Below are 72,089 nucleotides of genomic sequence, written 5' to 3'. Positions count from 1 at the left end.
CTGGCGGTGGAGGATGCGGACCAGTTGGGAGCTGCGATCACTGAAAGCGAAGTAAGGGTGGCCATTAAGGCACTGGCCAGAGGGAAGTCCCCGGGCACAGATGGGTCCCCCAAATAATTCTACGTGGATGAACTGACCCCCAAACTTGTGGATATGTATGCAGAGGCAGGAGAGAGGGGGCACTTGCCAGACACCACTAGTGAGGCAGTGGTGATTCCGCTACTGAAGCCCGACAGGTCCCCCGTGGAGTGCGCCGCGTATCTGCCCTTGTCGATGTTGAATCTTGAATTTAAGATTATAAGTAATATGCTGGCATTACGGTTACTACCGCATATGACCTCCTTGGTGCAGCAGGATCAGGAGGGATTTATTCCCCGCAGGAATACGACCCTGAATATACGCCGCCTGCTATCGGTACTTGAGCTTGGGGCACTGGGCGATCAGGCAGGAGCAGTGTTTACCATCGACATAGAAAAGGCCTTTGATACCCTTCAGTGGGGGTTCTTGTATGTAGTTTTGAATTTGATCATGATGGGCCTTGGGCCAGGGTTCCTGTGCTGGGTGCAGTTGCTGTATGTGGATCTAGTGGCGAGGGTCGCACGGGGCGCACGATATCAGAGTGGTGGAGAGGGGCACGCGTCAGGAGTATCCTCCCTCCCCCCTGTTGTTCGCCCCGGCTGTGGAGCCATTGGCATGTGTGGCGCAGTCTGACAGGGCTTACTGTGGACTACAGCTGGGGGGGCAGAGGCATAATATAGCATTGTACGCAGATGACCTACTACTGTTCCTACAGCGCACAGGGGAGGCTCTATCGGGGGCACGGAGGATGATGGACGAGTTTGGTTCCCTCTCGGGCCTCGGAGTAAATTGGCAGGAGTCTAGTTTGTTCCCCCTTGTAGCAGACATGCCGCCACCTGAGGATCTTGGTGATCTGCGCTGGGAGCCCAAGATGGCTGTCAAAACTTCAACCAGGAAGTGTTGGCAGCCATCTTGGGACTCGACTTGAAGCCCTAAAAAAAGTTTAGAAAAAGAAACGGGGGCAGGGTAGGAATGCCCTGGCTCCCCAGATATGTTCGGGGGTCCCTGAGGGATTCTGTCAGGGCTAAAAAGTTTTTTTGTGTAAATGATGCCAGGGATCCGCGAATCTGCAGCAAAATAAAAAAAAGAAGCATGTGCCGGTTCCCACGCTTGCTTTAAAATAATCCCCAGGCCAGGTCCCGCAGCATATGATACACTTAGGAGGGGGAGCCGGGGGTCCCCCTCCTATGGTTTATCAAAGCCCCAGGGTACCACCACCTCCCCAGTGCACTTTTGATTATGAACCCCCCTGGGGCTACTTTCAACAATAACGGGGGGACTTGCAGACCCCCCTTCCCCGGTGACCGCCACCTCCCTTGGGCTACTTTCAATAATAACATGGGATCTTGCACAGTTTTTTTTTAATGTAAAGAGGGGGCATAGGGTCTCCCCCGATGCCCGGTGGACCCCACCTCCTTGGGGCACATACTTTAATAAAAAAAGCGGGGGAGGCCCTATGCCATTCCTCACAGCCCTGGACACCGCCGCCTCTCTGGGGCTCAAATCCAATAACTAATGCGGTCCATTGTTGACCCCCGGGGCCACCACCTCCCCAGAACAAATGTGAACAAAGGATGGGGGCTGCGTGCCCCCCCTCCAGGAGCCCTGCATGGCCCTGGGGACCACCACCCTCCAGGGCTGGCTATAGTAATGTCCCAGGGTGCCCACCCCCAGGATATTGAAGTATGCTATGGCATGGTGGGACCAAACAGTGTTCTCCGCTTTGAGTAGGCCTATGGGTGACTGACAGTGTGAGAGGCTCTATGGGTGTATGAGTGAATATATCAGGGGCTGTATTAGTGAGTGAGATGGTGTATGAGTGGATGTATGGGTGACTGAGTGGATGTGTGTGTACACCTATGAATCAGTAGGTGTGTAAGTACTGGTGTGGGTGTGTCAATGGTAGTTTGAAAGTTGGAGTGTGTGTCTGAAATGTTATATTAGGGTGTGAGTGTGTGTATCAGAGATCCTGTGAATGATGTCATCAGTGATGTCATTTGGGATGTCATCAGTGATGTCACTGACCATGAAATATGTGAATTCATAAGCAGTGCATTGCGGGGTGGCGAATTGTAGTTAGCGCAGATAACTATAACTGCTGAACTTCTCTGGTTCTGTAAGAGTGATACTGGAGCCCAACTATAACATTTCTGCAAACAAATGCCCTGGAGCTTCGGGAGGGCATCAGCAGCAATCCAGCCATGTGGCTTTCATTCTTGACTCTCCTCTGCAAAACAAAAAAGAAAATTTGTGGCCTGACGCGTTTCGATGCAGAAAGCATCTTCCTCATAGGCTTGCAAAAATTACCACAGGAAAGGCTCTCTTTTATGTTTATTTACGCATGTCTCATCATTTGTTTTCCTTAATAGGCTTTGCATAGTGCAGTTTAGTGGCATGCTGGGACAAGTAGTTCCATCACGAGCAAAAGTCTCCCACAAGTGGACTCCTGTCGGTAATTAATATTAAAATGCATGTCTTTTCCTTGGTAGGACTTTGAATGCAGGGAAAAGTTTCTATGTTTTCCGGATCACTGCGTTGCACAGTCAAGGAATGGTTTCCCATCACAGCCTCTCTGTTGCCTTTATTTGAGCTGGTGCACCTGCCCACGACCGGACCGCCGTGTGGATAATTTTGTTCAAACAAATGTCCTGGAGCTTCGGGAGGGCACTCAGTAGCAATTCAGCCATCCGGCTTTCATTCTTGACTCTCCTCTGCAAAACAAAAAAGAAAATTTGAAGCCTGATGCGTTTCGATGCAGAAAGCATCTTCCTCATAGGCTTGCATAACTTACCACAGGAAAGGCTTTCTTTTATGTTTATTTACGCATGTCTAATCATTTGTTTTCCTTAATAGGCTTTGCATAGTGCAGTTTAGTGGAATGCTCGGACAAGTAGTTCCAATGGTAGTTTGAAAGTTGGAGTGGGTGTATGAAATGTTATATTGGGGTGTGAATGGGTGTGTCAGAGATCCTGTGAAAGATGTCATCAGTGATGTCATTTGAGATGTCATCAGTGATGTCACTGACCATGTAATATGTGAATTCATAAGCTGTGCATTGCGGGGGGGGCGAGTTATAGTTAGCTCAGATAACTATAACTGCTGAACTTCTCTGGTTCTGCAAGAGTGAAACTGGAGCCTAACTATAACATTTCTGTAACCCTTGTTTTGTTCAGTGAACATATATATATATATATACAACACACTTCCTTATGGAATTATATGAAAGACGCACTCGCAGGTTTCTTCGTTCCCCAAGCTTTATAAAGTACAGTTCACATCAGGGTAGAGGAGACAACCGACACGTTTCGCTATACACGATAGCCTGATCACGGAAGTTGAACCGTGATCAAGCTATCGTGTATAGCGAAACGTGTCGGTTGTCTCCTCTACCCTGATGTGAACTGTATATTATAAAGCTTGGGGAACGAAGAAACCTTTGAGTGCGTCTTTCATATAATTCCATAAGGAAGTGTGTTGTATAAAATTACGGCGTGGCTCTGCCAAGAATCTCGCACCGGAATGAGAAGCGCCTGGGGTCCGAGTGACGGTTGAGCCAAACTGTGTGGCTATATATATATATATATATATATATATATATATATATATATATACTTCCACAATGTTTGCGAACAGCCACTGCACTCCTAATCAGCGGGTGCGTCGTCGAGCAGACCTCGCAAACTGGGTCCGTAATATAAATAAACACTCCTCGCTCAGAAAAGGAATGACGACGCCACGTCTTGACAATCTATATCAGATTTTAATCTTCAGCAGTGTCGGACGCGTTTCGCCTGAACCAGCAGGCTTGTTCACCAACAAAGTTTTGTCAAAAAAACACAATTTTAAAGCTGCGCACATGACAAGTCACATGATAAACTACAAATAAAGTGCAATGAAAAACAGACTCGTAGTTCATTTAAGATTCACCATCAAAGCAAGAACAAGCATAGCGGAATTGGTGTGAGTTAAACTCAAAATAGTGCATATACTTTTCCTGCGTGAATACGCAATGAATGCTCAACTCCTTATTATTTAACACACCAAACCGTAAATGTTGCCCTAGTGGGCATGCACAATGGTTCTTGCTACCGTCTGTCAAATTAAGCCAATGAGAGAGGACAAATCTACACGTTCGCCAAGAAATTTGAAAATGTCCGCAGGCAAAAACTGAATCCTGAACTCGGATTGACAGGCGAAATGCAATCAGGCATTAGTAGTCTTCTACGTTCAGAGGTGGAAACATCAGCAGATGAAGGGGCAAGCAGTAGTATGGGCAATAAAATACCTTCCGTTATAGAAGAGTTTGGTTTTTTACAAGACGAACGGAGGTTCAACCTCCGACCAAGAACCATGACGAATTACGGAGGACCAAGAAGGGGAAGAGGGAGAGGAAACAGAGGCGGAAAGGGGCCAAACAACGCCAGTATAGATGGGAAGAACAGGAGAAAATAATTGATGAATCACAAAGTATGAATCAATCAGCAGTGATCAACTTAACGCCTATCCCCCTATCTGAGAAAGAAAAAAATATTTTACAATTGGGATTGTCTTTTTGCCCACCACAAGTATTTGATTATGTGTCAACAAGAATTGACACATTTAAATATACACGAATGTTAAAGTTAAAAAAACATTTTGCGTCAGACCCTGGGAGATATAAAACAACAGGTGTACACAGAAGTGTGGCTGAGCAAGGAGAACTGTGCAATTTACAAGTACATGATATGGATTTGATGTGTGACTTGGAACAAATGGGATCCAGTAGTACCAACGACGAAATCATGCCATCAGATGATGGGCATTTAACCACAGAAGAAATTGCCAATGAACAAGGGATCAATATTGGTGCAAGTGAGGCCACGCACTTTCGACCACGTTCAAAATTCATTCCCATGTCTGCAAGAGACTCGATAGACGTCTTTAATGAATTGGTAGTGAATGATTTGAAAATGTACTGGCACAATATATAAACAATGTTCACAACAGCAGAAAGAGTGTATGGATTTGATTAAAAAACTGTCCACGAATGATAATTGTATTGTGCAAAATGCTGATAAAGGTGGGAATATAGTCCTGTGGGGTAGACAGAAATACCTGGACGAAGCATATAAACAACTGAACAACAAAGTTAATTATGTTAGAGTCCCCTCCAATATCATGTTAGAGAGGCATCAGCTGTACAATACACAATTGCAACAATGGTTTGATCAAAATTTGTTAACACGTGAAGAGTTTTTGTATTTAAAGATCAACAATCCAATAGTACCAGTTTTTTATCTTATACCCAAGGTGCATAAAGATCTCAATAATCCGCCGGGGAGGCCAATTAATTCGGCCATTGGAAGTGCCTTGGAAAATACCTCCAAATTCATTGACTCCTTTCTATGCCCAATGGTAAAATTGTTACCCTCTATTATACAAGACACGGGCGATTTTCTGAAAAGCATTTATGATTTACCATGGGAAAAAGATATGCTTTTATTAACTATCGATGTCACAACACTGTATACAAGTATCAGGCATGAAGATGGCCTGAATGCCATTAAACATTTTTTAGGCACACAGCAAATTTCTTTATGGGCACACCCACAAATGCTGATTTCCATGATAGGTACCTGTTTAAAGAATATTTTTTTTCTTTTCAATGGGGAACGTTTTCACCAGTTGTGTGGGACTGCAATGGGCACCTGCTTCGCCCCCAGCTATGCGAATCTGCATATGGGCTGGTGGGAGGAGCAGGTGATCCGGCAAGAGTACCAGGAGGTATGGCACAACAACATACTACATTGGAGTCGGTATATAGACGACTTATTTGTCGTCTGGAAAGGTTCTGAATCATCAGCCAGGCAATTTGTGAAACAGCTGCAAATTAATAATCTAAATATGAAATTCACAAGTGATACAGAAGTCAATTTCCTTGATCTTACAGTATATGTAAAAGATGCCAAGCTACATACCAAAATCTATCGGAAACCGACGGCAGGAAACACGTTGCTTCATGCAACTAGTTTTCATCAGCACAATTTGATCAGAAGCATCCCCTATGGGGAATTCTTGAGAACTATGCGGAATTGTAGTGAGCACGAAGTCAGGGAGACTGAATTGACAAATCTTTATTCCCGCTTCAAATTTCGAGGCTATGGGGATGAATGTATTCAAGCAGCTGTCCATAAAGTTAAGGATAAAACAAGGGAAGATATTCTATTTAAAAAAACAGGGTCTAGCAAGAAAGCCAAGAGCAGGGAAGATGGATCAAATGAGTGTAGAATGATAACAACCTATAATAAACAACATGGTCAAGTAAGAAATATTCTGGCAAGACATTGGCATTTGATCCGTAATGACCCTGTGTTAAACAAGTTAGTTTCAGCCAGACCTTTAATAACTTTCCGAAGAGCTAGATCCTTTAAACAAATGCTTGTGAGCAACATGGCACCCAAACCCATAGTTACACGCCCCAAAGCTTCTTGGTTGCAACGTAAGAATGGTTTTATCAAATGCACTAAGTGAAAAGTGTGTCATCATGGTAAAAATACCTCAAAATATGTAACGGGTTGCTCTAAAATTGAAAAGAGCATCGAAGGGCAATATGATTGCAAAACTGATTTTGCTGTATATGTACTGAACTGTCCATGCAATCTATCATACGTGGGCAGTACCATTCTACCAGTCCATAAAAGAATCCTGCAGCATCTTCGAGCTATTAAAAATGGGGATAAGACGTACCCTGTTGCTCGTCATTTTGCAAAATACCATGAGAATAATGTTCTAGGTCTCACATATTTTGTCATTGATGCAATTGCTCCCAATATTAGAGGGGGTGATAGGGAAAAAGATCTAAGAAAACTGGAATCCCGCTATATTTTAGAACTAAACAGCTGAGCCCCGTCAGGCCTTAACATGAAAGACGACCTGTATACACATCTATAAGGGCTTGAGATAGGTTTCCAATTAGGCCATTAGTATTATGCCATTGCTGCTATCTTTCCGTAATCTCTTTTTTAAACATGTTTGTGTAATTGTAATATTTTGTTAGTTTTACACTGGGTAGCACTGTATTATATAGAATAAGACAAATCCATATTTGCTTTCATAGGTTGCAGAATCATGTGTAGTGCTTGCCCACTAGGGCTTAATTTGACAGACGGTAGCAAGAACCATTGTGCATGCCCACTAGGGCAACATTTACGGTTTGGTGTGTTAAATAATAAGGAGTTGAGCATTCATTGCGTATTCACGCAGGAAAAGTATATGCACTATTTTGAGTTTAACTCACACCTATTCCGCTATGCTTGTTCTTGCTTTGATGGTGAATCTTAAATGAACTACGAGTCTGTTTTTCATTGCACTTTATTTGTAGTTTATCATGTGACTTGTCATGTGCACAGCTTTAAAATGGTGTTTTTTTTTACAAAACTTTGTTGGTGAACAAGCCTGCTGGTTCAGGCGAAACGCGTCCGACACTGCCGAAGAATAAAATCTGATATAGATTGTCAAGACGTGGCGTCGTCATTCCTTTTCTGAGCGAGGAGTGTTCATTTATATATATATATATATATATATATATTTATATATATATATATATATATTTATATATATATATATATATATTTATATATATATATATATATATATATATATATATATATATATATATATATATATATATTATCTATTGGCGGTCGCCAGTAGATAGTTATAGTTAGGACCGTGTTTCCATAGGGAATCCGCAACATTCTATTTGGAATAACTTTGGCGCCGGTTGACGAATCCTCGCGAAATATTCAAAATAGGTGGGGCGCTCCGCTCCGCTCCTACCCTGAAAGTCTCGGGGGGATTCGTCAAGCGGGGGCTGCGAAAAAAGGGGGGTCCCAAAACGCGTTTTCCCCATGCAATTTTCCATAGGGACCTTTAGTCCAAGGTACAGCCCGAACGGCTGAACAGAATCACTTGAAATTTGGCAGAGAGGTAGTCCTCAGGTCAGGGAAGTGCATTTTGCAGGTCTGGTGTCAATTTGTTCAGTAGTTCCTGAGAAAATCAAAAGTAAAATCATATATATATATGTGGGCGGAGCCTAACCACACATCTGATCCTGAGATCTGATTGGCTGTCAGCACTTCATCCAAGAAGTGTTGGCAGCCATCTTGGGACCAATATACATGATAGCACCTCATTAAAAAGCATGGCAGTTAATAGAAGGTTTTAAGACTTTAGTTACATTATAAATCATTTGTTGATGGTACCATACTCATTTTAGGAATTGTGGTATGTTCCAAGGTGATTTCACCATGTGAAAAAGCATTCTGCTGGGATATCATAATTGAGAGAAAAATATTTTCTCATGCTTTTCCCACAGAGGTTTGGAAGGTGATCTATAAGCTAAACTGAGAGTTTATTTTCTGTAAATTCACATTATCTTTCTCAGTCATGTGAGAATGAAGTCTGACATTCTCAGTAAAACATGTACATCCAACAAGGGCAGAGACTGTCAGTTGATTCCTTTGTGTTCTACTGCAGCTTCCCAGAGTGTTCCAAAGAACAACTAGAGCGCTAACAGTCCTACTTATGATAAACATATGGCACACCTGAAGCCATCTTGCTTGGATTAAAGTGGTAACTCTTAAAACCTTTAATTTAAAAAGGAACACAATGAGGGGGTTCATTTTTCCATAAAAAGTATGATTAGTGCTGCAGAAAGAAGAATTAGGGCACATTTTGAGTGACTTCTCAAATCCTCTTCTATTTCATTAAAAAATTCAGACATGCAGACTGAAACATGCACTTTCAATACCAGCAGCAGTTTTCCCTGGTGAGCAGTAGCTTTACTACAGTGATCTAATGAGCAAAAAGAGTGCTAACATTCTCAATTTATGGCAAATGTGTGACACATCTGAATGCCTTCTTGATGGAATCAAAGTAAAAAACTGAAAGTATTTCCTACTGAGGAGACTGCAGTAAATAAGGAAATTAGGAAACTTCATAACAAATAAGTCTCCCAAGATGGCCACCAGAGACAAAAGAGCCCAAATGTAGCCCAAATATCACCCAGATGTAGCCCAAGTATAGCCCAATGACAGAATGTCCAAGAGTGTTCTTAAAAACAACTAGAGCGCTTACTGTCTTCATTATGACAAAAGTATGGCACACCTGAAGCCATCTTGATTGGAATAAACTGGTGACACTTAAAACATTTAATTTAAAAAGGAACACAATGAGGGGGTTCATTTTGCCATAGAAATTATGATTAATGCTGAAGAAAGAAAATGAGGGCACATTTTGAGTGACTTCTCAAATCCTCTTCTATTTCATTAAAAAATTCTGACATGCAGACTGAAACATGCACTTTTAATATCAGGAGCAGACTTCCATGGTGAACAGTAGTTTTACTACAGTGATCTAATGAGCAACTGTAGTGCTAACATTCAGAATTTATGGCAAATGTGTGACATATCTGAATACTTTCATGATGGAATCAAAGTAAAAAACTGAAAGCATTTCCTACTGAGGAGACTGCAGTACATGAGGAAATTAGGAAACTTCATAACAAATAAATCTCCCAAGATGGCCACCGGAGACAAAAGAGCCCAAATGTAGCCCAAAATCACCCAGATGTAGCCCAAATATAGCCCAATCACAGAAGTGTGCAAAACAATTATTATTTTGTGTTTTTGCAGTGTTATATAGTGCAGACTTGTCAGGTATTGGAGTGCTTTACATGAGCATTGGTTACATCACACAAGAACAAATTCATTTTGGTTGTAGACATGGGGAGACTAAGTGATTTGAAAAGGAATCACAGAATGTCGAGCTGAAGCAGAAACTCTAACCTGGTTCCCCAGTTGCAAAGTCTGCAGTTCTGGAAGTAACACCACATCCTCTCCCCTAAGTGCAAAGTTTAATCAAGTGGTCAACTGGATAAAAAAACATAAAGATAACAAATAATTTAAAAGTGCTTTGTCGCTATTTGAAAACTCAGAAAATATGTCCTTATTTTAGTCTTTTAGAGCACTAACCATAATTTTGATGCCAATAAGACCCTCTCATATATGTAATTTCTAAAGGAAATGCTCTAGGTATTACAGTTTTGATTACATCAAGATGACGTCAGGCGTTCCACACTTTTGTAATAAATATAGAATGTTAGCAATCTAGTTGTTCATTAGGATACTGTTGAGAGGCAGAGGCCAGGGGCACGGACTCTGAAAATTGAAGGCAGGTAGGAGGGTGCAAAGTCAACAATTTAACCACACTGAGCAGGCAGGAAGGGCCGTGGCAGCACAACAGACTATGGAGGGCAGTGGAAAGGGGAACAGGGGCAACAAACCAACAATACAGGACTTGCAAGAGAGGCTGTGGCAATGTAATAGACCATTGTGGGCAGAAGGAAGAGGCAATGGTAGTACAACCATACATGCCAACAGACCTGATTCAGCCAGGAAACATCCAATGTTTTTAAGCTCAAATGGGCTTTATTTGATCTGTCTCCTGTCTACAATCTCCTCTTTTTCAATGTAACTCAAAGGGGAAAATCAATACCCCAGTTTTTTTTCAAAATCTCCCTCTTACCAAGTTCAAAATGTTCGCAAGTATGGTACATTGGATAATGGAAGGAAATGGGGTAGGGACATGGACTTGGATAACAGAGGACAGGAGAGACATGGAGAGGTGCACCAAACTGACCCTGCAGGGCAGGCATCAGGGTTTGCAGCAGCACAATACACCACACAGTGCATGCTGGATGGGAGTGCAGCACAACAATCCATAGAAAGCAAGAGGGAGGGGACAGGACCATGCACATGGACAACAGAGAACAGAGGGGCAAGAGGCAATGGTAGCTAGCTGACCATAATGGACAGACAGGAGAGAAAGCTGCAGCATAACAGACCATAAAGGGCAGGAGGGACGGATCAGGGGCATTACAATGGAACAGACAAGCCAGGAGGGAGGGAGTAGGGGTCTGCACATGTAAACAGAGGGCTGGGGGCAAGGGGGCAGGGCAGGGGCAGCAAGATAGCCATGGAGGTCAGGCAGGATGGGCACTAGAAGCAAGACACACCATGAAGAGCAACACTGAGACTGTGATGGCATACACACAGACCATGGAGGGAAGGTGGGAGGGGGTCAGGGGCAGCTAACTGACCACACAGGGAAGGTGGGAGGGGCCATGGCAGCACAGAAGACCATGCATGGCAAGTGGGAGGGTTAGTGGAAGCACAATTGCTATGATGGGCAAGAAGGAGGGTGCAGGGGCATGCACAAAGCACGATGGAGGATAGAAGGGAGGGTCAGGACCTGTGCACAGACAAGAAAGTTCAGGGGAAGGGGCCTCACAACAGACCGCACGGGGCAGGCAGGAGGAGCAGTTGCAGCACAACAGACCAGGGAGGGCAGAAGGGTGTGGCAGTACAATGGACCATGTAGGACAGGAGGAAGAGGATAGGGGCATGGCATGAGGACAGGCAGGGTGGAGGTGGCAGGGACAGGTCACAGTCATCTGATAATGCTAGGCAGGTGGGAGGGGAGTGGCAGCTCAACAGAACACTCAGAGTAGATAGGAGTGGCAGGTCCATGGAACATGGTGGGCAAAAAGGATGGAGCAGGGGCATGCCCAAAGACATCGGAGGGCAGGGGGAAGAAGAATAGGGGCAGCAAGCTAAGCACAGAGTTTAAGCAGGAGGTCAATGATGGGGCATAGAATTGGGCAATGGAGGGCAGGAGGAGTGGACTGGTACATCATACTAAATTGAGGGCAGTGGCAGCACATCAGACCATGCATGGCAGGAGGGAGGAGGCTAGTCCATGGATTCACACAACAGAGGATAGGGAGGAGGGGGATGGGGCAGCAAGCTAACTGTTTAGAGAAGGCGGGTATTAGGAACTTTATTGTTTTTAAAACGTGTGTCTGTGCGAACTACTTAAAATATGAACAAGTATGCAGCATAATCTCACTTTTATTCAGGAAGAAGAGGACGTTTGTGACTGTGACTCCGGGCTCACTTGGCAGAAACACCCCCTGACCCTCCACCCCCTATCGCAAAATGTAATGCCCGTGAAAAGGGTAGGTGAACACAGTGTTATATAGAACATAGTCCTGAGAGCACGATTGAAAATGAAAACTAGATATAGTGTATGGTATAAACTATGCACCAAAAAGTGTGATATCAGATGAACCGGGCGTGAAATATAATATGCAATACATTGTGCGCAATTACAGATTCATTGGAGAGCGCGAGATAGCACAGGCACTAGCGCGTGCTATGCGATATGCGCCTTGGAGTGTAATATGCACAGGGCAGTGTTGTGTAACCTAACTAGTCTCTAAAGTTGTAATATAAAATATGTGCTGGGGAGTGTAACGTTGCATATGCACTGTGACAAAGATATGGATCCCAGATTGTAATATGTATGGCATAGCACTGTGCGTTATAACATAGGCATCGAGGAAGGCACGTTAGATGGGGCAATATAACCCGTGCGAAGACAAGTGTGGCATGACATATTCACGGGGTGGTGTTACAGTGCACATGGGCTAGAGAGTGTCATAGCATATGCACTAGCTAGTGGAATACAAGACAGAGGTGTGTGGCACTCAGCAGGCACTGGTGGGTGTAACACAGCATTGGGCTCTGCCAGGAGCGCGCTGTGACTCTCAAGTGATGTTCGTCCCCTTTCCAGAGAGTAAAATAAAAAGTATTACACATCCGGCAGTGGATGTGTGTTTTATTAACCGTGAGGGGGGTTTCTTGCATAGTTTTGGTCGAATTTTTGTCGAATCCCCTTTGAATGGCTTGGTGTGCATGTGTATTAAATGTGCCCGTCAATAGCTACCCATGTTTGTATAAATAAACGACAAGGGTGTCTACCGGGATTAGGCACGGTAGGGCATCAGACATGTCAGAGCTTCACTAGTGGTGTAAATACATTCCACGTGGATTCATTGTATGCATAGTCGCCTTTTAATGAATATCACGCAAATCGTCATGGTGATAGGTACGTACGGTTTGTCCAGCATGTCCTAGGTGTGTCTATAAATATATATATTTTTAAAATAATAAAAAACAGTGGCCGGCCCTGGGGATTGGGGTCAAAAAAATATAATTAGGAGACAGGCCCTGGGGGATGGGGTCATCAGGGCCAATAAATTAGAATAAGAAGGGGAACTACACAGCCCCCCTTCTTAAAAAATTAAAATAAATAAAAGACTGGCATCGTGCCGGAGGCCACGCCCCCTCCTTGCAGCACTCTGCAAACGCGCCCCCTGGCGAATTGTAAGTTGGGGAATTAATTCCTCTTCAATACTGAGGGTCCCTGAGGGCCAACTAGCCCAACAGGCATCTCCAGTATGCGCCAGGGAGCTGCGCTGCAGACAGGTGTTCTGAGGCCAAGCCCCTTTTTACACCTCTCTGCAACGCAGCTCTATGGCGCTTACTGGAGGTACCTATTGGTCTAGTTTGACCCTAGGAACCCTTAGGATTCAAGGGGACTTAATCTCTCAACTTAAAACAGCCACAGGGCGCGTTTACACAGTGGTGAAGGGAGGGGACGGGGCCTGAGGTGACGTGTGCAAACACGCACTATGGCACGTTTTAAATTGGGGATATAATTTCCCTTCAATACTGATGGCCCCTGGGGGCTAACTAGCCCACCAAGTGCTTCCAGTAAGCGCAACTGAGCTGCATTGCAGAGAGGTGGTCCAGGCCATGCCACTTTTTACACCTCTCTGCATCGCAGCTCTGTGGCACTTACTGGAGGTACCTAGTGGGCTAGTTGGACCCTAGGGACCCTCAGGATTCAAATGAACTTAATCTCCCAACTAAAAACGGACACAGGGCGTGTTTACACAGCGGTGAAGGGAGGGGACGGGGCCTGAGTTAACGTGTGCAAAAACGGCCTGATCCCGGTCGGGGAAGAGCCCTGCCACATAAAAGTGGACCGAGCTGCAGTCACCTGGCAAGCAGTGTTAAGGGCAGGAAGGTCGTGGTGCAGGTTTTTAAATATGCAGCCCAGAGTCAGAGGAACGATTTCCAGACCCACAGTGGTTTTATTTTTGAACATTTACATTTCAAGAGAGCAGCTCACTGAAGCAAAACGAATGAAACTACAAACACCAGCAGGCTCAGGGAGAGCCAACGCCCACTGGGGCAGGTGTTCAAGATTGAATTAATCAGTGCTCCACGAGATGTTCACAAAAGCCTCTGAAGAAATGGTCGAGAAGCATGAAACGCGTCAGGCTCATCAATGCTTTTGGACTTTGTTTCCCTCCACTGAGCTGATAAACTGCATAATAAACGGAGATTTCACCTACCTACAAGTTGGCTCTTCCAAATGGGGTAACTTTGTTGTTGGATATATATATATATATATATATATAAAAATACCAGCTCCCGTAATAACTACAAAGGCCTTTTTCACGATGCCTGCACATGTTTGAGCTTCCTATTTACACAGAAATCCGACACTGAAGGCAGACAAACCACTGAAGCGGCAATGGCGGCCATATTGGAACATACATGTATAATATATCACTGTATTGATTAAACACTTTTTTTCTACTTATACTCCGGGCTAGGCAATGTTTCAAAACATTAGATTAACAATAATTCAGAAACAATCAAACGGACGCTGGGCTCACAATAATTTGTACATCTCAGCTCCATTGGTTAAACCTATATACGTCAAGTACTAAATAAAGTTATATTGAAACAATGAGCACCTTTTTTGGTATTATGGCCCTATTATGTAAAGCAATCTGCGCAAGTGCTCAATAAAGTTATATTGATACTATGAATCCGCTCAATGAATACAAATAAAAATTCTCTCCATGCCAATTTAGAGCACTGTGACATTCAGTAAACAATCTTATAGCATTTTGTCATGGAATGAGATGCTGCTTGGACTCTAAAGATGGGTTTTCCCACACGCTGGCTCCCACTAAACTGGTAATCCCGGACAATACGGGTAAGACACATTGCTGGAAAGCCCTACGGTTCCCCTCGCAGCGCGCTCATGTGTTAAAACCAGTCTTCCTGGTAATTATGGGGGTGGCATGTCAACAAAACCAATCCAGTAGCTGCTGTGTGTGTAAGACGTGCATCCAGACCGCTAGGGTTCACATACATATTTTGCAGCACATACGGGCGGTAAAAAACATTGATGATACTTATTCAGTTGGTAGGCACTTTAGAGATCAACTCTGATCTTCTAACATACAGCATGCTAGACCAAATACCACAGTCCATGAGGGGAAGAGATAGAGAAGCCACATTGAGACAACTAGAAGAAAGTACATTTTAAGGATAGGAACTAAAGAACTCCTTGGGTTGAACATTGATGAGGAAATGTACACATTTTTGTACGTGTAATTATACTTTCTCTGCCTATATGTTTTTATTGATATTTTCGAATATTTAATTGCTGCATGTTCTGAGCATACAGGTACATTAGGGCACTGACTGTTGTTTTATGTTATATTTTTTCTTTTATAGGTTGGAATTGAAAATAATGTACACTGAGCAGTTGGGGAGCTGTAGGTAACGTGGAAGAGCTAAGATATCTATAATTTTGTTTTGTTTCATTTGAATTTTCATAATATTTCGGAATATGCCTAATGGGGCTCAAAATGTGCTATGATGTTAGAAATATGTTTATCTTTGGCCATTAAGTGAGCTCATTTTTTTGGGCACTAGCCTGGTGGGGGTGGTCCCAGAGGGAACCTCGCGGGTCTCAAAGCACATATACTTTTAAATGTATTGAAATCATGCCTGAAAGTAACTATAACTCATGCCTGAAAGTAACTATAACTCATGCCCTCACCGTGAACTGCTAACTACCCCACATATTACATCACTCATGACATGTTCTATGATATCATAGATAACATTACCGAAACATTTGAAATGACATTATTGATGACAAAACTGTACACGGTGGGGGCGTGGGTCATAGATACATTGGGGCACGAGTTATAGTTACTTGAGAGATCTATCACTGCTGAGTTTCAGTTGTTTTGTTAGTTTGAAACTGTAACATGTTCACCTAACTATAGAGTCCCTTAAAATTATTTTTTTGCAGCGAATTTCTAAGGTTATTTTTAATGCCAAGTAAGAACTTATTACAAAACCTAACTATAACGCCAGTGTAACCATTTGTTTTTTCAGTAATTTATATGTACATATATATTGTGTTCTAAATAGTATTTACAAACAAATTATCACACTAGGTGTAGATTTTCCATTATTAACTGCAATTAGCACCATTTTGTTAAAGAATAATCTAACAACTATATTCTGGTATCACATCACTCTAAAAAATGACAAAAGACACAATAATAGAGGCTGGGCACTCCTGGACTTGCTGGTGGATTTACGCCTAAAGGCACTCCGTGGAAGAAGAACATCTAATACATAGAGAAAGACAATTGAACCACACATTGAATGTGGGGAACATGTTAGTAGATTATATTATTGACATTGTGGAATACCTTTCTTGCATTCATGACATGGCCATTCCGGGCAAAATAGAAAGTAATCTTAATGCTTTGACTCTTATTTTTAAGATGGGGTAGCAGTGGTCTGGAATACGCACTAAAGCAGTACAAGGGACAGACAGCAACATTACCAATAAATTCCCTAATTTCTAGAGGTTCAGAGAATTAAAAGGGCTGAAGACAAGACCCAAACTTGCATCTGTTCAATTTCAAGACAAAAGGGGAAAAACAGTATGACTTGGTTTGTCCAGTACAGATCAGGAAACAGTTTTTTGGAATCTTGCTTGGATTGAGTCTGCCCATTTAGCGAGCAATACATCATTTTGACTGCATATCATCTCATCCCATGTGAATACGCATGAGTTTTAGCAATGACATTAATGGCATACTCTACAGTTGCTTTCTTCTACTCAGTAAAGTTGACCTTTGCACCTCAATAATATGATGAATCTCCCTACTGCCTTGTCATGCCCGGTGATCACTTTAAACTCATGCAACATGTCATTATGTGAAAACCATCACACATTGCTCTCCTATGTTTCGGTGTCTCACATGGATGTCCAGCAATTAAGATTTAGGGATCACCTCATGACCTACAGTTGGCTTGCACTTTATCTTCTTCCCACATTTGGAGCAAGCAAGCTAGAATAGCTATGCCAGGAAACCAATGTAGGAGATTACTTAACCGTAAATTAAGATATTTTGTTAATCAGTGCATGCAACCAGAAACTAAGCCAGTTTTATCAAGCAGAGTCACGTATTTGACAGCATAAAAGTGACATTAGATCATCAAGATATCTCTTGTATCTCCAGTGGTGCAATGTGTTACATAACAAAGTCTTGGCAGCAAATAACCTTCCTGCTTTACTTCCTGTAGTGAGATGTATAAATGCTCAGTGTGCGGCACAGCAATCATCTGAGCCTCAGGAGACAGAGTAGTCCAGCCATAAAAGAACCAGAGTCACAGACAGCTTGAGACCTTGAAGACCATCATGTCTGCGATGTGGATAAGCCTTGGTCTGCTCTTCTCAGGCCTGCTTCAGGTGCAGGCTATGGAGATTCCAGTAATGAGCAACTTTGACCCTCAGAAGGTAACTCTCATAATTGCGTTAATCTGTTGCATATATCTCAAACTTAGAAAATTATCAGGTCTGTGAGGAATAAAAGAGGTGCACAGGACACACTACATAATGCATCATCTCCAATGCATGTTCATTTTAAACTGCATAACTTTGATATTCCAGTGCAGAAAATTAGATCTTTATTAGTCATGCACTGCAACCCTGATTTTAGTCACCGTCATTATTCTACTTTGGGGCCTAACATATATTTTCCAATGTTTTCAGTTCACTCTTCAGTTGTTCCAGACAATCTAGTATGACAGGAAACACACCTCTACTAATGCAACTCAATTCAGTCCTGAATTACTTCAGATATTCCCCTATTGCATTATAGCACACCCCTTCCAAATACATCTCATTTCAATCCAGAATCACGTTATATCTTAAATAGTCTGTTATTAACTACCCATTCCTTTCAATGCACCTCAAATGTATCCCCAGCATTACAGACACATTCCTTCCAATGCAACTCAATCAAATCTTTAATCACCCCAGGTATTCTGATATGACATTGTAACACACTCCTCCCAATGGACCTAGATCCAATAATCATTGACCTTGGATATTGGGGTATGCGTGTAACACACACTTTCAAGTGCACCTCAATCTTCACCTGACCATTTCAGTTTCTTTCACAAATGGATTTGACACAACACTCCTAAAGAACTCTATTCCAGACTTGTACTGTTTTGAATACTGTATTTTGTTGCAGTAAGAGTTGGCAATACTTCTCTTCTGCCTGCACCACTTCTGAGATTCAGATTCTGCTAGTAGTGATAGCACAGGGAGGTTTTGGTGAGTCATATAAATCTGCATGAAACTTTAAAAACAAAATACCAACCCTGTTATTCGCAGACGATACCCTGCTGATATCTAAGACCCCAGCAGGGTTACAGCATGTTAATAATAGATTTCAACTTTTCTGCAATAACATGGGATTGGTCATAAACATCTCTAAAACCAAATTTATGGCTTTTAATTGCCACAGGTCATACAAAAGCGGCCCTTTGCTAGGTGGTGTCCCCCTCGAAAAGGTGGACACCTTTGATTATCTGGGCGTAAGATTTTCTGACAAGATGTCCTGGAAACCCCACATAGCAAAGATTTTGCTGGGACATAAAATAATAACTGGAGTAATTGGGAAAGAATATCGCCTTTCTCATACTAAGCCCGTAGCCCCAGCACTCCAAATCTACGACCTAAAAGCAGTCAGCTCTGCCCTTTATGGAGCAGAAGTCTGGGGGTTCGAAAAACTTGATGAGCTCTGCAGGTCAGGATACATATTTCTGAGAGACCTGGTCATGGTACCCAAGTACGTCCACCTTGCTCCCCTATTGTTAGATATGTGTAGGTGGTCATTGGGTGACATAGCTAGGTTGCGCCCCCTACTCTTTTGGGCCCACATTAGGCGGACGCCTGAACTCTCTTCCTATGTAGAAGCCATGACTGAGATTATTAGTCTAGACACTAGCGGGAAAATAGGCTGCATTGCTGATATTAAAAGAACGCTGTCAGCTATGGGTCTCCAGGCCTGCTGGGCCGGCTAGGTACCCCCGAGGAGAGAGGAACTCAAACGCATATACTGGGAATGGGTGGACCTACAAGAGAACCATAATCTCAGCATGGGCAAACTAACACTAGAATTCTATTCCCACAAGCAGACTGGATATTTTGAACCCTTTCTCGACACAATTAAAGTACCAATAGATAGAGAACTCTACATCCACTTTAGGCTCGGAACTCTCCCTGTTCGTGAGGCGACAGCAAAGTGGAGCCCAAGCAAGGAGAAAAACTGCCCATGTTGCAAGGCCCCGATTGAAAGCACTGCCAATTTAATGTTTGCTTGCCCGGCGTACAAATCATTGTGGGCAAAATGGCTGAAACCGCTCTGTCGACAACTGAGCACACAAGGCTACTATACAGCAATTCGTATTCTTAGATCTTAGATGCATGCTGTGTAGAAAAAGATTCTAGGACAAGCTACACATAAGGTGTAAGCTGCTGGCAAGAACGACAAAGCCTCAATCGAAAGCAGATTAGCGGGGACCTTGAAGCCCTATTATATAAGCTGCTGGACCCACTTTACACAAGGACTTTATTCGTTAAAATTTTTGCTACTAGCCAAGGAAAACTGAATGTCTTTTTTGAACTTTCTTGTTCAATGCAGACCCTGTGTCCAACACCATTGCACAGGCCATATGCAGCGGGTTTGGCTGTCCATGGTGGGTTGGGTGTAGTCAAACTCCCGTGTAAACTTTTCATTGATGAGTGTGTGGAGGGGCGCAAAACATATTAGTAAAGGCTTCGAGTGAGGAATGATGTCCCTCCACTCCCTCAACAATATTAGGAATTAACATATTATGCACAAGATACTTAATCAAATCCAAGATGCAAGGGGTTACATTTGTACAGAATAGAAAATTCACACAGAAGAGACCTCATGACTATTAGTAGATTTGTTTCCCTTATTAAAGTAATTGTTACATGCAACCCATGAGAAGTAAAAGGGTGCTTTTCATGTCAGTTTTGATATGCTGTGGTAATGAACTGAAATTTTACAATGTAGTAATAAATGTGCTAATGTGTATTTCCTTAGTACAGTTGCTCTAAAAACAAGTGTATTATCAGGCCACATATATTTTTATTTTTACTGTCATTATATATATATATATATATATATATATATATATATATATATATATATAGATATATATATATATTATCTACTGGCGGTCGCCAGTAGATAGTTATAGTTAGGACCTATTTTTCATAGGAAATTCTCAACATTCTATTCCCAATAACTTTGGCGCCGGTTGACGAATCTTCCTGAACTTTTCTAAACTTGTGGGGCGCTCCAGTCTGCTCCTATCTTGAAAGATTCGGGGTGATTTGGCAAGCGGGGGCCGAGAAAAAAGGGGGGTCCCAAAACGTGTTTTCCCTATGCAATTTCCCATAGGAAACTTTAGACACGGCTACAGCCCGAACTGCTGAACGGAATTACACCAAATTTGACAAAGAGGTAGTTCTTGGTTCAGAAAGAACCCTTTTTGTTAAATGGTGTAAATCCGTTCAGTAGTTGCTGAGAAAATCAAAAGTAAAAACACATATATATCTATGGCCGCGCAGGATCCGCGCACCCTCCCGATCACGAGCTTTATGCTAATTGGCTGTCAACACTCCAAACCAGGAAGTGTTGGCAGCCATCTTGTGCCTCGGTAGAACCGAGGCACAAGAAAACAGAAAAAGTTATGCGCAAAAAGGGGGCAGGGTAGAAACACCCTGACCCCCTAGGCCTGCTCAGGGGGTCCCACAAGGACCCCCAGGGCCCAAAAAAGCATTGTTTTTTTTAAATCGTCGAGATTCGCGCACCCAGCATGAATTTCAGCCTAAATTGTTTTTTGAACGAAGCGCGGGCTCCCGTGCTTCATTAATATTTCACTCCTAGGTGGGCCAAATCCCGGAGGCAATATTTGTTTTGGGATGGGGGGCCCGAAGGGGCCCACCAGCCCTGGGGACCACCACCCCTGGGGGCTTTTCAAACATAATTGCGGGGGGGCTCACAGCCCCCCCCAGCCCCGGGGACCGCCACCCCCGGGGCTTTGGAATGAGATGTGTGGGGGGGCTCAAAGGCCCCCCCAAACCCCGGGGACCTCACCCCCGGGGCTTATCTAAATTATTTGTGGGGGGCTCACGGCCCCCCGCAGCCCCGGGGACCGCCACACCCCGGGGCTTGTTTTTCTTGAAACAAAAAAACCTGTGTGGGGGGTTTGAACCCCCAACACACCCCGGCGACCGCCACCTCCCTGGGGCTCTAAATATTAAAATTAGGGGGTCCGTGACGGACCCCCAAGCCCCGGGGACCACTACCCCCGGGGCTTTGTAAATGGTGGGAGGGGGGCCACGCGGCCCCCCTCCTGGAGCCTTGTCATGGCCCTGGGGACCGCCACCCCCCAGGGCAGGCTCCTGCAGTGTCCCGGGGTGCCCACCCCCGGGACACTGCTGTTTGCTATGGGAAGGCGGGAGCCTCGCGGCTCCCACCCTGCCATAGCAAACTCTGCTTTGGTATTTGGAAGAGAGAGCAGGAAACCTGCTCTCTCTTCAAAAATACCAAAGCAGTTTGCTTTTCCACTCGGGGAGCTGCATCTTAGCAGCTTCCAATGTGGAAAAGCAATGCCGGCTCCCGCAAGAGGTGGGGAGCCGGTGGGACCATGGGGAGATTGGGGACCCACCCACGGTCCCCATCGGATAGGGCTGGCCCCGGGGGATGGGGTCCCCCGGGCCATAAGTGGCCCGGGATGGGGGCCACGACGCCCCCCTCCCGAAATTATAAAAACAAATAAAAAATAAAAATAAAAGGAAACGCCGGCCCCGGGGGATGGGGGCCCCGGGGCCATAAATGGCCTGAGGAGGGGGGGCACGCAGCCCCTCCAATTAAATGAAAATAAAAAAAAAAGGCCATGCCCCGGGCGATGGGGTCCCCCGGGCCGATTATGGCCTCAGGAGGGGGCCACGTGGCCCCCTTAAAAAAAAAAATTAAAAACCAAACAATAGGAGTCAGGCCCAGGGCCAAAAAAATTAGGAAAAGAAAGGGGGGGGCACACAGCCCCCCTTCTTAAAAACACACAAAAAAAAAGACCGGCATCGCCCTGGAGGCCCCGCCCCCTCCCTGCAGCACCCTGCAAAAGCACCCCCTGGGTAGGGTGACCAGATTCTCAAAACAAAAAACGGGGACAGGTCACAGACATAAAAGTAGGACTCCGGTTTGCAGTAACCATCGACATAATTTGACAGCTGCCATACACATAGAAAAAGGACTACAATGGCAGCTCCCTCCACAGAGATGAAGCATTGCAGACAACAAATTTGCGGTCTTTTATTGGCACCTCTCTCCTTTGCACAGCAGCATTAGTACTTTTATTACATGCACACTTTTAAGGACTATAGCATATATTTGCCAAAAATCAATAGACCATCACAGGCTAGCAGACGCCAGATTTACTAGCTTTATCAAAGCTTATTTCTATAGCTGCTGCGTCAGCACCACGTAAAGTACAACTCACCAATGTTGCTTAGTTGCTCATGACAGAAAAGCATGGGAGGTAAACTGCAGAATGCTAAATTGCCAAATGACAGCCTTGGACCAATGTAAAAAAAAACACTTCTCTCCAGGTATTACTGCCTTAGGGTCTTAAGAGTCGCAAAGGCTGGCCGACCACACAGTCCTCCCACATTTACGTGGTCACTGCTCAGATGTCATGTTACCTTACTGGGATATGTATAGTGCACTCTAGCCATTGGTATCATCTCATAGTGCAATAGTGTGAAGACCTGAGCAAAAAGGTCGAGCAGCGCTTCTCGCCTCTTCCACAGGTGTTAACCCTGCTCCTTTAAGTTCTTTCCAGCTAAACCCTTTGCCGTGATCTGAAAAGTCAGTCAAAAGGTCAAGTCATAGCTTTGATATGGAGAACACAGATGCATCAATTGGTTAGGAATAAAACATGCAATGAGCAATGCATTAATCCTTGCACGGTATGCATAAGGGCTACTGAAAAGTTTGTATGGCTATGAATACAAACTACAGGACGAAGAAATATTGTTTTATTCAAAGTAGAAACTTTGGCTGGCAAAATGACGTAGGTGGCGCTGCGTGTAAAATGTCTCTCTTCAAAGGATTTCCCTTCTTGCTACAGCACTCACCTCAGTGACAACACATGCTGTAAACAGTGCAAAGAGAGTATGCGCGCGCATGCTCAGCCGTAACAATGAAAAACAGGGACATTTCTGTGTTTAACCTGGACACTGTGTCGGGACACTTCTCCAAAAACAGGGACCGTTCTGGGAAAACGGGGACATCTGGTCACCCTACCCCTGGGGCCAACTAGCCCACCAGGTGATTCCAGTAAGTGCCACTGCGCTGCGTTGCAGAGAGGTGGTCTAGGCTGGGCCCCATTTTACACCTCTCTGCAACGCAGCTCTGTGGTGCTTACTGGAGGTACCTAGTGGGCTAGTTGGACCCCAGGGACCCTCAGGATCCAAGGAGACTTAATCTCCCAACTTAAAACGGCCACAGGGCGTGTTTGCACAGTGGTGAAGGGAGGGGACGGGGCCTAAGGTGACGTGTTCAAACACGCCCAGTGACGCTTTTTAAGTTGGGGAAATAATTCCCCTTCAATCCTGAGGGCCCCTGGGGGCTAACTAGCCCACCAGGTGCTTCCAGTAAGCGCCACTGCGCTGCGTTGCAGAGAGGTGGTCCAGGTCGTGCCCCTTTTTACACCTCTCTGCAACATAGCTATGTGGCGCTTACTGGAGGTACCTAGTGGGCTAGTTGTACCCAAGGGACACTCAGGATTCATGGGGACTTTATCCACCAAATTAAAACGGCCACAGCTCAGCTCGCCCCTCCCTTCACCAGTGTGCAAACGTGCCCTGTGGCGCGTTTTAAGCGGTAGTTTTAATCCCCCTGCCCTATCATGTACTAGGGTCTTACAGAGGAGGCCATGGTAATCACAGGGGTACCCCAAAGCATAGTGTTCCCTAGTGTATGTAGGTGTTTTAACGGTATTCTAAGCGTCTTTTAGCATAGCACTGGCTCTAGGACTGGTTAGTCAGTTACCACCAGTACCCATCTGAAAAAGTTGAGGGTACAGGATGATTTTGTAACAAGGCCTCTTTCTGCTCCTCTGTTTGTTCTTTCTGCACGTCTTCCTTCTTCCTGCACTTTTCTTCGTCTTTGAGGACTTCTGTTGCTTCTTTCTGCATTTCTTTTTCTTCTTTCTGTGTGTTTTTTCTTCTTTCTTTACATGTCCTACCACTGTAGGCATAGTTAGAAACTAGCATTTAAAAAACCTTAGAAATTAACTGAAAAAATCATAGGTTTCAGACACGTTATAGTTACAAATTAGCATTTAAAAAACCTTTGAAATTCACTGAAAAAACCATAGATTTCAGGTTCGTTATAGTTAGGAATTAGCATTTAAAAAACCTTCGAAATTCACTGAAAAAAACATAGGTTTCAGGGGCGTTATAGTTAGTTGGACATTTCACTCGTACAAAACCATAGAAATTCCCCCTTATATAATTAGTTCAACGGTTGATCCTCAAAGAAAACGGTAGTTAGGAATCCATTCCCCTGCCATACCATGCCTGACGCGTGACGCGTGACGCGTTTCGGGTCACTGCCCTCATCAGAGGCATCATGTGGGGCAAATTACAATCGCACTTACAACAAATGTCCCGCTTTAATTGCCATACTTTGGAAAATCTGGACGGCAACCGCCGTGATTTCTGGGAATTGTAGTGCAAACCAATTCGACCCATATGGGCTCTCATCACCACATTCACCAAAGACAATCAAATAGCGATGCCAATGAGGCACAGGGTCAAGACTGATTTGCATATGGCTGGGTTCAAACTGGAACGGCATGGTGAGCAAAAAACTGATGGATTTAGGCCCAGATCTCTGTACTGGGGTGAATGTATGACATTGTTCTGCATTCTGTCCATCAATTGGTGTTTTTGCATTTGTCACCCCGAGTGGGAAGGGTATGCCCAGACGTGGGTCCCGTGCTCTCCATGCCACTGGAATCAAGCTATCCTGGCTGAAGAGGGGTGAAACCCCGAAACCGGTCCTAGGATGCTTGTTTCCAGTCCAGGGAGGACCTGGCTTGGCAGTTCGGGCTGGACTGTACCCATGAGGCACAGGGTCAAGACTGATTTGCATATGGCTGGGTTCAAACTGGAACGGCATGGTGATTAAAAAAACAATGGATTTAGGCCCAGATCTCTGTACTGGGGTGAATGTAAGACATTGTTCTGCATTCTGTCCATCAATTGGTGTTTTTGCATTGAGAAATTTGGAGCGTTGCAAAGATATGTGGAAGAATACGAGTACATTACAAGGGTGCCATTGTACTCTTTATGTTGTTCAGTAAAAGTTTTTGGGGCAAGTATGTAGTCGTGAAGCACAGGTTAAATTTGCGGTCAATCCAGCACATGCTTATTCAAATAATAAATTCCCCTTAGTTAGCCAGTAACCAGAGAAGTAAGTACTTGAACCCCTAGCGCCACACCCACGAGGGAGTACGCCCGAGCACAAGTGCATGCATGCCCCCCCACCAGAGCAACGTCCCCATGGGCCAAGCTTACCTCTGGAGTAGCGACCAATATCCTTGGTAGTTTTGTAGTTTTGGAGTCCTCAATCTGGATTCAGCGGCTGGCTAATATTCTTCTCCCAAGCAAAATAAAGCGCACGCTCAGGGGGAATATGCATGGCAGTTGAAAATGTATTTCATTACCGCATTTCGACTGCGAATAGTCTTATATTATATACACAGAGAAAATTAAATGTAATTTATTTCCATTTTTTTTGCTTCAGAGTTTTATATAGCACAAACTTGACCCTAAGGTATCAGAGCACTCCATACAAGCACTAGTTGCGTTACAGAGGGACACATTCATTTTGTTAGGCACGGGGAGATTAAGTGATTTACCCAGAATCACAGGATGTTGTGCATCCCTTGCCGAGACTCAAACACGTTTCCCCAGCTTCGCAGTTGACCGCTCTAGCCGTCAGGCTATATCCTCTCCCCTTGTTGTGTGTGGGACGGAGTCTATAACTCACGAGAGGCAATATGCACATCTGCACATATGGTTTATACTGTGGTATATTTTCCAGTTATATTTGTTTAAAGAAAATGTATTCAACTAAAACCATGATGCCAAGGGTTACATTTGAGCAGATTAAAGATGCCTCTGATCAGAAGGCACAGTATGCCAAGTTTGGAGTTAACTGCTGCTGGCCCAGTGGTCACTTTTGCTCTCTTGTGTACACTGAAAGACACTAGTGATGCCTTTCACTGTACAAAAAGTATAGTGATTGGCCTCCGCCGGTTTTGACAGTCATTCAACGAGGTTTTTACATTTTTTTGTAAGAACCAACCTTCCAAAGCAAGAGATTTTTTCAGGAAAACAAAACAAGCATTTACAATGCAATGGTTTCGGCATTGTTAAAGTTAGAGCTATTGGCATTGCTCATGACATTATTTTTGTTTATGTTTTTGTTTTTAAAACATTTAAAGAAACAGCATTGTTATTTACAATGTCAATAGCTTAATCACTCAAATGCGAGACCTATTGCATTTGCACCCACACAGACCCACCCACCCACACACAAACACAGAGCCACCCACCCCCACACATGCAGAGCCACCCACCCCCACACACACAGAGCCACCCACCCTCACACACAGAGACACCCCCACACACACAGAGCCACCCACCCCCACACACAGAGCCACCCACCCCCACACACACACACAGAGCCACCCACACAGCCACCCACACACACACAGAGCCACCCACACAGCCACCCAAACACACTGAGCCACACACACAGCCACCCACACACACACAGCCACCCACACACACAACCACCCACACAACCACCCACCCACACAACCACCCACCCACACACACACACACAACCCCACACACACACCCATGGGTGCAGGCGTGCCCTACATGCATTGTCAATAACTGCTGCAACACTCTGACAGGGGCAGTAGCATTGAAAGCTGCATTCTGGTGCCTGGGGTGCCCAGCATTGTGAGAGATCACCAGCGGCCTGTATCATGGCTCTCCTAAAATGGCGGATTGGGATTGCAGTATTTATGTAGCGCTTACTGCCAAAGGCTTGTGGCTTCGAAGCAGTGAAAAGCAGGTGCGGGCATGGAACTCTGTTGCATTCATGAGAGAGTATAATGTCCACCAAACTCTAAATCGGGCCTAAATAACTTGAGATCTACCCTGCTGTTCTTAATCCCAAGCGAAATAGTCATCAATAAAAATACCCATACTAATCCTCCAATTGCTCTGGCAAGTGCAGATTTCAGACAATTTAACTGCTTAAGAAAAAATGATATACATGACAAGGAAATACAAGCCATGCTAGAATTATCTGAAGTGGATACCAGTGTCATGACACAAGAAGTGGAAATAAATGTGAAAGAAAAAGCTAAACCGAACACAGTTCAGAGCCTAATAAAGAGTTCATTTCACTTCTCCAAGGCAGCAAGGTAAAATAAAAACCGAAAGACAGTTCTTAAAACAAAACAGGATGTTCATACTGCTGCATTTTTCTGAAGTTTCAGCCTATGAGCGCTCCTTACACTGTGACCACAGCTGCTAGACAGTTATCATCAGTTATGTATTTATTTCAGCAAAAAATTAGATGCAGAATCATATGAACTCCTGACACTCAGGTGATTTTTTTCGAAAAAAATCACCCTAAATCTAAAGAATATTCTACCCAACTGTCCACAGACTTTCAGTTCTAGAGAATAAGAGAAGTTTTAACATCTAAACAAAAAGTGCTCAAAGCAGAAGGCAAATGAAATAATGAAGACACAGCTGACTCTCATGGATACAATGCTGCAGACACTTTACAGAGAAAAACAACTGGGCCATTAACCCCACCCCACCCACTGTCTTTAATAAGATAATGGGGATTAACAATAGATCCATGGTATAGCTGAAATGCCCAATTTCCTGTGGCAGGATATCACTTTCACCTATGAGTTCTCATAAATATTTTTGGGAAATCAATTACATCTGTTAGTTTTGCATATACATCAAAAATAGCATGGAATTAACTGTACATGCAGATGCACAGAGCGTAACATGCTGTTTATTGCCATTGTTGAGGGAAGGTCAGGAATCATGATTTATTTAAAGCTGCCTCTCATGAGTTCTCGTTCCTCCCCATATTCAAATGTGTTAATAAATATGATAATACATTATTTGCATCTGCATAAATACTATGCACTGCATGTTTGAGTGTTTTTATTCCGCAAAATGCTGTGGTATCAACAACCATATTTCACAAGGAACCATGAAATATGGAACAAATGTTACCATTCGTAGAGAAAAATGGATCTCATCATCATAATGCCAGTCACAAACCACTCTGCAGAGCTTTACAATTGTCATGGCTAGTATGATGTGTATCATGGATAATCATATTATGTGACAAAGTTATTTAAAATATGTGTTAAAAATGCAGCTTAAGTGACACAATCTCTACCAGTATTACTTTCATCAGTTTCAGTTAGAAACCTAGGGCCAGATTCACAAAGGTTCCTTACACTTTTGAATAATTTACCCCTTTGTTTAGGTTTAATACTTTTTTGGGTATTCACAAAATCTGAGTCTATATTTACTTCAAGAGTGTAACATACATGTCTCCACCAAACTGTAGGGCCAGGGGCTATTCATGAACTGCAGGGTTTATTCACAAAGGTAACTTAAACTTTTGAGTAATTTACATTTGTTATTTACTCTTACACATTTGAGTAACTTTACAGTCGTATTCGGTGAATAGTCAAAAGTATTAAAGTTACTCAAAAGTTAAGAGTAACTGATATGCTGTCATTAGAACCCCACAATGGGAGTATTGGACCACATTAAATAATTACCCAATATGTATCCTTTCTCTTTATCTCCCTTTCTCTCTCTATATAGACAATACAGTGGCAGCGATAGATAGCCCATCTGTAGTTATTATTATGTCTAACATTCAACACCTTTGATGACAGCTTGACAAATCTGCATTAATCTCTAGAAAAGCAATGTTCATCAATGGGGGAGAATTTACAGGAACTCTGAAAACAATGCAGGTTCTTCTTGTACTAAACTATTGGGCCAGTCTTTTGAGTACTGCCTCTTCAGAATACTCCCATGCCCTGATTTAGAAGCGGTGTTATACTGTCTTACGGCCACCGGTAGAGGTGGTTCTCATCTGCCAGCTCTGGCGTTGTGGAAAGGGAGAAAAGGGTACTACACCATAATGCCTGCTCTTGTGCAGGTGATTCACATGCCAGTACTGTCACGCGCCATATGATAGCTGGCTCGTGGCAGTAACTCTATATACAACAGGCGTGTCATTATCCTGGAGTCTTTTGATTGTCCCTTCTCTTCCAGATTCTAGGGAAGTGGTATGCTGTGGCAGTGGCATCAAACTGTCCGGAATTTGTTCAGATGAAGTCAGTGATGAAGATGCCCATCACCATATTCAGCTTACTTGACGACGGATCCCTATATGCTGCCACAGGCGTCGCCGGGTAAGTGTTAGACAAAGCACTCAACAAAGCTAGTAGCCTATTTACTAGGCAGGATTCAATGAGCATGAAATATACAGAAGATACAGCAATGATTTCTATTAGAGCTTATTTTTTTACTTTAAGGTATGTGCATACATTTAGAAAATTATTTCACTCTCCATACTTTGGCCAACATTTCTCACTTTAGGGTCAATTTTTAGACATTTTTTGGAAACCCTTTTTACCCCATCACTTGACTAACGATTCAACCTTTTGCTCTGAGCACAGCTTCAGAAATTGTTGTTTGTTTAACTTATTGCATCAGGCCATATCCAATCTGGTTTTACTCTTAGTAGTAATCTGCTACTTCCCTCTACCTTAATGGTAAGTATCTTTACCACTTTATTGGAATGATGCTTGATTCTTGTGACACAAAAGCGCAGTAGTCTATTGTAAACATCTGAGCTGGAATCTTATTTTCCTCATGGGAAACAATGAAGGGGCCATGAGAAAGTGTTCTTAAGACAGAATCACTAGCCTAGCTGGTCTTTACAGACAAACGCCTTGTTACTTTCATTCATCAATGTTGAGCCAATGAAACACATTGAATCCCAGGAAATCCTTGACAGCTCCCAGAATGGTTTTCGTGCCAGTCCCAGCACCGAAACCGCACTGGTAGCAGCCACCGACTGTATCCGCATGCAGGTTGACCAAGGCGGATCTGCAGTGCTGATTTTGCTTGACCTTTCAGTGGCATTCCATACCATTGCCCCAGTGCGCATGATTCAGCGACTGCTGGAAGCAGGAGTTACTGGTAGGGCCCTACAGCTTCTCCACTCTTTTATGACCAGCAGAACTCACATCGTTAGCTATAGTGCTTTAGAGCAAAGGCCTTCTGCCTTCTCTGTTGGGTCCCCCTTGGATGTTCGCTTAGCCCTAATCTTTTTAACCTCTTTGTTACCCCACTTGCAGAGTTTCCATAACAAATGGTTTGCAATCAGTTGCCCAAAATTTTAATCAATGTATGTCCAGCATTCTATGCTGGATGCATGACAATTTATTAAAAGTCAATGCGGACAAAACTGAGGTGCTAGTCTTTGGATCACCAAACTCCATCTGGTCAGATGAGGGTCTGACCTTCGATGCCCAGGTCAGCAGGACAGTCAGCACCTGTTACTTCATCTTAAAAGCCCTGCGGAAAGTCCTGCCGTATATATAATATGAACTACATTGGCCTACTATCATCGCACTAGTTCCATCCAGGCTGAACTACTGCAACGCTCTGTACCTTAACATCAGCACAGAGGCCCTAAACATGCTTCAGGTGGTACAGAATGCAGCGGCAAGGCTGATTGTTAACATTCTGAAGTATCAGTCAGCCAAGGAGGAATTCAAGCCTTGCACTGGCCCCCATAACAAAGCGCATTTCCTTTAAGGTCCTGAGTATGGTGGACAAGGCTATGCACAGCAATGGCTCCTCACACGTAAAAAACGTATTTCAGTGGTACAATCCAGGGAGGACCTTGAGATCCTCCTCACTAAGAAGACTGGTTTCTTCCAGATTTCACAGGTCCAGATGGGATGGTTGCTCCTTCTATGTGGCAACGACCAAGCTATGGAACTCCTTGCCCCATTCTATTTCAAAGGCAGGCTCTCTTCCGGTCTTCAGGAAACTTCTGAAAACGTGGTTATTTGCTTTTTAGCTGGAAGCTGGTCCTTTTTCTCCTCAAACGTTTGCTTAGCGCCTTGACACCCGTGGGTATAAATGCGCTTTATAAATACTATCCAATCCTATCCATTCCTTACTTTGGCAAATGGAGAAAATACTACACTCTCCATCATCTGCAGGCCTACAAAAGAGCACACAATACACTTAAAACTGTAGTAGACACATCTGCATTTTACACTAACCTCATCTACATATTCAGCCTCTGTTCAACCTCATCAACAAAGAACTCTCCCCTGTGCTCTAGTTTCTCGTTTTTAAAATTTGTAAGTATAAAAAAAGTATGAAGTATTTTAATGAACATTCCTAATTTTTTCATAAGTTGTTTGAAAACTGGATTTTTCACAATGGTGTTCTGCAAACATGATATCTTCACAGCTATGCCATTAGCAATAGATATATTGGTACACATAGTAGACCAGAAAGGCAGGGCTTCCTATGCTAGATAAAGTTTGAAGATAAAAATATGAAAATAAAGTGGTGTATTTACCTTTAGTTTACAGACCCAGTAGAACAGATCTTTCTCTATTGGTGAGCTATTGCGGGGGTCCTACTATTAGAACAATCTCTGAAGTAGGCATGGGTGGAACTCGTGGAGTTTCACTCCATGAAATTCACTGAGTTACACAAAAACTTTTGTGGAGTTCTGCCCACCCCTGGTTTGTAGAGAGGACCAAAGGTGAAATATCCAGTACACTACATTGGAAACTAAGAGCTTTCTTTGCATGCTACCTTGTTTCGTTCGCAGGTAATCTTAGGTGTTTTTAAGCAGGCAGGGAGAAGAAACAACAAGAAGTTTTCTCCCTTTTGCAATTTCATGACAAGAGCATTTGTCACACAAGTGCACGCAACATGAAGGTGAGACAGCAACTGCAGATGATAAGAAGCCAAATTTAAGCGGAGCTGAATTTATCTTTGTTATAAAAAATAACAAGCATCAACGCTGTGACACATTATGGAGTCTTTAGAGAGAGAGGCTTTTTTGTTTCTGATACGATTGCAAATGAGAGAAGGTGAAAATCATAATTCTGCTCACAGCAGTTAATGTTTTAAAAATGTCACTATGGATGGGTGTGTTTCCCTTCATGGCACGTTCCTGCATGTAAGGCCTCATTTGATGCAAATCTGTCCTTTAAAGGTATAACATTTCCATGACAATGACTTGTTTTTGGACACCTCTGTTGCACACAATGCACATTCAGAGATTTCAAAATCAGCCCTTTGTTCAATTCTTCCAAGAACAGAAGCTTCTGTTTGGCAGAGTCAAACGAGTTGATCTATTTTATGCACTTTGGTGTGGCATGGCGAGGTTTCGTTCCTACACCGCTTCACTGGATTTTATTGGAATCTGTGGGGAGGGTCAAGGGCCAATGCCAACCGGTAGCTGACACTCACTTCACTATTGCTGCAAACATGGATCAGCTGTCTTGTCTCCACAGCTGAGCTTACTCCTTTCATCTCACCTGCCACAGTCTGCCCTACTTCTCAAGTGCCAAATCCACTTACACAAAACCTGCGCACCAACTAAACCAACAGCTGCCGATTGGCTGCGGTGCAAGTGTGGCAGACTTTGGGAATCACTCGATAGGCTGACTAGGGAAGGAAGAATCTAGACACTTTATTGTTTGCTGTAGGGCTCCCAGTATGAATTTTCTAGCTTCTGATTGTTAACACCAATGTTAATCCCAGCCTTGCTGTTGATGCCTTCTGTCAATAGCTGCACCCTCTCCAATAACCAAGCTGGCTTTGTGGTTGCTGAGCACAACAACTCACTGTGCATGGTTTCGATAGATATGCAAGAATGCCTTCAATCGTAGCGTCCATGGCAGAGTCAGGCAAGAAGCCATTGCTCAAGTTGGAAATGGTGCTGGTGCTGATTAATTCACCCGTTAGAATAAGTGGAGGAATTTATTAGTAATCCTCATTACAGGAGTAACAGAGTAATGCGGAATTGCTAAATTCTTCCAATTCCACAGGCAGTATTACAAATTCCACACACCTCTAGTCTTAAGGAGAAGTCCTTTCTCCACACTCATCAGCTGAAGAGATTAGCCTTTGTTGTTTAGATTCGCTCAATTTTTCACCAAAGTGTTTGACCTGTCAGCCTTAGGGTGACCTTCCCCCAAACTTTTTGCATTCACCCCCCCTATTTTAGCCGAATACATTTTTGTTTGTCTTATGACTCTGTGTACTTTATCACTGCTAACCTGTCTAAAGAGCTTGTGCTCTCTCCTTTAAATCTGGTAAAATTGGCGTACACATTATTAGCTTATTTAATTTACTTATAAGTCCCTTATAGAGTGGGGCACTATATTACCAGGGCCTGTATACTAAATGCTACTAGTGGGCCTGCAGCAGGTATTGTGCCACCCACTTAAGTAGCACCTCATAACATGCCCCAGGCTTGACATTGTAGTCTGAATGCAGTTTCAAACTGCCAAATGGACCTGGTAATATAACCCCTTTGCACTCCCCTTACACTCCCCTTATATTGCAGATATGTCATTCCTAAGTTAAGCCCTATGCAGGTCACAGGGCAGGGTGCACTATAATTAAGAGGCTGGACGTGCACGTTTAAGATTTGCATGTTCTGCTAGTGAAAAACTCCTACATTCATTCTTCACTACTGTGAGGCCTACTTCTCCAGTAAGATAGCATTGGGTTGACTTATTAAATGTAATAGATGCTATATTTTATTTGAGAACAAGTAAGCATTTCATGTTTGGTGCCGGAGAGATTGTAATAAACAATTCCTCTTTGATGGCACAGCCCAACTTGCAACTGAATAGATTGTGCTCACACAAAATGATTTGTCATCCTTGCATTGTTTGCATTGTTCATGCAGCCAGCTTGGAGCCAGGGCAGAGGAGTCAGGACACTTCAAGCACTTCAAAAGGATTACTTTAGAAACGTGTTCTACTTCAAAGAAGACACCAGGTATAAAGATGGGACCCTCAGAACCACTCTTCAGTTCACCTTTTGGACCTGCGGAAGGGCTCTCAGAGGACTGTCTGCTGCTATGTACTCCAGAAGGCTGTTTCTCTGCACCTGTATGGACTGTTTTGCTGCCTGGAGCCTGCCTTCAAGCCTCATAGTCCAGCTCCACTGCTTGAGCCATGCCTCATCACTTGAAGCCAGGCCTACCAGAGTCACTCTAAGGCCTTGGGGGCTGGCCTCCTAATCAGAGCCTCAGGGACAGCAAAGGCTCCAACCATATGGAACCTGTACCTGGACACAGCCTGAGTGAGTCCTAAGCCCCCAGGTGGTGCCCCTCCAGGCCCTTCCAGTCCTTGCCTCACGGTTGTGCTGCTAAAGGTGCCCAGATTGCCAACATCTAACGATTGGGATTTGGAAAATATTTTGCTAAAAACTGCTCTGGCAACTGAGGGAAGGACAGGCCAACCTGCATGTTTATCTGCCAATGTGCATAGCCGGTCGGCCTGACTTCGCAGTAGGTCCTGCTACCTTCTTCTCAGCACCATCAAATTCTGTTCAACGGTTTTTGGCTAAAGGGGTATCCAACCTCCTGAACTCTCATCGGCTAGAGCCTACTGCCGCATCCCGCTGAAGATTTTTGACTTCCAAAACAAATACTAAGTCCGCACATAGAAATCTTCACTGCAACTTTGTCCAGCGGCTCTCCCATGAAGACGTCTCCATCTTGGACACAGCCTGCAGCCTTGCCCTCTTAACTTTACTTTCTGCGAACATTCCTTTAAAATGTATTTTAAGTCCAAAGGTGAGCGCTTACTTTATGTGATTTGCGCACCATCGCCGTCGGCCATATTTTTTTACTTTGATCCTGTCTTGCGCGGTTTTATGTCCGCGGTTATCCCTTTAATCTTTGGCGTGCTATTTTTTACCTTAAACTTTAAAAATTCATAACTCCGGTTCTACTGATTGGATCCTTGTTGTCTTGGTGTCGATTTATTAAAACATCCTCTATGTTTCTAAATTGTTAGGAGACTTTTAATGATCTGAGTTTTATGTTAGTACTGTTTGTGTGCTGCAGAAATACTTTACTCATTGCCTCTAAGCTAAGCCTGACTGCATTTGTGCCAAGCTACCAGAGGGTTAAACACAGGTTAATTTAGTAACTTTTGTGGTTCACCCTGACAGGGATTGTGGCTTTGCTTGAGCAGGGATAACACCCCACTCGATCAACAGCTCAATTGCTCACACTGAGTGATTTTTTAAACCCTTACGTTGTATTGATCTGAAGCCATTGATCAACACTCAAATATTACAATCTCCTTCTCCTAATAACATCACCTGGAATGCTTATTAGAAACCAATACATTGGACACGATTTCTCCAAAGTTTAATTTTAGGACTGATGAAGCAAGACTCACAGGATACTGCAGTGAGATGAGGGTTGCATAGAATTAGCTGGCAAATTAATCATAGTAAAAGCAGAGAGTGTTGTACTAGATACTTTAAATGAGTAGTGCACAAGAAGAGAAATGCCACCACCCAAGGCTGAAGAATGGTTGCTATGTCTTAATTCAAAACCAGTCTGAATGGCTAATGCTTTGTCAGTGGGCGAGTCTGTTAGGTTTCAGTAAAGTCAATGCAATTCATCTGATAGGTTAACTTAGGTTCCCATCACAGAAAGAAAAGATGCTGCAATGTCTATACATGGACTTACCACCTGTTAGTGAGAATGCAGAGGGATTCACTTAGAATAGTGCGCTTGCCTTAGGCAATGGTTAGGAACACAAGAACTGGCAGCATGACCCGTGGAACGCGTTATCCTGGTGTGGATGAGTGCGGACGGGCTGGCCTTTAGCACATTGCCAGTTCAGCCACGGTTCGCATCTGCTGTGCAGCCATTCTGGTAGGAATATTAAGCAGCCTGTAAGTAATGGCACGAGTCAGTTGATCTGTGTCCGGTATAAGTGAGAAAGACAAAGTAATAAGACTGAGGTGTGGGGACTAGATGACAAACCAGGTGAACCATCCAATTCTGTGAAAAATACTAGGTGAGAAAAACAAGTTAAATGAACAGCAACAAATATAAACTAACATGAATAATACAAACTAAAAGAATAATGTGCAAAGCGTGAGCTAACCAAAATAGGAAACAAAAACAATGTAAGAGGCAAGTTGGAACTTTTCTCAACATATAAGACAACATGAGATTCGATTAAAGGTAATTTTAAATGGTCTCAGGTTATGATTACCTGGAAGGGTTTTGTGCTGACGTACCATTAGAAGGCCCTTCTCAGTGTCAGTGCTAATCACGTTTAATCCTTAGGATTTTGTGGTCATGGCCAAGAAATATTTTCGGGACCCCTTTTTGCAACAACTCTGAGTTTTTTAATGCAATTTCTGCTAATTCAAGCTCTATAGTGCCTAGCAATATTGAATAATATGTTGAAGGCTGAGACGCAGAACTACACAGAAGTGAGCTAGAGAGAAAGTTCATTTCCCAAAGGACCTCTTGGCAGGTGGGAACCCTGCCCTATTGCCCACTTTGCGCAAACCTTAAAACGTCTCAGCGCTAATCAGGTAACCCACCATTGCTGCAAGGAAGAAACAAAAAGAAAAAGGGCTGATTACCAACTAATGCGATTTCCGCTGGTGTTATGACATAAGCTCAGAAGTGTTTGTGTTTTCTGAAGTGCTCTGTGACCCATTCAGGCACTGTGCTCTGAAGCCCCACATACATAGAAAGATAGTGTTCCAAATATATATTTCATCCTCACTACTCCTATATTATATCATCTGATCCCCATATTACAAGTGCCCAAAATGGTCTGTGCCTAATAACTGTTTTAACAGGCCTGTTATTCTAACATATCTCACCTTTCATTTCACTACTGGCTGATCTCCTCTAAAAACAACCGCACATCCTCTAAGATTGTGTTTCACAGTAGTGTTGTCTGGCTGATCATCGTCTATGTTGTCGTGGTGGGTTCGCAGGAGTTTTGAGCAGCGGCAGCAGCAACAACAAGCCAAGAGGGAAGGGGCTGGATTTTCAAGCTCATGTTTTAGCTTGTTCTGGGCACTATCACCAGAGATGTGTCGGTGGGCCACGACTTTACAGACCCATTTTTGGGGGGCTAGGATGATATTGCACTGGCCCGTGTATCTCGCTGTGGTCTATGAGGGTATGACAGGCCGCTGGCTCATGTTTGAGGGGCAACGGATGGCCTCCAGTCTTTATTCTGAGGTTGGGTAGAGCAGAGCAGAACTCCTCAGAATTCCACAGAGTTTTAATGCAACTCTGCAAAATTCCACGTGGTACAACTCCACGAGCTCTGCCCACCCCTAACGAGTACACTGATACCTTTCAGGAGGACTGAAAAAGTACATCATGACTTGTGAACTGGGATATCTGGTATACATTTAATCACTGGGCCTAATTGGTAGTTTGATGCATCTCCACCATGACTATTGAAAACATTGGCATGTTGCTACAGTATCTTATTCATTAAGTCTAGTGAGCTGATGAATACTTATGTGCTAAAATAAATATCAAGGTACATATGTGTTCTTTGTCCACAGCACAATTGATTACTAAATAAATGCAAGCTTATTTGTGTTCTTTTCCAGACCTTCAGGATGCATGAAGATGGATATGGTATACCATACCGTCAAAGACGGTCAATACACTCTAAGTGGTGAGTATCAACCGTAAGGGGTGTCTATTCCACAATAAGGGTGTGAGAAATTTGTGTAATTTGCTTTTGCATATTGAGGGGTAAAATTGGAAAAATTGCACATAAATATGCAAAATGTAAAGCCGTCATTTAGCACTATATTTTAGTAAAAAATGCATTTGTGCATGAATTTTTGACATGAGGATGCCTTCTGGACTAAAAAGTGCAACAAACAGAACAGCAACAAACAACAGCCACCCACATTCTGGTTGCTCGAGTTGTCCCTGTACTATATTTGTGCCGCACGTAGCAGCATAATTTTGCGAAATTGTGAAATGGCATAATTTTGCCAAATTCACATACAGCATTTGGCAAAATTCAAAATGTTATGCAAATTATGCCAGCCTAATTTAAATTTCACCCAGGCCTACTCCATACACTTTTTTACCCACCTGAATGACCTGTTATCATGTGGAGGTCAAAAAGCAATGGCACAAATATCAATGGAAACTCAAACATAACTGTGGGATCCTGTGCTTCCCTTCTCCCTCCATGAGTGACCTAGTGCTTGGCGTGCCCGATTTAGATCTCGGCAGACGGGTTCATTGTGACAGATAACCCATCTGCCGAAATATAAATCCCCATGGAAATATAATGGGATTTGTATTTTTGCAGACGGGATATTCGTCACCGTTGTGACTGGGTAACCTGCCCGTCGAGGTCTAAACGAGGCCCTTCGTTGAAGCATTTTAAACTAGAGACTGAGCAACATGCCTAGTTTCTGTGGTTCCTTTGCCCATAACCTTATACAGGCTTGTCAAAAGCTTTTGTGCAGCCTGAGTCATAAACATTCAGGGCCCTGGTTTACAGTGCCATCTAGTGGCAGCTAACTTTGCCTACTTTATTAAGCATATATCACAAGAGCAGGCTGGGTATGCTTATGTGATACATATCTTTAGCAATGACCATGCAGAGCCCTGAAAAGAGCAGGTGAAGGTAAAACAGCCTTAGATGCCAGAGGCGGCTGCTGTCAAATTAAAGTGGAGGAGCAGCGCAGGCAGAATATTTTGACCCAGAAGAATACTTTCAATTGTGGTTAATTTCAACCAGTGGTTATAACGGACTACGATTGAGAGTTCTGGAGTTGCGAGTTTCCCACAGTGCCTGTCAGTGAGTCAGAAGAAACATTTGATGAAAACAAACAAATTTAAAAGTGTATTTACCAGTTGCCTGGTCCTCTCCTCCGGTGCCTGCAGTCCATGGCTCCAGCACAGGTTCCCAGAGTCTAATGAACTCCCCTAACCAGTCCAGATGGTGCTCTCATGCTGGCAATACTATTAACCAGAATGAGAGAAGTGCCTGGATTGGTTGCAGAAGGCTTCCTTGGCACTCCCTCATGACATGGAGCCTGTGCCTGTTCCCCTCCTGGGTGTGCAACGCATGGCAAGACAGTCAGCCAAACCGGCATGCACACGTGCAGTGCCCACCACTCCTCCTCCCCGCTGTTGTCCATCACCAGTAATGTCACCGCCCGCCGATAAGCTCGGCTCTGCTGGCAGGACAAGAAATAAAATCATAATAAAATTGTTATATTACCATTTTATTTTTCATGTTTTCTCCGCTGCCTGCAGTGAGGCGACGCTCCTCTGCCTTACTGGAGAAGCTGCCACTGTCAGCTACTCAACCGTTGTGTCGGCCCTGATCTGAAACATGAAGTAAAGTGAGGAAACCTATGACTGGCTCTGCTGGATTCTTAAAGTGGATAATAACAATACTACTATCTGTCCACAATTCTATCCTGGACATCATTTAGGGGTCGCTGCAACACGCCTCCCCAGCACCCCTGCAACTTTGCCTGTGTATACAGCAAAAAGCACTATGGTGTGGAAAGAGCCGCAGATTCCATCTTAAAAAGTGAAATACAAGTACTATTGACTCGAGGCACATTATTTTGCCTAATATATTGTGAAAATCATATGGTTTAATGTTTGGCCTCCCACTTATATACTTTATAAATTGATCTTAAACGTGTTTTTCAGATTGTTCTTCCCATTACATTAGAAACATTTGTAGATTGCACTAAGAACAGTTCAAATATGAAGGTTGATAGACACTTTCCTGCCCATTACTACCACACTTAAACATACTCCATGCCAACATCAAAAGCAGATGCCAGCCAAGCATTCAGCCAGCACTGCCTTGTTCATGCTCAGTCATTGTTAGTCAGAGCCAAAAGGCTAATACGTTTCCATAATAAACTCTATCAGTGTCCTTCCAACACAAACTTTGATACCATTATAAGAAATTGTCAGATGCTATTTTGGTTGCAACAGTTAATATATTTCCCACTTTTTAATTCAGATACATGCAGATTAATAAAACAGTTAAATAAGTTATGAGTAAATACTTATTTGAGGCTATTGTTAAACCGCAGCAGTTTCTATGGGGAACATCATTTTAAGACTATACCAAAAGGTGCTGTCAACTGTCTTAATTATCTTTATCTAGTGGAAGAAGAATGGCACTGTTTTTAGCTTGTTTTGAGTACCGATATAGTGATTATTTTTAGCTAACCTATTTTTCAGATGTTTTTTACAGTACATTTACATTTTGTTTAATACATTTCATGTAATATGTAAACCTTTCCTCCACATTTCCTACAGTGTGAGTAAGCAGTTGCTGTTGTTTTATTTTCAGATCTCGACACCAGTGACATCCGATTTGTTGATGGGGACTTTGATCACAGTGTCCTGGAATACACCCAAAATGTCTCAGAAAGCGGTGATGCCTGCAAGATGGTGAAACTGTTTGGTATGTATCTATTTGAAGCATCTCAGGAGAGCATCCTTGAACACTCACAGAACAATCAGACAGCTCTAAATGCACACATGATGATGACCAGCCATGATATACAAACAAATGTCAAAGTCCATGCACCCTACAGGCACGTTCATGGTGATGGGCATGTTTTTGCCTTCCTGCAGTTTGTTGTGAAATTCAAGGGGAGATTTACTAAATTGTGGCACTGCGTTGCATTAAAAGGAGAGACAAGAACAACACCGTGGCTAGTCTCCTAGTGGTGGCACACTGTTGGATGCCATGTGCCAATGCACACACCCTGCACCATAGTGCAAGGGTGTGTGCCTGATGTCAAGCCTAGATTTTGTACTAGACTGATATCCTTCCAGCACTACATACTATTTCTTAGTCGTAGATTAATACTTTTAAAATCTTGACCCATTGACCCATTGAAGCAAAGTAGCACAAAGAACTGCTTTGCATACTTAAGGGATACTTTCCAACGCAAATCAGCATTTGTATTGGAAAGTAAATTCCAGTACAACACTTTGCATTGGTCTGAGTGCCATTTGTGAAGCGAACTCGGTGTAAAGTGCCAGTAAATCTGCCCCTCAGTTTTCTGTCCATCATACGTTTACACCAACTGATAGCCTCTCTGTCCCCTCCCGCACCGAGGGTTCATTACAATCAACAGTCTTATTTCAACTCGCACATCTAGGCCTGTCAGAAGAATATGTTAGGCCAGGGATGACTCGTAAGTTTAGGAATACCTAGAAATTAGGAAAACATGTTTCCTGGGGAAAGAGAAAACACTGCATTTGTCATGGTATGTCCATGTAGGCAAAAGGCAGGTCCGCCTTTCTTTATTTCCCAAATATATTTCTCTTGGGCTCAATCTCCTCTTCATATGTTATGAAAACCCTACAGCAGCTTCAACTGTCTTCTTCCCTCCCATCCTAATCTCTGAGTCTCTCTTGCTAATTGCCTGTTTCACAGCACCTATTACTCTTGTCTGGTATCTTTCCTGAATATTACAAGTGTGCCATCTTACTACCTGTACTGATGAAACTTTCTCTGGACGCTTCTTCTCCTAACTCTTATTCTTTGTCTATTCTGAACATGGTTTCGTTGTAACTCCAAATAAGAAGCTCACAATAAGCCCGATCATTACATTTACCCCTATTCTCCTCTCTTTTCACTGAATCTTCCTTTTATCCTCTAGACTCAACCCAATCTGAATACTTTTCTATTACCATGTCCCTTACCTTGAATGGTCATTCCCCACTTTCCTTTCCTCTTATTATGCTCAGAAGACCTGTTGTTTCAACCCAGCCCACTTTATTTTTTCATCCGTGTTGGCTTTCTCTTTCCTCACCCACGAGCATCTAGAGATCACTTTTGATCATTTAAGGTTGCCCTTATGCACATCTTCTCTATGCTTCAAAGGTTTTCATTTCAATAAAATCTTCCCATATCTTCCTTAAGCAGAACCCAAATTCTAACATGCATCCTTTCCTGTGCCCTCTAGTACCTTTAATCCATTATTAATTCTACAAGAGATCTCTCTGGCTAACGCATCCCCAGGTTAATGTTTCGTAATTTTTATAATTTGTAGGTTTATCTGCAAGGAGTGTGCAAAGTTTTTTTCGCTTCAGTGAAGTAGCGTGCAGTTCCTGATTATTATCCTTCACACAGTCCATGGATTTTCCCACATTACTTTCGTCAGTACCATAGCATAGAACTTTATGCTGATACTTTCAGGTATAGCAACAGCAGCCATAGTTTCTCCTCACAGTTAACCAGGGGCCGATCTGTCAAATTACATGTGGATACACAATGGGGACAATGTGATGCTGGAAATCTTAACAGCATCATAAACATAGTACTCATTTTCAAGCATAAGTCAAATCATACTGAATCTCATGACCTTTGTGTATTTTTGCAGTTTTTGTGATTAATATGAGATGGTCACAAGGAAAACTCTTTGCAACTTGCTCTCTAGTGCTTCTCGTTTCTTGTTCAAATTTCACACTGTCTAGGAATCACGTCTCAGCTTAGTCATTCCATGACCTCATCCTTTTTCTGTTCTTTTAGACTATTCCTAAGTCCTTAGTTTGGGAATGCGCTTTCTCTCCACATTCCTTCATACAGATTCTTTATTCTGACCGCTTTGTTTTTAAGAACCTCTCTCTAATCTGGTCGTCACCATTTTCCACAATCACATTGCTACTTCTGTTCTATCCCTATCTCTTTGTTGAGTGATCCAGTATTCAGACTATGTCATTACTATGATGAAAGCATTTTAGATATTAATTTCAGAAGCATAAAATACACCCCGCTCCTACTCAGAGCTACCTTTCATCTTACCCCACATGCCTTCACTGCTGTGATCACATAGTTACTACCACCCTATAATTCATCGCTGTAATATTACAAACATTTCAAATAAATACTTTTTATAAAACCACAGCATTTCTTAATTTCGCTGGAAACAATCTAAAGAAAGAGACAATCCGAATGATGACTTTTAAATTCTATAAGCAAACAAACAATTCATTTTTACTGCAGAAGGCTTTAAGCAATTGATCTCCACCAGGTACCACAGGAGCCAGCTGCTTGTAAGTATCTCTTGCACATGAGGTAATACCTAGTAAATGATACCAAGATCTGGTACTTAGCAGTGCGGCCTCCTGCATGGCACAGAAGGCAGCACTGCTGAGTGGCAGACTCTTCAATTGGCAGTCAGCCCAACCAATGGCAAAGCCCTCTATCCAATAACACTCAGTAAGACTGGCAGCATGAAGCCTGCAATATAACCAGTCGCCTTCCTGTAACACTACCTGCTCAAACAGGCCCTGGCACTGTCAGTCTCAGAGCAAGAGAGAGAGTGATTTTGTAACAGGTACTATATTTGCTAGTAGCTGAGAATGATTGTCCTTGATTAACAGTAGCTCTCATTACCGAAGAGGTTTAAACAATTTACTCTCTTTAACAATATTAAGGCCCGGTAAAGCAATCCTAGGTTTCATATTTAATTTCCTTGTAAAGGTGTAAGCTCCCAAAACTGCACTCGACTGGCATGCCCATCATGCCTTAGTTTCTTTCAACAAATTAGTTTTTTTGGTTCTTGCATATTGTCTTCTCACAGCTGCGTCTTTCATAATTTCAAAATTATCAAGCATTTGTAAAATTTAACAAAACCTAAACCTGTAACCCCCACTCCTAGGTATATTCAAGTGGATTTTCCATTTGCTATGAATTCCACTTTGACAATGCATATCCGAAATGTGCATATATAGGGTTTACAATATTCTCGCTCGACCTGAGAATGCACTTAATCCTGAATTTTACAGGAGTAGTTTTGTTTGCTTAGTAGCGTAGTAAACTACCCACAAATTGTTTTTTGATTACTCACCCTCCTCCCAGAATGCTATCCCATTACCGTCCAAGACCCTAAATCCAGGAGTATGGAAAACCCTAAATATTTGCACATTTTCCACACTATTAGATACAAATAATCTAATTCTAACTGGTAATAAGAATGTAAAATTTAAAACTTCAGATGACTTTCTTTGTGCAGGTAAGTTATACTAGTATGCTACGTGACATGTGAAATCGTGACTGAACCCATTATAAAGTTTGTTTTGTTTGTCTTCCTGATTTCTGTTTGCAGCCAGACAGCCAGAAGTCGCTGAAATCCCTGCTTTAGCCATTGGACACTTCAAGATGCTCATACCGGTACTTGGGCTCTCAATGAATGATGTCACACACCTGCCAAGAGACAGTAAGCATAATGCATGCTGGTCATTTCCATACAGCCATTGCATGATTCATAGGAAGCCAATGGCAGCCTCACAATCCAGCATACAAAGGATGCAAGCACTTGTACTAGTTAGGTGACAAAATGCTGTACAATGAGGAAAGATGGCTCTTTTGAGGGCAGCACCACTCATTCTTTTGGATGCGGTGAATTGAGCTCTATTAAATTGATTAATAATAACTTACTGTTTCATATGCTTAGACATGGCAACACTATGAAACATTTCATTAACATACAGGTTTAAGGCACAGAAAACAACTGCGTTATACAACAAAAAGACTGTTGGGTAAGGCAAACATAGCAAGCAGACCAGACAACAGTTTTATATAAAACAAATTCACTTATGATAGAGATAATGCAGCTCAAGTGACCACAAATGCATGTTATCTTACACATGTATTTTAAACCAATAGATGCCAGGTGAGCAGATGTCTGCTGTGGAGGTAGATCACAGATCACAAAGTATCTTCAGCCAAACAATTAGAAAGCTTCCATTTGCAACAAATTAGTTGTACCCCATGTGTGGATCTGAAATATCTGAAGAGTATAACAAAATAAGAACTCTGTATCAAAGATAATCTGCAGATTCTGCAATGGAGAAAATGGTGGGCTATGGTCCTTTGCAGACAATATGTAAAATGGAACAGACAATGAAAAGAATAGAACAAGAAATAAAACGTCAGTTCTACATGCCTTAAGGCACAGTTAGCTGTCCTGCAAGCACTCTCATCCTTAAGGGCCAGCTAGCTGCCTTCCAAGCATCCTCAGTCCTAAGGAAAAGCTAACTGACCTCTAGGCAGCCTTAAGGCACAGCTAGCTGTCCTCCGTGCAGCCCCAAGGTACAGCCAGCTTACTGCCAGTCATCCTTAAACCAGTTAGGTGACCTCTATGCAACCTTAAGGCATAGATCCCGTTCTCCAGTTAGCCATAAAGGAGAAGTACCTGTCTTTGAGGCAGCGCTGTGTGGTACCTGTGCCGTGCTCTTGGACACTGCCATCAACAAAGTTTGACCCAAGATCAAGAGTTTGGAATTGTTTCCATGTACATAACTCTGCAGACCACTTCCTTACAGTAACTGGGCCAATCAATACTTACATACATGTAACAAATTGGTGTGAGAACGGTCCTCTGTGGAAAGCTATAGCCCAAGGATGTTTTTGCAAAGGATAGATACTGAGTTTACTCATTCAAAGTCTCTGAGATGAAAGAAGGACTCACATAGCTAAGGTTTGCTTCTGTGATACCAATCAGGGATTACAGATTCACATTCAGAAAATAGTTTATTTAGACCACAGGTCTCTAAAGATAGTACATAAACACTTAACAAGTAATACATAGATAAAATTGCGATTCCGTATTTGCATTCTCAATTTAGGTAATCGCAAGAAATTGGGATTACCTGAATTGTGAATCTCAAAAACTTTCATGCATTACAGAAGGCCATTTTGCTATCGCAAACAGCCAATTTTTGAGAATCGCACTGTTTGCGATCACAAAATACCTTGATGCATGTGCCCCGAAGTGAGTTGCTAAATTCTAGGCATGGGCTTAATTTGTGCAATTTGGGGTATTTTGTATTATGCTAGTTACGTGGCATTTTCAATATCACGGCGTTACATTGCTTCACATAATTACATGCCAATGGAGGTAAAAAATTACTGCAAATAGTGCAATTCTCTGTAAAAATCTACTGCGTACGCACAGGAACAACAGAATATGAAAGGTGCTTGTTTGCAGTGCTCTTACTTAAATGCGTTCTAATGCCAAAAATTGATGTGAGGATTCATTTCACAGTAAAATTTAGCCCATAGTGATGGATTTGCATTTCATTTAATATAACTGCCATTTTTCTGTAATTTTTTCATAATTACGCAAAAGCAAAATAAGTGAATTTTGCACAGCCCTGCTAAATATTGAGTGGTCTCCACATAACCTCTTACTCTCATAATCTGTTTTCTTCTACCTTGATCCTATTTTAGTTCGCAATTTAAATCCTCATTATTGCAATTATTAGCATTATTTATTGGCCACAAACAAGTAGCTCTTTCCCATATCTCAATGGTAGAAGCATGGCTCTGTGTTACCAGGAAGTTAATTTTAATTCCATTACTACAGCTTGTCCAATAGAGAATTTAGGAAGAGACAACATAGATTTAAGGAAGCATTCCTCTATTTGTTTCAAGGATTTTTGCCATTTAGACAGGAGACTTCTGATTATATACATTTTGAGATTGAGCCTTCGCGTCATACACCTTTAAAATATGTGCGAAAGAAAGTCCAGTGGCATTTCCATTAAACATCTTAAGTGCGGATACTGTGAAAACAGGGCCTAGCTTTTTCAACCTGAGTATTCCAGTTGAAAGTTTTCTGGAATTTCATACCCAATTATTTGTATGTGGCTACTTCATGAACTTTTAATTTACAGATGTACCACTAAATGGCTTATCTTTAGACCCAAATGCTAAGATTTTAGTTTTATTTTCATATTTCTTATTTATTGGTTGGACTCACAATAGTTATTAAACATATCTAGGGGCATATTTGCAAGCCCCTATCTCCACCACAAGAGACACCTTTCTGCACATAAACAACCTTCCCTCAACGCAGGCACCCCTGCACTATGGTGCAAGGGTGTCTTTGTGGGCACCAGGTGGCTAAATTAGTCCCGGCACTGGGAAAGACACAGGGCTGCACCGTATCCTTGTAAATACGGTGCAGCCCTGCTATTCAGAAGTGGCGGAGTGCAGCATTAAGCCAAGGATGCTAACGCCGTGCTCCACCACACCCTCGCAATATGCCCCCTAAGCATATTCCTCTGCAAGCTGATTTGTGTATGGTCCATTATCTCCAAATCAACTGCATAGAGAAGAATGCACTTATTTTCATTGGGAACAATACAGTCTTCAAGAGAGTCTGAGGTAAATCTGCTATGAAGAAGGCAAGTAGGGTAGGGGCTGGTTCACAGAATTGTCCTGGCCCATTATTCAATTGAGTATTTTATGACAGGAGCCTCCTCTCTATATATTTCTACCCTTTCCCAATTAGATCTATATTTTTTCATTAGAATACACAAAACGCCTACAAGGTGGGACACGGACACTACAGAGCAGCTCCTTATGCAGGTTATGGTGCTTGATGCAGTGCTATATTTCATTAAAATGGAAAAGAGTCTGTGCTCATAAAGTTTGTTTACCAGTAGGTGGAGCTGTCATTGTGACACAGGCACCATTATTGATAACTTTGCCAGATAATAGTAGATCACAGGTACACAAGCCATACCATAGTGTGTGGAAGGACGTTCGCGAGTGCCTGCTCCAGCCCACACTCTGCCAACCTAGATTCTGCATGCTGGTACCCTTGGTTCACGTTCTCTATTCCCCTCGGTGGCTGGCACCTTAGTGTGGGTGCTTGAACTTCCCCACTTTCTGCAGTTATGAAGGGAGGTTCCAAAAGATTGCCTCTTCGAATCCATACTCCTTATGTTTACCCCAGAGGGGGGAGGGTTGCATGTCAATATATTGAGTTCCCCTACATTGTAGCCAACCATATTGTCACTTTAACATTGTGAGACATTACATCTTTTTTGGGGGGGTAGACCAACACCACACCCGCTTTTAAAAAACAAGTGAATTTACTGGAGATGGTCTTCCCTTATTTTATCATTATTTACCCCTTATGTATGTTACTTGCTTTTAACTATATAACGTCCGATGATGTAGTGTCCCATGATGTAGTAATATTGGTGTAGTAGTGGAGTACTATTTGCCTCATATTCTATGCTTGATTTGCAACACATGACTGCACGTGCCTCACCCTCGGCCCCTCCCATGCTGAGGAGACTTCCCAGTCCTGCTCCCACACACACAGCCATCCTCTTGGTGGAATTATCTAATGTGTTAAATGTTTGTTTGAGCCAAGAGCAGGGTGGTTGAGACAGAACATTCCTAACACTACTTGTCTTTTTTCTTTCAGTCGACTGTGTCCCTGGAGAGTTTTAGGTAAGTTCAAGTCGTATGGCAGATGGCACTAGACTCGACTGCCCCCATGAAGCACAAATGGATGAGAAACAGCGTCAAAAGCTCAGACATTTGCTCTACTAATTAACAAACTATGAGTGATGCATGTAACTGACATTAAAAAAACTACAGCAAGCATAGAAAAGAAAGAACTGGAATCTTAAAGTAGAGCTCGCTCTGTCTACCAGTAACAGCTGGGTAAGCAAACTTATAGATATGAACAACAAGGAGGAATACACAGATCCAGCATGGGTGGGCACAGCAGCTATGATCAGGTAGAAATTGCACAGGTGGGCAGAACTGTCACTGGTAGAACTCGCATATATGTGCAGACCTGGAATCAGTAAAAAAAGCCCGACATGAGTAGGAAGGGCTGGCAGGGGCATTCCCGTAGGTAGGCAGAACTGGCAAGAATGACACGTGCATCTTTCGCATGAGTGAAAGACTTTTCATTTGTAGGACTTGCATGCCAACATGACATTGGGCCATGCAGGTTTTCCTCTGAATTAAGACAGATGTTTCTGTCATGGATTGTACCTAGACATAAGCACAAGCATGCATGGCAGCCTGCATAACAGCAGCACAAGGGAAGTGCTGCTTTGTGTCAAAAGGGCATGCAGGAATGGATCAATGTAAGTTAAATAGTGCACGCTCAGAGCTGCAGCCCCACAGCACCTCTCATACACCTCAGTCCTAACCTGCAGCTCCCCCATCCCCTCCATTGCTTTTATTGGATCTGGATGCAGCAGCCCAAGAGGGACTTCCTTGTGACTGCTTCGAGCTGGGTCCGTTTGCCTGTAAACTGGATTTTAGAGTAGACTCATGAGCTACTGTCGTGGAGAATAGTTCAATTTGCTTCTCAGAACTGGTTGTTTGTGGCTCTTGGCCCTTTTAGTCTGTTTAAACAGTAGAAGGCCCTTTACGACTTTTGACATTTGTAAGCTAATGAATGCCAAACAAGCAGTGGTAAAGCCAATTGTTCCGGATTGCTTTTTGAGTCCAGATTGAAACATTGAAACACACTTCTACAGTGGAAAACAACCCAAGCAAAAATTGCATTCTGTGTAGAATGCATACACGAGAGAATGAATTTAATGTGTGACGATTCAGTATATTTTTTAGATGGAAAATAGTGCAATGATACACCAAACAGCCACTAGCATGAGACAGAAATACTCCTCTGGGGGCAGTCTAAGCCCACTCCAGGTATGTGTTAAAGAACTGGGAACAGTAGGTCAGCAGACAGCAGTACTGTCAAGGAAGATTTAACAACCAGCATGCTGCAATTAGATTCACTAGAAACCATTTCTAACCAGTCCACTGGAATTTCTCTAGCAGAGTGACAGGGACATAGTGAGAAGAGGGGCTCAGCTCTCCTGATCCTGCTAATATCAATGTATTTCTCTTGCAGGGGATTTACAAGAGCCAAGACCTCCTTTGCGCACTGAAAATGGTGGTCTGGTGGCCACAAAAGCCCCTTTCGAAAAAAACCTGGCTTGCTTTACCTGTTGTGATAACTTCCACGATACATGCTTTATTTTAGTATATCTCTGACTTCCTGAGGTGGTATGTCTACTCTGTATTCCCATTAAATGCATTAAAATCAAATCTGCTTGTCTGTGTATGATTAAAAAAATGAGTCGTGCTCCAAAGTTGCAGGTGTGAATTCACGCCCAGCACAAAACATCTTAGATAGATACAGTGTACTGACATGTGGACAGACATACAGAAACATTGCTGAGCATGTGAAATGTTCCATTTTTCTTTCTAAATTTCACTCTCAACTCAGCCCTGCTAAGTTTCCCAGATCCGCTTCAGTCCAGGTGGCTTCTTTGAATTCTGGGACTTGTAGTTTATTAAAATTTTAAAACAGGAGTAGAAGTTCCAAATGCAAAGAAAAAACCTGGACGAGAGCAGCTCATCATGGAAAACTTGGCAACTGCATCAGCTGCAAAGTGCTATCAGTTCCTAGATGAAATATGTATTGATGCTCACTTGTACAGTAAGATGGCTGCCATCGCCTAAACGGCTTTACTGCTTGTTTTGTTGGGGACAGTCAATTATATAACAATAACCATAACACTTTAAGCTATAATTCTTTACTTTTGCAAATAACTTTGAAGTTTGGTTGCAGCGTACGGCTTTGGTGATCAAACAGCCACAGAGAGTTAATTGTTTTACTATCAATTCTCTAATCAAACATATTGCCTGCTTCAGCATAGCACATATTGCTGACTGAGTCTTCTTTCAGTGCAGGCAAATAACTACTCACTTCAGGGAATACTGTCTGTGTTTGTCTGTCCTGTCCTCCGCTTCTACTTCTAATGCCATCGGAAACCCAAAACAAACAATGTCTCTGACTAAACTATGAGCCTAGAACTGGACGCAACTGGTTCTATGAAGATTTCTTTTCTTATAACAAAATGCATAACTCCAAGGGCTGAGAAAGACAAAAGAAGTCCTTCTTTTCTGTCTTTGCCTCTATGGACTTAAATAGAAACTATGCGATGACAGGTCGGAGTTTTGGTCCTACTAATCACAGCAATCAAACCCTTTTGATAAAAGCATTTTTATTTAAATGTCTTTATTGATTTTCAATCACAGCAACATTTCCTTAATGTCCCAACCCTGTCTTCTGCCAGGAAAGAACTTTCATCTCTGGACACATTCCTGTCATGGGATCACTGGTTTTACGTGGTACAACATTGTAGTATCACGAGTACCATCAAACATGTATAAGGCACATCTGTATTCCCTTGCATCTCTCACTTGGTCTGCTCTGTATCATTCTGCAGAGCTTCCTCTTGCGTTGTAGTTATATCTTCATACCATAATCCATTCCACAGCACCCCTGCTCCCGGTGTATGTTAACTTCTGCCTCACTCCAAATTCTGCCTGCCCCAAACTCCTTAGCCCACCGCCCTTTAGTCAGTAGCTGGCAGATAATCCATCTTCAGTGCAACACATTTGTTAGCCACTATTAATCCCAGTCCACTACTTTACGCATTACTTTTGTGTGTTTACTGCGGGGTACGCAGCCCAGCAAGCATAACTGTAGAGTTGGCTGCAACGGGATCCCTTATTAAAGCACTCGGTGCAATATCACCTCTCCCCCAAAGTTCCATACCACCTGGCAGTCCCACCACGTGTACACTTTGTGCCCATTTCAATCCTACGTTTGGGGCAGTGATCCAATTTGTTGTGCTCCATTCTGTGCAATAAATGTGGCATCACGTATAGCCTGTGTATACATTTATAATAGATATGTGTCAATCTGGCTTTGCTAGTGACTTTCCTGTAACTACTGAGGATACCTCCCCTTCTTTCTGTCCCCTAACCTTCCCCTATATCACTTTCCCAGAGGTATCTTAGTAGAAGCAGTCTTCTGTCAGTTCGTAGGATCAGTAGCCCATATAGAAGTTTGATTAGTTTGCTGCCCCCAAGCAGGTCAAGTAGCGTCTGATTTAGGAGATGTCTGTCAGGCCTGTGTACCAGGCTTTCCGGATTGCCCCTGTCAACCCAGCATATGTTAGAAAATGTCTACTATTGATGCCCCATCAATTGCAGAAGGATGCATAACTGAACAACCTGCCATCCTCATGTAAATCTCCCATGCAGTTATGCATAGCTTCCTTGTTCATGTTTTCCGGAAAGTTTGGGAGAGTGGTCCATAATCCTGTGCACTAGGGTATAATTGTTGCAAATATATATATTCAGACCCTTTCTGCCTGGAGGCTTTGTCCTATATCTCTATGGTTGTTCAGATCTGAATTGGAAATCAAATTTGTTTCTTGCGAAAGATTAAGGGGAGTGCTAACAGTCCCAACAGTCATATCAGTTGCCGAATGATTTGATCTACTGGGTCCATTCCTTCTTACTCAAACCTGGGGACTAAATATTGTAGCTGGATTGCTTCTTGGTAAATTCTAAAATGTGTGGCCTGCACGCCCCCCTTCCCACAGGACTATTAATACACAAAGGCTTATATTAGATTTTCCTATGCCCCATTATAATAGTCTCATCAGGTTGTCCAATCTACAAAAGCAATTTTCCAGTATAGGCATAGGCATATGTTGGAGGATGTATAGGGTGCTAGGGAGTACAATCATCTTACTCAGAGCTATACGCCCCATTATTGACATCTGGAATATCAACCATTTGCGTATACTATGTCAGGCAATAATTTTCCCCCATTTCATTCATAGACTTACGCTTGTTTAGTGCTCAGATAAATCCCCAAGTATTTGAGTGGGGTCAGCCGAAGTTGTATATTGAAAGGTTCGTCCTCATGTTGTATTCTGCATTTATGGAGCATAGGACTGATTTATTTGCTTTCAGTCTGAAACGAGAGTGACGCCCAATCTCCTGAATCATGCCATCTATTTTGCGCCACACCATAGTGCAATTCCTAATGGTCAGTAAGTTTGCATGGTGTGCAAAATAACAATGAATTGAGATATGGCCCCCGATTAATTATCATTGGCTGAGATTAATTTAATCATTCCATCCATCACTTTTTGTATACTTTGATGCGTTGCCCTCAGTGAGTTGGGTATGCCCAGATCTGCACCCCGTGTACACTGTGTTAGTGAGACCAAGCTGTATTCGGCTGATGAATCAGAGAGCGAAATTGGTCCTAAGTTGCTTGTGTTCTGAAACAGGGAGATCCTGGCTTGAAAGTTAGGACAGATCTGTTCCTATTGGAGCATGAGCATGACTGATTTGCATATAGCTGGGTCTAAACTGAGGTGGCATGGTGTGGAAAATAACAATGGATTGTAATGTGGCCCCAGTGACTACCAGTGACTGAGATTAATTCAAGCATTCTATCCAACACTGTTTTGTATCTTTACAGTAATTGCCACACCATTAATTTACTCCCTAATGGCCCTATTGCCCATTAAGATTGGCTGTTTCAATTCCAGTCTGGAGGGCGACTCGGTGTCTCTGGGTTGGGAAGTTTCATTTGGTGCCACACTTTGTGGCATCTTTGTGAGTTCCTCCTCAATTGTGTACTGAGCTTCTGAGTGCGGCCCTAAACCACTCTTGGACTTCAATGGTATTTGGAGTGGTCTCCAGAACAACTCAGCCCTCTGGGTATGCTTATGGTGCCATTGCGTATCTCTGCCCCTAAATTTGTAGATTACTTCAATATGTCTTTTATACAGTAGTGCATCACTGTGCAGGTAGAGTAAGAGGCTCCCCATCCGGCAGCACCAGGAAAGCAGCGGCCCACACTGTGTGTCACCGCAAATCTCCGTGTCCACCCTCCGCTGGGCCCCTTCAAGATGCTCTCACTGGACAGCTCGTCACTGTGGGGCCCACTGTCCACGATTCTCAGGAGACCCTCACAGTCCACTCCTTTACTGCTGCGGCCAAGAGTAGACCAGATCTTGTCATGACTGTGGCTGTCCAGTTCCCTAGCTTTGCTCGGAACTGGTTAGTGTGCAGCCGGGGCCCAGTGGGGTCTCCTGCAATCCCTCCTTGTGTGCGTCATCTCGCCCACTCTGCCTCAGTTGTCCCGCCCGACCCGCATCACTGCCAGGAATGGCAGGTCGGGATCAGTTCCACTACAGCCACCTCCCTGCTCCACTATGTCGCAGGTGGGGCAAGCTAATGAGACGGGGTGTCTAAATAACTGGGTGATCATAGCGGTGGGAGCATGCGTCAACATAGACGAGTATCTTGGCTCCTCCAACAAATGTTAATTTTATAAATACTATAATACCCAGTACACCAGTTCACTTAATGTATGCATGTATTATGTTTTTACACATAAATGAGAAGAAACATATTAGGTTAATTGGATCACATTTATCTGATAAACCTTATTCTCAGATGTACAGTCACTTCAGGCTATGCATCCAATTGCACCCACAATCACTTTATGGTTGAATTCACACCTCAAATGGGCAGTACCCTTATTTCAGTAAACCTAAATGTTTTCCAAGGAGGTCACACTCTCATCCCTGAAATTCATCACATTCTCTTTTGTGACGTCACAAAAAAGAGGTGGTTGATTGAAAGTCTTTGGTCTAGTTATGCTTTTATAGCATATGTAGTAGGTTGTTATGTTGACCGATCATACTTCCCCATTATCAGGGATAAGCATTTGTAACCCAAGTCCGACTACTTTTAACTCTTTGTGCATCACCGGTAATGGGACCTCTCAGAACGCTAGATTTATGACTAAGGGGGTGGTTGGGCTTCATTGCTCTACTGGATGATCTATATGGAGAAGTGGAATTGTCATCTGGTGCAGGTAAAATTGTCAATGTTTCATTAGATAACCTGGTGGATCTGGATCAGCCACAAAGCACAACTTTTGGTGTCAGACTCCACCATGTCAAGAGTGGCGAGAAGTTAGTAATAAGAGATGTGTGGGCGGCCATCTATTTCATAGAAGAAAGCAACAAAGATACCTTTTTATTGTGAAATGGTTTATTTGGAGGAACTGCTTCTGCCAAGAAGACAACTGCTGTCAAGACCTTGATATTTGTCTATAAATTTGTTTTTGTAAATTCTTTGATATTCCAAGCCACCTAATATAGATGGTATGTTCAAGCATTTCCAACTACGAATTAGAAAGCTTTCTTTGATAACAGTCTGATCCTGAGTGGAAAAGCATTCTGGATACGTGGTTAATAACATCGAAAATAATTTGGACTGCTCCGTTGCCTGTTTCCAGAGAATGGAAGGCAATGCATCATGGTTGTAGATATCCAGCTTCTTATCAATTCAATAGTTTTATCTATATTACAATGTTCATTTGAACAAGGAAGGGCAAGTAGTTCCGTTTTTCTGAACTGTTTTGTAAGCATTAACGTGGCAAATGTTTTATTTTCATAATTTGCAATCAGAAAGGTACAAACAAAATTATGTAAGGATAGATAAATTAAAAAAGTACAAATTATGTCAATAATTTAGCCAGAATAAAAATGCATTTCTCAAGGAATCTAAATAGGCACACAATTAATCCATCAGTGAATACCTAGGAATCAATTACATTAATTGGTTGTACAGACGATTTCCTATGTGTTGCCTACCAAATACTCTACAAATATCTTGGTGTCACTGTACGTAAGCAAAAATCAGTGTTATGGGTGGTGATATTCTAATGTCTAATATTCCATTTCATCTTCAACACTGGAACACTGTGCAACCTGGGCCGACATCCAGTTGGTCACCATTTGTGGATGGGTAACTAAGAGAGGTATAATAAATAGCTTTAGACTCTGCCCTTTAATGGATACCAAAGTCACCAAACCAGTGATGAATGTTTTTGTAATTTTCATACAAAATGTGGCTCTGGATTAATTTTTCTAGACCCTCTGGCAAAAATGTAAGCTCAATACCAGCTTACCGACTTGAGTCAGTTTACCTGGTAAACTGCCTCCCATGAACCACTTACATATTACATGAGAATGGTACGTTCTGGGCAAATATCAGTCCTGTGAGACTCATAGAAAAGTTTGCTAATATTGAGTTCCAAATCTCTTTTCACCAAGATTAGGCACAGTCAAGAATACAGTCTAGAAACATATTGTTCTACTTTATAAAGATCAATATCTTATCCTAGTTCATATGATGTATATCGGTATAACTAAAAAATTGATTTAAATATTGGCAAAGAAAGCGATTAATAAACAGAATAGTAAAAAGATAGCAATATTTTAACAGTACTTCTGGATTTCTTTGCACGGAAAAATTGAACCAGTCCCTTGTCTCCAACCCCCTCTATTCTTGCCTCTTGCTAATTTGTCTTAGCAACAAAAGGGCCTGTCCCAGCTTCTAAGGTGGCCTCTCACCTGAGCACCTTAACAGAACAACAGGACTCTTTGTTTTGTATTGATATGGGCGAACTGTGTAGATGTGTTCAGAATGGTATTGCTCTGAGTTGCCTGTCTCTGGCCTTCATGAATGAGGTTTGCATTCTCTGCTTGTTTCAACTGAGTCCCCCAGGAAATTGTATATTTCCTCTCTGCATTACACTGGTGTGTACCCAGCTTAAATTCACTTTTCTAATTATTTTGAAAAAGGCAGGCCTCACATTGAGTGATGTGAAAAGCAGCAATTAACATATTAATATTGTTGCACCTTCACTCAATCACATGAAACGTTATAAATCACTTGAATATATATATGAATTATTGATGCATTATAAAGCTAAAAATTGATATGTTATACTTATGCAAATAATTCTAAATTCAGCAGGCATTTATAAATAAGAAATGTGCACTCAAATAAATGAATGTATGAAATATATGAAATGCAGAGAGGGATACATAGGCAGAAAAGACAAATATTATGTCGGAGGTTTTTAGATTTAATGGGAATGTTTGCTGACAATTATTGCAGAGCAGTTCAAAGATTGCAAAAAGTCTGCAAATGATGACTGTGATAAACTAGGTTGTTGGTTGATTAGGAGGTGAACTCAAGCAACAGCCACAATCCCTTGCAGGATGAACCACAAAAAGTCACTAAATTAACCTGTGCTTAACCCTGGATAGCTTGACACAAAAGCAGACATACTTAACTTAGAGGCAATGTGTAAAGTATTTATGCAGCACGCAAACAGTAATAAAGTGAAAACACAACATGAGTAGAATCCCAAACCAATTTAGAGAAATAGAGTGCATTTTGATAAATTATTTGACACCAAAACAAAAAATATCCAATGAGTAGAACCGGATGGTTTATTTTACAGTTTTAGAGAAAACTAGCACCTAAAAGATCAAAGCGCCAACCGTGGACATCAAGTCAGACGAAACCAGGCAAAGTAAAAAAATAAGCTTGGCCGCAATGGAGTGCCATTCTGATATGAGTAGTGGATTGAGCCCAGTCAGCCCTTACCTTCTGTCTTAGAAACATTTCTGAGAAAAATGTTCTGAGAAGATAAAGTTCAGCGTGGCAAGTTGGCAGGAGGTGTCTGAGGAGGGAGCACCATCGTCGGATAGCCTTGGGTCAAAGCAGTGTTGAAGATTTCTACGTTCCACCGGTAGCCTCCAGCAGGACGAGGCAGAAGGCTGTAGCCGAAGACAGTTCTATAAGGCCAGATACCACTTTGGCGCAGGATCGATTAAAAGAATTTGCTGTTGCGGAGAACGTTGCTGAGGAAGCCACAAAGTCAATCTGACAGGTGATGCACCTCCGGCAAATAGGGGAGCAGGTTGGTCCGGGTTTCCTTCTGGTTCTCAGAGCAGTTTTGGGCCAAAATATTTCCAAGTCCTCAGTTTTGAGGGTTAGCCAGATGGGCACATTATGCACCACAACCAAGGGCCCAGGACTAGTGGGACACCTTTTGGGGGTTCCGTACTAACTCGGAGTGGGTCCAGGTGTGGGTTCAAGATAACAGGAGCCTCTTGCATTCCTGTAGCTCTGAACAGGAGGCCAGCAAATAAGCCCTTGGAGTCACTCAGGTAGTCCTGCCTGCAAGTGAAGATGCAGGGCTCAACAGTGGGACTGGTCTCTGATGGTTCAAGGCATTCTCCAGACGGCAAAGCAGTCCTTCCAGGTTCAGTAGCAGTCTTACAGAGTGCACAGCAGGTCACAGCTACAGGAAGTCCACTGAGAGTCCTTCCACAGGTTCATTAGTGAACTTAAAAGTGTATCTGATGGACCTATTTATTTGTACCCTTGTGCTCTTCTTTAGGAAGGCGCAAGAAGCTTCTAGAAATGTTCTTTGAAGTGCATGGAATTTCCTGACTCTCGTGCCCTGGCTGCAAGCTGGCTGCAGTGACAAAGTGGGGTCATTAGGAACTTTGTTTGAAGGCAGAACATACCCTATTCAGTTGCAAGTCAGACTGTGCTCACCTCTGCCCCCATTCTGCCAGCAGATGGCCCATCGAGGCACACCTAATCCTTCTATTCTGTGACTGTCTGAGAGGAATTCACAAAATCTGTCAGCTACACCCAGTCATGTGACCCAAGCCAGGCTGCAAGCACAAAAACCATAAAGGCAGAAAATTGTCAGCTTTCCAAAAGTGACATTTCCAAAATTGTGCTATTAAACAGGGTTTATTATTACAATTCCAAACATAACATAGCTACATGCTCCCAATTAGGGTCTGCAGCTTATTAAGTCTAATAACGAATCCCCAATCCTCTCCTTTAGGAGTGGTAGGCCTCAGAGTAGTAAAAAACAAATGTAGGGAGTTTTCATTACCAGGACATATAAAACTCCAAAGTAATTTTTCAATCTTTTATTTACAGATCACCAGCCCTATGGGCTACCTAGGGCCTACCTTAGGGGCAACATATATGTGACAAAAGAGGAGTTTCAGGGTTGGCAAGGGAGTGTTAATGTCAATTGAAATGACAGTTTAATGCTACATTCAGGCTGCACTGGCAGACCTGGGTCATGTTTAAATTGCTACGTTAGCGGTGGTACAATAGGTGCTGCAGGCCTACTGGTAGCATTTAATTTACAAGTCCTGGTGTGTATTGTACACCACTCTACATGTGTTTTACTAGTAAATTAAATATGCCAAATATGTATATGCCAATCAAATCAAGTTTAGGGGAGTGATCACAAGAACTTTAGCACTGGTTTGGGGGAAGACCACCCTAAGGCTGACTGGTCTAACACAGCCAAAATACACCTAGGGCACTTGTCTGAGACTGATTAAAAAAACGAAGCCTGGTAGAATCGAAGGAAATTATTTCTTTTGCACCCAAAGTCTCCCATTGATATAGAAGAGGAATTATGTTGTCCTGGGCAATGTTCTGTAGCCATGTTTCATACTGTTGTCCTCCCCGAAAACAATACAGACAGTAATGGCTCAGTTGGAGATATATTTTGACAAAGAGATTATTCAGTGAACTACAATTCTGTAAATATAAAAATTGATATACATTTACCTCCACCGAACTCTACAGCTGGATAGATCCAAATAATTTCAGATGTCAAAATCTAAAAAATCTAAAAAACATTTAACTCAATTGGGTTCCATAAAAAAAGTAAATAGGGTATACATTTGTCCACACTCATGTCAGTATGAATAAAAGTTACCCACAATTAAGAAAATAACTTTTACTGGTTTCACTAAATCAAAGTTTTAAATCATACTGATTTTGGAGTACATGGGATACATACGAAGCAGCGAAGATCAGCGATATATATGTCAACATATGATTAAGCTGTCAAAATAATATGTATCTGAAGCCTTTGCAAACCAGTTAACCAGAGCAGCCAACAAAATAAAATAATAGGTATGGAATTTTCGAAAAGCAGAAACCAGCTCATCCAATAAAAAAGAAAGCAACTGAAGGCTCATACGAGGGCAGTTCCTTGCCCAAACATAACTCAAAAACATTTACTCAACCCTCTCCAAAAAATCCTAAAGACAATAAGGAATAGTGAACAAGAACAATATTTTAATTTAACCCACTCAATGATGGAGAGCAATAGCACTTGCCAATGTTAAAGTAAATGATTTAACTTAAACAATAACAGAGACTGGTTAAGACTAGGTAAGAAATCTATACATGGTGACAGTGTTTAGAATTAGACATAAGGGGGTCAGTTAAAGTCAGGCAGCTGTCCCAGCAACCAGCCAATAAAAAAACTAGGGACTCCACTCCCCAAGCGGAGGACCCCCCACCTAATTCGGACACCCCAATGTGCCTGCCATTCCTAACTTTGCCTGCCTGGTAAAGTGTCTCCACCAATCTAAAAGATGACCCCGCCACCCAATTTAGACACCCCAATGCGCCTGCCATTCTTAACTTTGCCTGCCTGGTAATGTATTTTTTTTCGAAAAGCAATTTCACAAAGCATGTTTTTGTTCAAAATCAAAAAATCAATGACCCTGGCATGCTGGGAGCTACCTCTCTAGGGCTGTTAATAGATTTCCATTTCCAGTACTGCCATTAAATATCTTGGCTTTGAGCAGGTGCAAGTCCGTAGTCTACCCAGGTTGCCAGGTGTAGGTGGTTAATCAAAGTGCCAGGTCTTCAGCTGCTCAGAATTTAATAAGTGAGGCGGAGGCTCTAAATTGAAGAGAGAGGTAATTCCATGATTTAGGAGAGATTTACGAAAGGACCTCCATATCTGTTTCTGTGTATGCGTGGGATGTGTGCAAGTAGTAGTCTGGCAGAACAGAGTTGGCAGTGTGGTTAGTGGAATGTGATTCACAGGTTCAGATATGCGTGTCTAGGTTGTGTACTGCCTCCAATATGCGCATGATGAGTTTCAACTGAGCATGATCATGTATAGGGAGACAGTGGAGCTCCCTGAGGTGTTTTGTTAAATCATTCCTGCGGTGAAGGTTGAGGGTGAGTCCAGCTGCCAAATTCTGGATGGTTTGTAGTCTTTTGGTGAGTTGCATGATGGTTCCGGGGTTGAGGTTTTTCCTATTGTGTCCAATATTTCGTAACAACGCTCACATTACTGAAGGAGTTTAGGATTTGGGCCCAAGAGGAGTCTTACAGCATGATTGAGTCCAATAATATGCTGGGTAAAGGCTAGGTTTCCGAGATTCTCTATGAGGACTGGAGAGGTTGTGTTGGCGTGTTCTTCTAGGTGGAAATTGAAGTCTCTGAGAAGAATAAAGGTGCTGGAGTCGATAATGAGGGGTGCGATGAAATCTATGCCCAATGTTACGCACAGGGTTAAATTGGCTGTGATGTGTAACTTTAAGGTGAGGTGTTCCATGTAACTAGAGGTGGTGTCCCTGAAGATGGAGCAGCACAGGTATCCTTGAATAAGATGGAAACTCTGCCTTTGGGCTAGCACTGATGATCTGGTCTGGCGAATTTGCACCGGCACAAATCGATAAATCAATGCACAAGGCAGAGGTTGGGTTCAGTCATGTTTTGGTGAAGAAAAACAGGTCTGGAGCGTGGTCATACCCTAGGTCCCATATCTCTGGCAAGGATATTTTGTGAAAGTGAAACTCTAAATGAGGTAGCGAGAGTGTCACTATAAAGTGATGGCCCTGTAGTTTCTAATGGCAGAGACAGCTGAGACTGCACCATTGAAAACCCTGCAATTTCACCAGCTCTAATTAGGGTGGGTAAACTGCAGGTTTGGTATATGGTTTATCTGCATCAGCTATAATCTAAATGACTCCCTTACACTTTTGAATTAAAGTTTGAGGGGGTGGTAAAAGACATCCAAAGTAGTATTAAACAGAAGGACTCCTGATTTGTAAACATTGTCTGTGTGGCCCCCTAAAGTAGTACAATCTCAGTGCATTGGAATGCAGCTTGAATACTATGTAATCTACGCTTAAGAAAAAAGCAATATCATCCATATAATTCTTTATGCAGGATGCACCAACTGCAGCATGGGTAATTGGATTGGAGACATTTTCTGTAATAAGAGCGACGTATGTTGAATTAAAAGGATACTGAACTACTAACATAGTTAGGGTTGTCATAGGGACCACATCAGACAAACTTACATCATAAATTAAAAGCGTCTATAAAACAAATGTGTATTGCTAGCCAATTGATGCCTGGTGGTAAAGTTATTCTATGGATAGTAGGATTGATGTGGCTGGTAACTCTGTTAACTAATAGTTTTGTCATGATCTTATATCTTGTTTAAGAACAGCATTCAATCTACAGGAACTTAGGGGCTCATTATGCAAGTCCGCCCGCCACCGTAGTGGTGTTTGGGACCGCCCGCCAGACAAGCGGCGGTCCCACCACTGCTATTAGGATGTGCCCGCCATACTGGCGGGTGCATCCTCGGCCTTTAACATTGCGGGCGGTGCTGCTGGCTGCAGCACCGTCCGCAATGTTAAAGGTGCTTGCACCGCATTTCCCTGCACCACCTGGCAGGCACCATGTGGTGCCTGCCACTTGGTGCATGGAAATGCAGGGGGGTACCCTGGGTACCCCCAGTGCAGCGACACCCCCTCACAAGGGGTCCCGCAACATGCCCCCAAACCAAATCCCCGCCAGCCTTTGGGAAGGCCTCCTAAAACCCACATCCTAATATGGTGGAGTGTGCCTTCTATGCACCGCCACCATAATAGTGGCCCTCCTCCGTCCGCCAGGCAATCGGTGCGATTGCCTCTGGCGTAAAAATGTCAGACGGACTTTTCGTCCGCTGCGGTACCCACTGCCATCCTAATTTGGCAGTGGGTAAGTCACTGTTTGATAGCAGAAGGACCGCCACCACCCACCCGGCGGTGGCGGTCCTTCTGCCATCATAATGAACCCCCAAGATTGGAAGAAGGATTGAGTGGTTTGAAAAAGGTAACAATAATACCCTGACAGGAAAGGAGACCAGTCCCTTGGCCAGCAGAAACGTGAATAAAAGAGTTTAAGAGGGGTTGTGCAACTCTAGAAATAGATTGTACATTTCCTTGGAAAGCTTGACTGTCCTAGCTACTATACAGTAGGAACATGTTGTACTGGATCTCAAACCTCCAACTGAACAATGACAACTCAAAGGCATGGGTTTATCAGGAATGAAATGAAGAAGATCATATAGGTTGGAACATTTAGCTAGCTCATCCTCAGAGAGTGGCTGCTTTGTGATATAAATTATGGAGCACATGCATCATTGTTTGACTCTCGCGCAAGGCTTAGGCTCCAGGAGTGACAGTTTGGCGTGGGGTCATCCCGAAGCCTCCAAAGCCAGCGTTCATTATTTGCTGGCACGCAAGCCTAAACATTGGGACAGGAAACAAAATTAGAGAACATTTTATAAGGCCTCTACCTAGAGGTCAGGGCAGCTGCGTGCAGCACTGGCAGAGCATAGTGAGCAGCCCTCACTTGGCATGGAACACACATGCACAGCCCTTTACTGTAGTTTTATTAATACATAAAATCTGGCACGCAAACTACACGCTCACTTTTCAGAAAGCAGGCAATTCTATTTTAGGGTTGACCGAGCAATCCCCCTCCCTATTTTGCAGTAAATCTGCAGAATTCCGCAGAGTGAAACTCCGCAAACGCCACTAAGGCCTACTTTCTATCCATCACTGTACCCTTTCTATCGATCTATTCCTCCTTTTATCCATTTGAATATGATCCATCCTTTTCGATATCCATTCATCCATCTATCCATGCCAACCATCTATCCTTCTTTCTTTTCATCTACCACTCCATTTTATTTCTCCCAAACTATTTTCTTCTCTCTGTCAAACCATCACCCGTCCTTTTCTCCATCCATCCATCTCTCCATCATCCTACAGCTCTAGATTCGTCTCCCATCCTTCCTTTTTTCCATCCATCGCAACATCTTTTTCCATAGAATCATCATCCATCCTTTTCTCCATCCACCCTTTTCTCAATTCTCTCCACGCACTTTTCTATGCATCCCCTCTGTCATTCATCCTCTCTCCCTCGTTCTCTCAACCTGTTCCTCCCACCCTTACTTCTACTGCAAGAGATCATATTCATAAGCTTCTTGGAAACCAGAGTCTCCAATCAAAGTCAAAAGAAACATCAACAAAAACAAACACGTTTCTTATTACACAGAACTGTCCAGTTTCTAATTTCTAACCGAGGAGAAGGATCAAATCAGTTTTGGTCTGTGCAGTGAATGACCTCTGTAAACTTGTGGGCAGAGATTGTGCAGCCTTTGTTGTCCTTGAGGAACTATCAGTTACCCCTGGGACTGTCGCTCACAACATGCTGTGGGTTAATGTCAGATGCGTTTTCCACAGATATCTTTCCTATTTCTGTTTTTATTTCTTTCCTCACGTGCTGCCTTGATTCAATAGTTTAGGTTTTCTCTCACTGCTATACTGATAATTATTTTACTTTAAAATGCATCTTTTTGGTTTCTTAATAAAAGCATACAGCTATATAATTAAATTCAACATATTATAAAATATAAGCTCTATTCATAAAGCTTAAGATCTACAAAAAATACAGATACAAATATAGCCAATCTCCCACAAAGGGTGTTATTGCAATATTTTCGATTGACTGTGTTTGAATTATTTTATTCATTTGGACATTTCCTCTTGAGGTACACTGATTTAAAGAACAATAATCCAAGTAGTAGCATCAAGTGTTATCTTGGAATTGCTACAGTCATTAATGCCAGAAAGTGTTTTTTTAATTTGTAAAAGAGTTACCCCACCAATTTAACACACTCCGATTAGCGAGACACAGGGACACAGATTTCTGGTTTCAGGTTTCTGGCTTTGTCGCACGCCAGCGGGTGCACCAGCGAGTGTGTGCTCAACAGCTGCTTGTCGGCTCCCTTTTGATCCGGCTTCACCAGCCCCGACCCCCACTGTAGACAGCAACCAGCAGTGGGCAGCAGGAAGTAAGGAGTTGGAAGTAGGGGGCCGCGCTCCTGGTGAATGGCAGATTGGGCATGACAGGTGCAGTCAGTAGCCGTCTCAGTATCTAAGGGTGGGTCAGACCCATGGTGCCTCTGTAGGTGCAGAAGCGGCCGGCGTTAGGCCGATGGGGCTTGCACCCATGGATGGCTGTAGCCCATAGCCTGTAGCCCAAGGGGGGAGTGGCTTGGCTGTCTCGAGGCTTGGCGGTCCTGCACTGCACTACCCTACAGTCTGTATCGGGTCTGCATCAGGTAGGTGCTGACTTGTTGAGACCTGGGTTTGCTCTGTACTTTGCTCCGCTGTGCTACAACTCAACCTGCTTGGCCGGCTTGGCTGCCATTTGGCCACTATTTGTTTCTGTACTGGTGTCAGTGTGGAGTCTTGGTCTCTTGACACAGAGCCTCAGAGTCCTGGAACTCTGGGGGCCTTGAGCCTGACAGTCACATATCAAGCTCAGTAAGCCAAGTTCACTCCTAGACCACAGAGACGTCTACTACTAATGTAGCCTAAAACAAGCCAAAACAACCAACTTCCTCCCCCCTCTGACCTGCCTAGCCATGCTTAACCAGGAAAACACCTAGGAGGGCAAGAGGGTAGTAGGAGAGAGGCAAAGAAACTCAGTTGGCACAGAATTAATATATTGGAGCACAGCACGCTTGTGCCCTTTCCTACAACTTACGTGAGCCCACAGCAGGGAAGGTGTGGCAGCACCTAATAGAAAGGAGTGCAAAAGATTGAGACAATATCAGAAAGGAGTGGGGGGATAATTGTGCCTCAATCGAGCTAGGGTCTGTGGCAGTGATACGCTTCATGGAGGCGGCTGGCATCTAGCCGGTGCGGCTTGTGTGCATTCCAGAGTTCGTGCCACCAGAGTCATCCTCTGTGAAACTGACTAATTGACATTTAACTCTCTGCATAACCAACTTATCTGTTGCTGGCAAATCTAATCAACTATTTTGAATTTGTAGCGATCAGTGAAAGTCAGCAATGTCTTACTCTACTAGCACAGTGAAATCCTTCTCTATGATGGCATTTAAAACACTTGAGAAACCGTACTATATTCGTGAAGAGATTGTGAACAGCACAATCCTAAAGGAAGAGTAAATTGAGATTGGCGCATATAGGTGCTATCCCAGGAACACACACAATGCCCGAGTTCTTTCCAGCTTCCTCATTGCTAGGAACAAGAGATGTTTTGGTAAAAGAAAGCCCTAAATCAATTGAATCAAACACACATTATAGAAGTGATTCCGTCACTACAAGACAAGTCTCTTAGATGGAAGCAAACACTGGAAACAAGAAGCCAAACCCTTAAATAGTGACAGATCAGAAATCTATGCAGGCCACCTCAAGAGAAATGCATGTTGTGGAATTTACACTTCCTGATCTAAAGACAAGTCAGTTTCCGCACACTAATGATGCGAAATATCTGTTTAATAGTACCCCAAGTAATCTATCTGACCTTGCAGAAAACCTTTCTCATTCATGGGACTTTCCACTATATTCATCGGTTCATTCCAGTAATAAGCAAGCAATTATCTTTGAATCAGTATTCTCTTTGCAAAAGATACTAGAATAATTTCTTGTTTTACTTGAAAAAACTACAATCAATTCCGACCATCTACTAGAAACACAAACTAGCATTCTTCAATACCTAGTGGATCACCATAACAAATTTAACACTTTAAAGTCTCAACACAGAATGGAAACCCAAGAAAGGAAGGATCTTGACCAAAGATCAATACAATCCAAGGGGACGACAGAGGCCCAATTACAAAACACACAAACCAGTAAAATAAATATGGGAGGAGACAAGAAGGAAAAAAGAAACATAGGCACCATCTACTTTGTAAACTATTTAAAGATCCAGTTGGAGAAATCAACCATTTTACTGCTAAAAAACTTTACCTTGCTACCTGATATTAAACTGCAAAAAGAAATCAGAGGCCATATCACAACCTAAATCAGGTTTCCGCACACTAATGATGCGAAATATCTGTTTAATAGTACCCCAAGTAATCTATCTGACCTTGCAGAAAACCTTTCTCATTCATGGGACTTTCCACTATATTCATCGGTTCATTCCAGTAATAAGCAAGCAATTATCTTTGAATCAGTATTCTCTTTGCAAAAGATACTAGAATAATTTCTTGTTTTACTTGAAAAAACTACAATCAATTCCGACCATCTACTAGAAACACAAACTAGCATTCTTCAATACCTAGTGGATCACCATAACAAATTTAACACTTTAAAGTCTCAACACAGAATGGAAACCCAAGAAAGGAAGGATCTTGACCAAAGATCAATACAATCCAAGGGGACGACAGAGGCCCAATTACAAAACACACAAACCAGTAAAATAAATATGGGAGGAGACAAGAAGGAAAAAAGAAACATAGGCACCATCTACTTTGTAAACTATTTAAAGATCCAGTTGGAGAAATCAACCATTTTACTGCTAAAAAACTTTACCTTGCTACCTGATATTAAACTGCAAAAAGAAATCAGAGGCCATATCACAACCTAAATCAGACACTTCTTTTATTGAATGTACAAGCAGCGGATTCTTATAAGAGTTTCCAACCCTTAAAGAGTCTGAATCCAAAAATAAAATCTAAAACTGCAAAGAAAAAGACGAGATTTAATCGCAGAGTTACAAAATGAAAAGCTGTTAAAATATTGTTTTCACAATCTGGTCACTCAGTCAAAGTCACACTAAATACGCATTAAAAGAATGATACACACAATGAGGTTGAAAACACATCTATTCCAGAGACCTCAAAAGTTTTCCTCTGCCCAGAAAGGATACATCTATGCAACTAATCTCTTTGCACAAGACTTCAACAGCACACCGCCTACATAGTATTATCATCCCTCTGTCCATTCTCCAATAAGTAATAATTCACGTAAAGAGACCAAAACAACAAACTGTATAGAAAACCCTTTCTGTATTCTTGAACTAATCGACCTTTTCGCCTCTGGAAATGACCCTATGGACCGGCAAAGGATTCAAAAACATTTACACAATGTTCACACTTTACAGTCCCTGACCCACTGGGAAATAAATTTGGTCTCATTCCCTGATAAGCAAAATCCATCCATGGCACTTGTGGAATTCTGGTCAAGTGCGATACCAAACTTGGTGCTCCAAGAAAGTGAAAAGTTACACAAAAATGGGTTTGGCGTAGTAGGTGTAAACTACAAATCCCAATCTGCTCCTCCTAATCTGCACATTGAAAATCTAAGGGCAAACCAACAAATCCAAGCAACAGGCCCCAAGGAAGAGTGCAATTATGCAGCAGTGGAAAAAGCTGATAATATGCATTGATGACGTAGATAGACAGATATAGAACCACAGTATATAAAAAAAGATAATATACAAAAGGATGTCTCGTGGGCTTGGCTCTCGAGCAACCTGAATGGTAATAGACAAGGAAGAGGAATAAAGCTACCTTTTTAGCAAAAGTATTACAATTATCTCATGGAACATGACCTGACTGGAACCTGCAAAACTAACCTACATTCTGAACAATTCTCCCACAATCGTCTGTCTCCAAGAGACTTGGTCGACAGAAAATTGAATCAAAGGGGTAAGACAAACCATGTAAAGGGAGGCGTGTCAATTTTACTCTTGGAGGAGTTAAAGTGGGACTTTGAAATAATCCATCTTTCTTGTAACAATTCACAATGCATCAAGATAAAATTCTGGAACAACCGAGTTCGCCTAGTCGAAGCACTATTCCTCTTTAACATCTATGTTCTTCCAGGCCCGAACATAATCTATTGTTGATGAAAATATTAGATCAAATTGAAATGATCCTACAAGCTAGTGGAAACGCACAGGTTCTTAACATGGGGGATTTTATTATGAAAATCTCTAATGCCTCGCTGAAAGATTACTGAATATTGCTCTCAAAGAAATCTGATTCTGTTCTTCCAGCTGCCATCAAGGCAGATAAGCGTGGAAAGATGATGTTGGAGCTATTGAATGGAATAAATTGATTCATCATGAAAGGAAGAACGGAAGGTGATATCCTGTCAACTTTCACAAGAAAAGGGCCTAATGGTCCCTCCATATTAGACTGTGTTATCAGCAGTCATGACTTATTCCTTAAATTTCGTCATCTTAAAATACAATTCACTCACAGTAGCGACCCTACAATCCTTCCCCTGGAATTAAAATTGAATCTACAAGATATATCCTGATGGTCCCTCTCAAATAGAAATGGAAACGTTCAATTTCAACAAAAACAGTGTTCAATCATATCGAATGCTGAGAACATGAGTAGTATCAATAAGACAATAGAGGCTCAACTGTCTAAACTGCTGAATTTAAAATGATGTACTGAAATGAATAAAATCCCCAATAAAATAATAAGACACAAGGAAATAAACATATTGTAATTAACACAGCACATGCCAAATAGAATATGGCGCACAAGGAAATGAACACCACACCTATTGTAATGAATATGACTTATGTTGAAATTAATATGAAATTATTACGACCCATATTGAAATGAATATACACGCTTTAAAATGCCTATAGCCCTCTTGAACATTCATGTGAGGCAGGTTGAAAATGAATAAATGCCACTCTGAAATTAATATCACATGTTGAAATGAAGTGTGGCATGTGTTAAATAATTGTGACCTACTCTAAAATTCATTTGACATGCATTGGAATGAATATGGAATGTATTCATAGGAAAATGAAATTGGAATGACGTGTTGAAATGAATATGAGATGAATTCAAATTGTAAGAAGTATTTTAAAGTAAATATGACAATAGCTAACATAAACATGACCTATGCATAAATTAATATATTATACGTTGAAATGAATGTCCCACAGTGAAATACATATTACATACATTGAACTGAATATGTATTGACATGAATATCGCCCTTCTGAAAGAAAATATGATATCCAATAAATACTCTATGCCTTCTACTGAGACGACTATGACATGCAGAACAATGAATAAAGGCACGCATTAAAATCAATACCTTGACAAGAATTTTGACATTTTTTGAAAAGTAAATGACCTACACTGAATTGTAGCAAATGTAATATTTATTGAAACAAATGCAGCATACATTGAAATGAATATGATGCATGCTAAAATGTATATGACACCTGGTGAAATAAATATGGTCCATATAAAAGTGGTAAATGTGATGTGCAATGAAATGAATAAGGCATATGTTGAAATACATCTGACCCCTGTTTAACTACACATGACATGCTTTTGAAAAGAACAAAACTAATAATACTCTATGTCTCTGGCAGCCGCAATCTACCCCCCACCCCAACCTAAACTCTTCTTTCTCAGGATATCAGCATCCTACCTCTAACTACCCCACAGATAATCCAATGAAAGAAACTTAAAAGTAAACAATCTATACCCTTGGGTAGGTAATTTCCAACTTCCACCCTAACCTCAACTATTTTACAACCGAAATGGAGGATTAAGATTCATTCCAGGACTTCTTGGTCAGCGCCTGACCAGTTCCAGAAAGCTATTCAGTTCTGAAGAGGACAGATAAGGTGACACTTAGGGGCCGATTCCGATGGGCGGTCGGAAAGCTGTCCATAGCCTTACCCTGCGACCGACACATACCCGGAGCCGGTCCGTCCTGTAGAGTAAGTACGATGCGCATAACTGCCAAAAACACGACCGGCTGTGAATCAAGACCCATTCTCCATCCGAGCCGTAACTCCTAAAGAGGAACCGTTTTGCCCGGAGGCAGTATCCATAGCAGTTTCCGGCATGACAAGTACGATGCGTACTTCCTACGCGCCGAACTGGTCATCACGTACGGCACGTCACAGCATCCGGAAAACAAGCATATCAGCTACGATTCGAGCCACAAATCAATACACGGCTACGAGACGAACCAGATTGCAGCGGGTACGAGACGGAGCAACAAGCAGTGTGTACAACACGAACACATCATGAATCCCATCGCGCAGGTCATACCAGTACTCTACATCTATGACCGGATCAGGAACCAACGCCGACGGCGCAGGCGGTAAGTCAGACACCTACCACATAAACAAACAACACGTACCCGAAAAATGGCACACACACACAGGGGATCCACATCCTGGCCACTAACAACAGCCCACCATAGGGGTTGCATGGCCAGCACCACTAGCACCCCCACCCATAGGGGGCCTGTTGCCCATCACCCCTGCCACCCCCACTCACAGGGGACCTGTTGCTCATCACTACTGTCACCCCCACCCTTAGGGACTATGTTGCCCATCACCCCTGCCACCCCCACTCACAGGGCTTATGTTGCCCATCACCCGTGACACCCCACTCACAGGGGACCTGTTGCCCATCACCCCTGCCACCCCCACTCACAGGGCTTATGTTGCCCATCACCCATGCCACCCCCACTCACAGGGGACCTGTTGCCCATCACCCCTGCCACCCCCACTCACAGGGGACCTGTTGCCCATCACTACTGCCACCCTCACCCATAGGGACTATGTTGCCCATCACACCTGCCACCCCCACTCACAGGGCTTATGTTGCCCATCACCCCTGCCACCCCCACTCACAGGGTTTATGTTGCCCATCACCTCTGCCACCCCCACTCACAGGGGACCTGTTGCCCATCACCCCTGCCACCCCCAGCCATAGGGCTTATGTTGCCCATCACCCCTGCCACCCACCCATAGGGGACCTGTTGCCCATCACCCCTGCCACCCCCACTCACAGGGGACCTGTTGCCCATCATTACTGCCACCCCCACCCATAGGGCTTATGTTGCCCATCACCCCTGCCACTCACACCCATAGGGACTATGTTGCCCATCACCCCTGCCACCCCCACTCACAGGGGACCTGTTGCCCATCACTCCTGCCACCCCCAGCCATAGGGCTTATGTTGCCCATCACCCCTGCCACCCACACCCATAGGGGACCTGTTGCCCATCACCCCTGTTACCCCCACTCACAGGGCTTATGTTGCCCATCACCCCTGCCACCCCTGCTCACAGGGGACCTGTTGCCCATCACCCCTGCCTCCCCCACTCACAGGGTTTATGTTGCCCATCACCCCTGCCACGC

At 42.8% G+C, this 72,089-nt stretch overlaps 1 protein-coding gene across 1 annotated transcript; it reads left to right on the top strand.

Annotated features, from left to right (window-relative positions):
• The first annotated feature begins 17,556 nt into the window (after nt 1–17,556).
• LOC146868517 (olfactory protein-like) lies at nt 17,557–48,728 on the top strand. The gene is made up of 6 exons (XM_085615660.1): nt 17,557–17,655; nt 29,662–29,801; nt 38,065–38,132; nt 40,809–40,922; nt 44,584–44,694; nt 48,703–48,728. The coding sequence occupies exons 1-6, from the start codon at nt 17,557–17,559 to the stop codon at nt 48,726–48,728; spliced, it is 558 nt and encodes a 185-aa protein (XP_085471786.1).
• The last annotated feature ends 23,361 nt before the right edge of the window (nt 48,729–72,089 follow it).

Source organism: Triturus cristatus, chromosome 1_2 (genome assembly GCF_964204655.1).
Source record: "Triturus cristatus chromosome 1_2, aTriCri1.1, whole genome shotgun sequence".
NCBI lineage: Eukaryota > Metazoa > Chordata > Amphibia > Caudata > Salamandridae > Triturus > Triturus cristatus.
The sequence above is the reverse complement of the archived record's forward strand: the minus strand, read 5'-3'. Positions and strand labels throughout refer to the sequence as shown.

Excerpts from the sequence above, each read along its gene's own strand:
- LOC146868517 (XM_085615660.1), top strand. The coding sequence starts at position 17,557 with ATGTCTGCGATGTGGATAAGCCTTGGTCTGCTCTTCTCAGGCCTGCTT. Across the intron at positions 17,656-29,661 it reads GCAACTTTGACCCTCAGAAG|ATTCTAGGGAAGTGGTATGC; the intron begins GTAACTCTCATA and ends CTTCTCTTCCAG. Across the intron at positions 44,695-48,702 it reads CACACACCTGCCAAGAGACA|TCGACTGTGTCCCTGGAGAG; the intron begins GTAAGCATAATG and ends TTTTTCTTTCAG.